This window comes from Abramis brama (genome assembly GCF_963993115.1).
Source record: "Abramis brama genome assembly, chromosome: 1".
NCBI lineage: Eukaryota > Metazoa > Chordata > Actinopteri > Cypriniformes > Leuciscidae > Abramis > Abramis brama.
In genome coordinates this window covers 65,742,868-65,803,815 of record NC_139963.1, presented here as the reverse complement: position 1 = coordinate 65,803,815, position 60,948 = coordinate 65,742,868, and the positions used below count along the sequence as shown (strand labels likewise).

General features: G+C 39.5%; 4 protein-coding genes across 4 annotated transcripts; 3 read left to right on the top strand and 1 right to left on the bottom strand.

Annotated features, from left to right (window-relative positions):
• Window positions 1–895: 895 nt before the first annotated feature.
• Window positions 896–2,773, top strand: LOC311082096 (SCAN domain-containing protein 3-like; the record flags this gene model as incomplete). The annotated part of the gene is made up of 1 exon (XM_084112840.1): window positions 896–2,773. The coding sequence occupies one exon, from the start codon at window positions 896–898 to the stop codon at window positions 2,771–2,773; it is 1,878 nt and encodes a 625-aa protein (XP_083968966.1).
• Window positions 2,774–5,341: 2,568 nt separating this feature from the next.
• On the bottom strand, window positions 5,342–10,296 carry LOC311089088 (uncharacterized protein). Its single transcript, XM_084123538.1, has 9 exons — window positions 10,240–10,296; window positions 9,485–9,580; window positions 9,067–9,355; window positions 8,763–8,831; window positions 8,357–8,452; window positions 7,395–8,191; window positions 7,154–7,274; window positions 6,959–7,062; window positions 5,342–6,846 (listed from the first exon to the last, which is right to left on the bottom strand). Exons 6-9 carry the CDS (start codon window positions 7,461–7,463, stop codon window positions 6,580–6,582), a joined length of 561 nt encoding a protein of 186 aa, XP_083979664.1. The 5' UTR covers window positions 7,464–8,191; window positions 8,357–8,452; window positions 8,763–8,831; window positions 9,067–9,355; window positions 9,485–9,580; window positions 10,240–10,296; the 3' UTR covers window positions 5,342–6,579.
• A 7,164-nt stretch (window positions 10,297–17,460) lies between these two features.
• LOC311082087 (uncharacterized protein) lies at window positions 17,461–48,382 on the top strand (the record flags this gene model as incomplete). The annotated part of the gene is made up of 5 exons (XM_084112831.1): window positions 17,461–17,821; window positions 17,919–18,266; window positions 46,222–46,308; window positions 48,131–48,160; window positions 48,249–48,382. The coding sequence occupies 5 exons, from the start codon at window positions 17,461–17,463 to the stop codon at window positions 48,356–48,358; spliced, it is 936 nt and encodes a 311-aa protein (XP_083968957.1). The 3' UTR covers window positions 48,359–48,382.
• A 12-nt stretch (window positions 48,383–48,394) lies between these two features.
• LOC311078645 (uncharacterized protein) lies at window positions 48,395–50,138 on the top strand. The gene is made up of 4 exons (XM_084107583.1): window positions 48,395–48,638; window positions 48,730–48,804; window positions 48,954–49,022; window positions 49,108–50,138. Exons 1-4 carry the CDS (start codon window positions 48,591–48,593, stop codon window positions 49,216–49,218), a joined length of 303 nt encoding a protein of 100 aa, XP_083963709.1. The 5' UTR covers window positions 48,395–48,590; the 3' UTR covers window positions 49,219–50,138.
• The last annotated feature ends 10,810 nt before the right edge of the window (window positions 50,139–60,948 follow it).

Genomic DNA, 60,948 nt, shown 5'->3' with positions numbered 1-60,948 from the left:
GTGATTTCTATCAGGATGACTCTGAACCAGACTGTCGATGTGGAAACAGACGATTCAGAACAGGACTATCTTGGTCAATATTGCAGAAAACAGAAGTACGTTTGGCAGTAACTGCTATTTTAAGGGAAAAATTTTTTTTTACTGATATACATTTTTTACAAATAAATAAAAATAAAAAATAGAGGGGACCTAGGATGATAACAGCACTAAACACTAGACAAGAGAGTCCATTATTCTGATCTACAAGGAAATGCTGAACATTTCGACACCATGTTTCACTTCCTCAAATCTGCTCCACAGCTTTATCAGCGTTTTAACCTATTCTGAGAACAGAGCTTGTTATTGACGCAGAGCAGAGAAGAGGTAAGCTAGCAGCGATGGGGTTAGGCTATGCTATGTTGAGGATAAAAAAATTATCTTCCAAGCCATGGTAAAACAATATAAGTGATTACATTGTAACTTAATAACATGAGGTTTAAAACATCAGTCATGTATGTCTGTTTGGGTTTGATTAGACAGGGTTTATGAACATTAAAATAAGAGGATATTTGCATTATTATTTGTATCATACTGCAGATATCTCTACTTAAAGTTAGCATTAAATGAAAATTCATGTTTCTAAGTCAGTGTTTCTCAACCAGTGTGCCGCGGCACACTAGTGTGCCGTGAGAGATCGTCAGGTGTGCCGTGGGAAATTATCTAATGTCACCTAATTAACCATTGTTGGGTGCCTGTGCTGTAATAAAGTGTGGCAGATAATGTAATACTCTTCTATTCCAGTGGGTGGCAGCAGAGGCTATGAATGCCTGTAAAAACAATATAGTTAGCGCTGCGCGACCGCGCACACGCGCACACGCGACAGTGACAGTGACAGTAAGACGAGCAAGTGACAGTGATGGAGAAGTTTTTGAGACGAGAAAATGCAAATGCCGAACAGGGCCCTGGCCAAAATTCTGACCCAGATGAGGGCCCTAATATGAGTGGTCGACAAAAGAAAAAAGACAAGACGGTGAGCTCGAGGCAATACAGCGAAAGCTATCTTTCCTTCGGATTTACTTTCACCGGCGATGCGATGGCGCCAACTCCGCTGTGCTTGGTGTGTGGGGAGAAGCTTTCCAATAGCGCCATGGTGCCAAGCAAGCTTAAGCGCCATCTCCAAACTAAACACCCTTCCGTCCAAAATAAGCCGATGGACTATTTTGTACGCTTACGTACAAACAACGAGAAACAGGCAACTTTTTTGAGAAAAACCACGAAGGTAAATGAGAGAGCCCTCAAAGCTAGCTACCTTGTTGCTGAACTCGTTGCTAAATCAAAAAAGCCCCACACTGAGGCAGAAACATTAATCCTGCCAGCTTGTAAAGCCATTGTAAATGAGATGCTTGGCCCTGACGCAGCCAAAGAGATAGCTAAAGTATCTCTCTCAGATAGCACAATTGCCAGACGCATTGATGACATGTCTGTGGACATCGAAACTGTTGTTTTGGAAAAGATGCGCGTCAGTAAGAAATTCGCCTTGCAACTTGATGAGACAACAGATATTAGTGGACATTGTCAGCTCTTGGCCAATGTGCGTTTTGTGGATGGAGACGCCATTCGAGAAAATTTCCTATTTTGCAAGGCACTGCCAGAAAAATCAACAGGAGAGGAAATATTTCGGGTCACGTCGGAATATCTTGACAAAGGCGGGCTTACGTGGGAAAACTGCACAGGTGTCTGCACTGATGGAGCCGCAGCCATGGTCGGGCGCATCAAAGGCTTCGTAAGTAGGGTCAAAGAAAGAAACCCAGATATTACTGTCACGCACTGTTTTTTGCACCGTGAGGCCCTCGTTGCGAAGACCTTACCAGCAGATCTATCTCCTGTGTTGGATGATGTTGTGCGCATAGTGAACTTTGTGAAGACGCGACCTTTGAAATGTCGCTTATTTGCGTCTTTGTGTGAGGAAATGGGAGCAGAACATAAAGTCTTGTTGCTCCACACGGAGGTCCGGTGGCTGTCGCGCGGCAAAGTGCTGGCCCGTGTGTATGAGCTGCGAGAGGAACTTAAAGTTTTTCTGACAAACGAGAGGTCCGATTACTCAAAGCTGCTTGCAAGTGATGAGTGGTGTGCAAAGCTGGCATACCTGGCTGATATATTTCATCATCTGAATGAACTGAACACACGGATGCAAGGCAGAAATGAAAACCTGCTTACAAGCACTGATAAAATTAACGGATTCCGTTTAAAGGTGCAGCTCTGGCAACAACATGTGCAGCGTGGCAACCTTGAGATGTTCCCACTCACCGAAAAACTGCATGATGGCAACACTGCTGCAATGTGTGAGGTGATTGGCACACATTTGAAAACTCTTGAGGAGAAGTTGTCATTTTATTTCTCTTCAGCCTTCACAGAATGCCTTGACTGGGTTAGGGACCCATACAGCTCAGCATCCGTTGCTGGAAAGGACATGACTTTAAAAGAACAAGAGGAACTCATTGAACTGAAACAAGATCGTGGTTTAAAGCTAAACTTTGCTGATCTTCCTTTGGACAGTTTTTGGTTATCTGTTGCCAAGGAGTTCCCCATTCTGGCCAACAAAGCTATTTTGACATTGCTCCCGTTTTCAACCACATATCTGTGTGAGCTGAGCTTCTCAAGCTTGACTGCGATAAAAACTAAAAACAGAGAGAGACTGAGATCTGTTGAGGAAGAGCTTCGTGTGTGTCTTTCTACCATTCCTGCCAGGATATCCATTTTGTGTTCATTGAAACAGGCCCAGGCTTCACACTAAGTGAGTATAAATACATTTAGAAACTATAGTATTAATTATATGTATTATATGTACTGTTAAAATGTAATTTTGGTTGGTGGTGTGCCCCAGGATTTTGTAAATGTAAAAAATGTGCCGCGGCTCAAAAAAGGTTGAAAATCACTGTTCTAAGTGAATGATATTCATCTTATTGTGAATGTTTCATACATCCATAAAAAATAGAATAGAATAGAATAGAATAGAGCAAAATAAAGTAGGATAGAAAAGAATAGAATAGTCTTTATTGTCATTATACACAGGTGCAATAAAACTCTACACAGCAAATTTACCAGTGTTAAATGAACACTGCTCAGTGTTTATATGAGTCCAGAAATAAAGTAAATCTGGTTAATAATACGCTGTAAAAAAAAATTAATCCCCAAGTCAAAAATTTCAAGTGACCGATAACATCTAAATTTTTCAATTAGTCTGACATATTATTTCTCATTGAGCCAATGTTAACAGACTATTGCAACAAGAATTTCACTTGAGCCAATTGAAAAATTTAATTCATCGGTCACTTGAAATTTTTGATTTGGGAGGGTTAGAAATTTTTTACAGTGTAAGTGTGTCACGGAGTCACCAGATCAGCTCGTTCCGCTCACTCGTTCCCTCTCCCCGGAAGTCTGATTCACCGCTCCTGAACATCATCACCGACTCACACTATAAAGAGACACTTCCCTAGTGATGGCAAAATGAGGCTTCCTGAACCACTGAGACCTCGCAGCCCATTGCTTCACTCAAAGGGTCATTACTCGAAGCTTCATTCAGCATTGCTCACTAGTGACACCTAGCGACTGTGCAAAGAAACAGCAGACAAATAAATCAATACTGAACCAATGACCTGAGCAGACATTTGTCCATTGCCTGGGTATAAAATGGGACTGGGGATATATAGGAAACTGCAACACCGCAGGTTGGGGTGGGTGAAGGAAGGATTACAAATGATTTTTATTGAGGAACAGAATTATTTCACGTGTGTTGGGGTTTAGACGATTCCTCTTCTTGGACAAAAACCTCTCCAGCCTTGGAAAAGATCCTTTCGCATGGAACAGAGGATGCAGGGGAACATAAAAACGCCAGTGCCAGCTGATATAAATGAGGATACTGATGCTTATGTTGAGCCCAATATTCTAGTGGATCCTATACTAGTGGTACAGGTCATAAATCAAGCAAAAGTGACACATGGTATATGTTAATACTACTCACACAACAAAGGCATATACTCATTGCTGTTGTGTGAAGATTGAGCTGCTTCTGAAGAGGCTGGCAGCTGAGCTGGGGGTGTGTTGGTGGAAGCAGAATGGAGACCAGAACTTCTGATTACAGAAGCGCATTCAGATTTTAATCTTGATACCGCTTCTTGCAGTTTCCCTTGACTTAACAATCCCAGTGTTTTGAATCTGGGATCCAATAACGTGGGTATGGTCATCACACTTAGGCCATGTCCACACTAATACGTTTTCATTTTAAAACATATATTTTTCTCTCCGTTTTGGCCTTCCGTCCACACTGAGACGGCGTTTTATTAATGAAAACTAAGCTTTTTGAAAACGCACTCCAAAGTGGATACATTTGAAAACGCCGTTTTTACGTTGTAGTGTGGACTGTGAAACCGGTGGTATTTAAAAACGATGACGTAAATTTAGTCATGTGACGCATATTGTACCAATAGATATTCATGTTTATATGTTCTGTTGCGTGATAACTTCATTATTTATTTTTCCATCTGAATCATATCAATGATCTTTTGTGGGGTTTTACGCATGCGCAGTAAAGGTGAATTTAGCATTTTCAGGCGTTTTTCAAAAGTTTCTCATCCACACTGAAACGTCTGAAAACGCTAGTCTGGACGGAGAGCGTTTAAAAACGAAAACGCCGTTTTCAAATATATCTGGATTAATGTAGACGTAGCCTTATTGATTCTAAATGTACTGCATGTTCCCTGACCCTCCGCACAAGGCTGTCACCCAGCTGATGTTAAATTTGAATCAAGGCCTTCTAGCTTGCTCGTTACAGCGTGATTAAGCATCTTCATCAGAGGTATCACTTTGGAGGCAGACACCCTTTTCTCTCCCGAAAGCTCTACTGTATCCTGGCGGAAAGGGGCAAGAACATCTAAAGCGTCCTGGACTGCCTCATACTCCAGGGCTGTAGGAGGGGTGACGTCAGTCTTTAGAGAGGTCAGGGCTGCCCCCACTGGCTCTCTCAGCTGACAGAGACGCTCCAGCATGTTACAAGTGCTGTTCCAGCGAGTGTCCACTTCAGTTATCATTTTCAGGACTGGTCTCCCCATCTGCTCCTGTACTTGGGCCAGTCTCTCTTTTGCTGGAGTGCTGGTTTGGAAATAGGTCACAAGTTTCCTACATTTGGATCGGATGTCGTTGAAGCTACTGATGTCATCAAAAGATTTCCTCACAATAAGGTTTAGTGCATATCGCATGCCTAACATTCAATGATCTTACACATGCTGTCATGTTGGCTGCAGCATCAGTTACCAGGCACTTCACTTCATCCTTTATGCCCCACTCCTCCATGAGCTTGATATTAGGGGTGGGAATCTTTTACCATCTCACGATTCGATTCGATTCCGATTCTTGAGGCCACGATTCGATTCAAAATCGATTTTCGATTCAAAAAGATTTTCGATTCAAAACAATTCGATTTTATTCATAATGATTTCTAATCAGGTTTCTGATCATGATCTACTCTCATCTGCTTTGCAATACAGAATGACAAACAGAGACATTAAAGTGTCTTTTTCACATTTATTAAGTTCAATTCTCAGGGAAGTGCCTTTTATCAAAAACATTGTAAAAATATTTTTACTTGGTACTTTTAAAGCAAAGTATTTATGATGACCCATAACGAACTTACTTCCAATACTTCCTATATTAATTGTATTAATAAAACAAATGGAAGTGATTTGGCAAGTCAACTGTAAGGTTACATTTGCCAGCATATGTCCCTGAGAACCAACAGGAAAATAAATGTGTGCCTGTACTAGCAGCATACTTGTAGTAAATTAATACAAACTTCAGCATATTCTGAATCTCTAGCATTTAATAATAGACTTCTAACCAACATCCTCTTGTTATTTCCAATGAGCAATATAATCCTTCAGACAAAAAAAAAACATTTTGCTGTAGCAAATTCACAAACAGTTTTCGTTCAAAAATATAGAATTATGTACCAGAAGCTATCATAACGTATAATGCTTGTGGACTTATGCATATTCTGAATAATTAGTAACATACAAAGTCGCTCTTGACTTATACACAACTAAATAATAAAGAGTTATGACTTGAAATGTTTGCTGTATACCACAATCAAAAATAGCAAAGAAAGTGAATGAACATTCTGCAGAGAGTAACTTACAGTCAAAATGTAACTTTTTGTGACTGGCATTGCACATATTGCATACAGATCAGATCGGTTTACACAGCATATTGATGTGAAAACTAAACAATACAGAAATTAGCTCTCATACAAAAAAATACTAAATAGATCACAATGAAATTGCCAATGTTCCATACGTTAGCTTTTAACGAAGACATTCTCTGGTGCCGTTCGGATTTGGCGCTCAGCCATCATGCGTCTGTTATGTACGCGTCTCTGTTATGTGCACGCCACAGACTGTCCGCGCACTGCACGTCCGCTTCAGAGTTCCGCCTTTTGCGTTCCTTCAATGTTACGTTATTAGATTTTTTTTTTTTTTTTTTTAGAAAATCGATTTTTGACATTTGTGAATCGATTCAGAATCGTCCACGTCCCGAATCGCGATTCATCTAAGAATCGATTTTTTTCCCCACCCCTACTTGATATGTCCAGTAGTTCTCAGCAGAATGGCTCTTAGGGAAATGCTCTACACCTAGTAAAATAGTGCAGAGCTTGTCATTGTCATCTATAAAAGGGCAAGTTACTGCTAGGTAGGCATCCATGTTTAGGGATGTCCACATGTCCGAGGAAAGGCTTATAGCTGCAACTTTCTGCAACTGCTCTCTGGCCTTCTCCTTAGCCTCCTTGTGTTTATGATCAACCATGACCTTCAAAGCCTGTGGATAAAAATAAATACAGCTACTCTTACTTTAACTTGTTAAATAATGATGAACCACTTTATTAATCACATATCTTTCGAGTTGGGATAACATAAGTGGGATCCAACACCTGCAGGAGCTCCCTAAACCCATCATCATCCACAATGGAAAAGCGTTGGGAGTCCGTGATGACCATGTTAACCAGGGCCTCATTCACCATTTCTTTTTTGGAATCTATAATAAAATAAAATGCAGGTGTATTGTAGGAGCCTATAATATTATTTAAATAATGTTTATTATTATTATTATTATTATCATCAATTACTTTGACTACTGTGTGGATTGTTAGTAGTTTGTGCTTGCTCATGCAGTGCTCGATAATGCCTGAGCATGGAGGAGGTGTTATTGCTGTACGTCAGCTCCTTTAGGCACAGCAAGCATTTCACCTTGAAACATAAATGAATAGACATGAAATATAATACAGCCATATAGTGAGGATTATGTTAATATCAAGACAGAAATAATAATAATAATAATAATAATAATAATAATAATAATACACATACCTTATTGTGAGCAACCATTTCAAAATGGTCCCAGACAGGGCAGGATCTCCTCTTTCTTGCTGGCTCCATTACAAGGAAAAAGGTCACAAAAAGCAAACAAATCCAAAAGGGCAATCCAAGTCAAAAAGCAGTCCAGTCCAGATCCAAAAATCCAAAGCAATACAAGTAATCTTATCTAATTAATATAATACTATAATATAGCTACTGTAATTAATAATAACAATATTCTATAACTAATCTAACCTGATATAATGTAATAATACACAGCCCTAACACATATATGACACAATAATGACGATGACACAACTCTCTAACTCTGACTCTCTGACTCTACAACTGCTTCTACTACTCCTGCAACACCCACAAGGAGGCGCGAGTTCCGAACCCCTTTTATCCGGAAGCGACACTCAGACTGAACCGATGACGTATCCACACAAACCGAGGCCTCGTTTGTCATTAGTCACGTGATTTTCACGTAAACAACACAAGCCTGGAATCGCGGCTTCATCTGGCACGCCCATTTTTTCTCGACACAAGCTCCGACGCCTCGGCTCAAATGTCACACCACTACACTTCCCCTTCACTTCCTTGTCTGGTCTCCTCCTCATGTGACCTCACACACTCCTACCTAACACTTACCTGTTGCTGCCTACCTGGAAGATTCCTCGTCAGTGCTTTATCTCCAATCATCCGCTTCCTGTCCTCCGTCATCCGTCTTCTGTCTCCAGCATCTGAGCGCTGTATCCAGTGTACATGCAGCACCAACAGAGGGTATCCACCAAAGAGACCACACCCGCCTATAAAACAAATTAGTTGTGTAACCTAGCCCACTTAATGAGCTCACAGGTAAATCCTAATAATCAAAAAGAACAAAATAAACCAACCCAGGCAGTACACTGAGGTACAAGTGGAGTGAAGAAATTAATGCTCAAAACAAACCATCAATTCACCACAGCATTTACCTATATGTGACACCCTCACACCAAACCACTGCATCCAATAAAAGTAAACACCACACATGCGCCCACTGTCCCTCGAGTGCGACCGCCTGGGAAAACCTAAAACAACAAACAAAAACACATTTAAACAAACAACTCAGCAATCCTTCATTCTCATGAACACCATGCTATGTCATTACTTCCCCACAAATGTCATCAAAGAGGGACTCACTCGACATTTGCTTGTCACACTTAAAACGCTGTTTCACGTGAGTTCAGGAACTCATTAAAACCTCATATTAAATAGAAACAGTAAGAAACAAAACTCTAAATTAAACAGATAACAATCGGTGCCAGTCCTACAATAAAAATGCACACGTTAGTACATAAACAGAAACAATTTAATAGCAACTATCAATTCGGCTAATACCTTATTTTAGTAGCTTGTGCTTTCCAATGATATATTAGTCATCAGCCCCGCTCATGAAGAATCAAAATGCTGCAAACAAACAAGGAACATAACATTACGCTTAGAAAATACTAACTAAAACCATAAAAGCAGTTACTACCTTGTTTTAGCAGTTTGCGTTATGCACTGAATCAGCTCGCCCCTGAACAAACAAAGAGCCCAGCTTCCCATTCACCTTCTCGTCTTCTGATCGTTTGTCTCACTTTAAATAAGTTGTTTCACCTGGTCTAATTTGTGTGACAATTATTAATTCTAGCACCCTTACCAGTCATGCCTCACACAATTCTTCCCCAGGTCCTAGTGTCCCCCTCTCTGCCACAGTTGCTTCTCAGAATAAAAGAATGCTCAGGAAACTGACCATTATAGTTTAAGCAGCCCCTATGTAGACTAATAACAGCATCAATACCCAGCCTTACCAGACGCGTCACAATATTAAATATGAATTTAATAAACAGACCTTAACCAACAAAACCAAAAGAAAGAAAAAAGTTACATATCCCAAAAAGTGATAAAAGGAGGGAGGAAAGACAGCAATGGCAAGTACACTGGAAATCCTAAAGAAAACAAAATAAACAAATGTTACATCAGATAAATATAACATAAAAAAATAAACATAATAAACTACACAAATAAATATTGCCACTCCCTCAGCTACATCACTCCAAAAACACATAAAACCCTACCAATGCTCTGATGGGTTGAACAGCACCACAGCGCCATTTTCAATGGTCACTAACACACGTCCACCAGCCCCACGAGCAGGTTTCGAGTGTCATGCCCTTCGGTAGTAGTAAATAAAAAAAGAAATAGCCCTCACACTGTTGAACAAGTCCTATTCCTTAATAAAAATCTTTAATTTATTAAATACCCACAAAATGAAATGTCAGCTCCCCAGTTCACGAGCACTTTATTTTTTATTTTGATTATATATGCCTATATGAGACTTGCCTATGAACTCGTAGGATTAGGACTGAGGCTAAAGTTTATGTGAATAAGGCTGCATTTGTAGATCAAAGCAGATTCATAAGAATTGTTTCTGTACAAGTTAATTAGTCCCATTTATTATTATTTTTTTCATAATTCCATTCATACAGTTGTTTGTTCATACATTGTGTAAGAACTACATCAACACTAACACATGAATTATGAGGATTAATTGTATTGCTTTGTGGTTTACAGAGCACAAGGAGATTTATTAAATGAAACAATTAAAAAAAATAATGGATGTGTCTTCTGGGACAGAAAGGCAGCTTTTCCACCTTTTGACCACAAGATGTCGTTAGTGTGCAACGTGTTGAAAAGCTTCGAGTAATGAACCATTTTATGATACATTCAAGGGGGAAAGCCCCAGTGCTTCACAAAGCTTCATTTCACCATCACTACTTAGGGGCAACAATAAATACAGAATGTGGAGGGAAAGTAGCAACAATTAGCCTACCTTCTTTGTCTCAAACGGAAAGCAAAGCCAGTAGCCCACGCAAACCACAGCTCTTCCGGTCTTAAACAGCGCACGGAAATCTAATCGCGTGCAAAACTCCGCCCACAAACAAACACTCTTAAAGGGGCCATGTCACTTTTACCTTGCGATAGATAGATAGATAGATAGATAGATAGATAGATAGATAGATAGATAGATAGATAGATAGATAGATAGATAGATAGATAGATAGATAGATAGATAGGGTGTGTGTGCGAAATATAGTGGCGGATCTGATCTATTTTCTCAGGGCTGGAGAGAGTAAAGCAGAACATTATAATCCATGTGTAGAAACTCTTCCTGAAGACATTTAATATCTGCTTTACAGACGCTCATTAAGTGTGTGCAAATACTTTCTGTTTCACCAAACTGGAGCTGACGTTAATCATTTCAAAATACCTTAAAAACTTAATTTTCTATGGATAGTGGAAACCTTTTCAGTAACAAACAATTTTTTCACTAATAATGTAATAATCGTATTTCTAGATTATAACGTCATGTGGGAAACTGCTAAAATAAAGAAGTGAGACTAACAGTAATTCTCGCGTGTGCAAAAGTAGCCAATAAACTGTTCAGAGCAGATGTGTGTGTGTGAGACAGTGTGGTTCACAGTATGCACTTCACACACACTTAAAGCAACACTTCACTGTGGCATCGTGTCACTAAACAGCAACTCTAGCAGAATTTAAACACTCAGTCTGTCAGATGACAGGAAGTTACCAACCAGAGGAGGATATGATGATGTTTAAAGGAAGAGCTGTAACTATATATAATGAAGAGAAAGACTGACAGAAACACAAAATGGCTGATAAGTGTGATCTGTGTCTGCTGGGACTGATCATTCTCTCTTCACTTCTCACAGGTAAAGAAATCTGTATTTTCTCTATAGACGTTTGCTTTACTGTTTTCCACCCCCTCTTTCTACCTCAATGTCCATTTGTAGTTCCTAAAGGCACAGAGGGGCTGATAGTGATCACTGTAGGCCAAGATGTGTGTACTCCGGTCGATGAATTGTCACACATTTAGTACGGTGGGGGAAGTTGTAATTATCTGATTGGTCAGTTTGAACGTCTCACATTTGGGTTTTAGTCACATGGTCAGGGAAAGGATAAAAGAAGATTGTAACTGTTGCTCTGTCTCTTTTTTTCTCTGGGTCCCTTTCTTGGGTCTCTCTCTCTCTCTCTCTCTCTCTCGCTCTCTCTCGCTCTCTCTCGCTCTCTCTGAGGATTGTGGGTAGCGGCAAGAGTGTTTGCATCAGAGCATGTTTGATTTTTCGGCGTTCCCTGTTTTTTTTCCCATTTCTACTTAATTATAAACTGTTTTTTAAGTAAAATTGTCAGATTAACTTCGGAGCGCTGACTATGGTCAGTGCAAATTTGCGTGCAGGTATGGAGCTAGGCAGTGATTTTTCACGTTTGACCCTCGACCATGGTTGCAAGTGTACACCGGATGACTCCATGTCAATTGAGGACGTACTGATAGCGATCAGCGAACAGGTCGGTGGTTTAAATATTAAATCAGCCTCAAGGATGAACAGAGCACTCGTTATATTTCTTAATGAAGTTTCAGTGGTCGATGAACTGTTAGAGAAAGGACTTGTTGTGAATGATACTTTTATAGCGGTACTGCCTTTGTCAAATCCTTCTAAGAAAGTTGTACTTTCCACCGTTACAAACGTACCACCGTTCATAAAAGAAGGAACTTTGAAAGAAATCCTTGAACGGTACGGAAAACTAACTGCTCCGATAAAAGGTATAGTGGAGGACTTTCCCGAATTTTAGAAAACAACCGCCCTCTCCACTTTTTGAAAAAAATGCATATGCGCAACACTCTACCTGCTCCCGAGAGGGAACGCCTATTAAACGTGTGCACGAGAGAGCCTAGTTCTCCTCGTGCACGCTCTGTTTACAAGTTGCTGTCGGCATGGCTCATACAAGCCTACTTTCCAAAAGAAGATTGGCACTTTTTCCACTACTGTATGTCAGACTTGTGTTGCAAATTATAAACTAACTCAAAAACATTCATGCAAGACAAAATGTCAAATGCCCTTCCGTGTTTTATTTACTTATTATACTGATCGATTGAGTGAGGACTCAAGACATGATCTGCAATGGAGAAGTAGCTTGTTGCATTTGTGTAATAAATACTATGGTGAACACATTGGAATTATCAAAAATGAACACACAAGGTTTTAGAACATTTCAGCGTGATACCTTTTACCATTTGGTCATAAGGCTACTTTAGACAAATTGAGATGTTTACCGTGTCTGCGCGGCGCGTGACTTGTGCCAGGGCTAGCATCGCTAATCATAGCTTACATTAACTTTTACTAGCAGTGATTTTAAATGGATTTCTCCAAATAGCATGCCAAACTTTACTCAGTGATATCACCTGCTGCATTAAGATATTATGACATCCTTAAATACCGGATCTTTAAATGTAAATGCACGTCGTAATAAAGAAAAGAGAAGTGCACTTTTAAAATTGTTGGCTTTTAAAAAGTCAAGTGTGATATTCTTGCAAGAAACACACACCGATGTATTTAACCAGGCAGAATGGCTAAGTGAGTGGAAAGGACAGGCTTTTCTTAGCCATGGTTCCAGTGTAAGTGCTGGAGTAGCTGTTCTCATATCAGAAAGTGTTCAGGGTAACGCTTCCAATATGATAGAAATTATTCCTGGAAGAATGCAGCGGGTGGATATTATTTTGCAAGGTCTGTCTTTTTCCTTTATTAATGTATATGCTCCTAATGTTGGGTACGAACGAGTTATATTTTTTAAGAAATTACAGGATGCAATGATTAATATTCCTCGTGATAACTTGATTATTGTGGCTGGAGATTTTAATTGTACTCTCGATCATATAGTTGATAGGAATCATGACGAATCGCATCCTAATTCCGCTGAAGCTCTTAAGAAAGTAGTAACTTTTTATTCCCTTGTAGATGTGTGGAGAGAATCTTTCCCCAAAAGTAGGCAGCACACATGGTTGAAAGTGAATTCCAATACAATATCGGGCGCTAGATTAGATCGAATATATGTTCAGAAATATCGAAGAGGAAACATTTTTGATAGTAAAATTGTTCCTATTCCAATTTCTGTCCATTTCTATGTCTCTGTTATAGTTACAACATCGAGTAATACTTTCAAATCTTATTGCCATTTTAATAACACTCTGTTGCGAGATCGCACGTTTGTACATCTATTTGATTTCTTTTGGAGAGCTTGGAGAGAGAGAAAGACAGAGTTTAAATCCCTAAGTCACTGGTGGGACATTGGGAAAATCCATTTTCAGTCTTTTTTCCAACAGTATGTAAAAAAATAATACAAAAGAAATTCGGAAGAAAATCGAACAGTTGGAACAAGAAATCATGAGATTGAATAGATCCATAAGTGGAAGCGGTGGAACAAGTGTGGATTTGCTTGAACAATATAATTTTCTCCTGAGAAATTTGCATGAAGAAAGAGATCATGGAACAATAGTACAAAAAAGATTTACTCAGCTTAACAACATGGACTCTTCAACATCATTCTTTTTTGCTTTGGAGAAAAAGGTTCGAGAAAAGAAGTTAATTAGTCATCTTAAATTATCTGATGGAAGAGAGACAACAGATAAGATAGAAATTACTTCACAAGTTTTGTCCTTTTATGAGGAACTCTATAGTGCTGAACCTTGTGATTCTGAAGCAACAGATTATTTTCTTACTGGAACTCCAAAATTGAATGAAGATGAGAAGACGCAATTAGAAAAGCCACTTTCACTTGAAGAGTTGAGCAAGGCTGCTAAACAGCAGTCTGTGGGACGATCTCCAGGATTGCATGGACTGACGTCTGAGTTTTACAAGGCTTTGTGGTCATTGATTGGACCAGATCTGCACTTTGTGTTTCTTGAATGTGAAAAATCAAGAATTCTTCCTCTCAGTTGCAGAAGAGCAATAATTATTTTATTGCCAAAGAAAGGAGATTTAGGTTTTAAAGAACTGGCGCCCTATCTCTCTTTTAGGGATAGATTATAAAATACTTTCAAAGGCATTAACAAATCGCTTGAAAAATGTTATGGCTTCAATCATTTATAAAGACCAGTCTTATTGTATTCCAAGACGTTCTATTTTTGATCACTTTTTTCTTGTGCGAGATTTGTTGCATTTTTCTGAGATTTATGGACTTGATGTGGGCCTTTTATCACTTGACCAGGAAAAGGCGTTCAACAGAGTCGACCACGAATACCTTTTTAATGCCTTATCAGCTTTTGGATTTGGAGAACAGTTCATCTCATGGATCAAGATACTTTACACAGATGTTTTCAGTATGTTGAAGCTAAACGGAACACTAACAAGAACTTTTCCTGTGCGCAGAGGCGTAAGACAAGGATGCAGCCTCTCAGGACTCTTATATTCAATATCCATCGAACCTTTATTAAAGGTCCCATTCCATGGATTATTTTTATTATTTTATCATGTTTCCAGGGGTGCCCTTATAATGTTAGTATGTTTTTTAGATCAAAAATTGTTATAATTTAGAAATAAAAGGCATTTTTCCTAGCCTGATTTCATTCCCTGGTTTGAACACTCTGTTTGAAGGGGCGTGTCTGCTGTGAGACTTCAGTGTAAACGCCCACTGCTGTGATTGGCTGAAATGCTTGCATATGAAATATCTGGCATTACATGTGGAACTATCTGGAAAACTTTTACTATTACAGCTATTATACGTTTTTACTATTACAACTATCGGGATTAACGAATCGTGAGAAGTTTTTTAAGTATTTAGATCTATTTCAATCACATAAAAAATTGCAGTGAGCATTGAGCAGATGACAGTCTGTTGATCGCGTGAAAAAAGATCTTATCATTGCAACGCAGTTTCTGTACTCTCACTAATGATTTCACCAATGCAAACATGAGGTATATAAATACAGTAAGAGCTTCGTTGTGCAGTGTAACAGCGTCATTTATTTCATAATGAGTTTTGGCAAGAGTCCAGATAAACTCGCGCTGTGTGATTGACAGCTTGGGCGATTGGAAAGGGATTGTTCTTTGATCGCTTTCTGTATATTAATCACAGTTTAAGTAAGATTATTTTCATCCTACTAAGAGAAACGATGTGGAGTTGATCGTTACTTCCATATTAAATCACTACTTACCGCTTGCTGGAATATAGTTGAAATTGCGCCCTTCGTCAGTATGAAACGCTGAGAGAAGCCTGCTTGATATTATCCCAGGTTAGAAAAACAGTCCGTGGTGAAATGGACAGAGCAAACTAACAACTTCGAATTAAACTTTTGCGGTATCCGATTATAGATAAACATCAACCGTCTGTTGACATTTTGCCATCAATACGCCTGTGTTCCTGTGGGCGGAGGTTAGTCTAAACACGGTTCTGGTGATGTCACTAATGAAGGAAGTAGAGGGGTGTAGTCCAATCGAGCCGTTTTTTGTAGTCAACTTCTGTTAAATAAAATATCTCGCTTGGCATTGAACTTTGAGCGTTATAATTTTACAGATATTATTTATACTCTAACAACAACATTACACACTAACTAAACTTTGAAACATGGAATCGCATGCAACGGGACCTTTAAGAGTTCTTAGAGAAAAGCTACAAGGTATTTCAGTCCTCAATCCCAATATATCAGAAACTACTGTAGTAAGGCTTATTGCCTATGCTGATGACGTTACAGTCATAATAAGATCTCAAGAAGACATTTTTCAATTGAGCAAGTGTCTGGACTGGTTTCAAAAAGCATCTTCAGCGAAGGTTCATTTTAATAAAACGGAAGCATTACTTTGTGGTCAGTGGCGGGAAGAAGTTCCACCTCATCTTACATAGTACATGGTTTTGTGCACAAGAAATAACTAAACAAATGGGCAGGAAGTCAGAAAGGATAGTGAAGAATGTTTTAAGCAAGTTAAAATCATCATTTCCTATATCATTTAACAAGTTTCTTGAAGATTATTTTGTTAATGGTTCAAATCAATGCTTTTTTCCTAAATTATTTGTAACACCATTGGCAGGATAATGGGGATATGAGACAACTTCTTTCCTTAAAAGAACTTCAACATATGTCATTTTCAGAAAGCAGTAAGCGACTTTTGTATATAGCTTGTGTGAAGTCAAGATTTTGTGAACAACTTAAAAATAAGACGGAAACAAAGTTATTTATCTGTCCCTGATGTTCAATCACCTTCATGGCGTTTGTTTTATAAAAGTCCATTGCCAAAACGATCAGGAGATTTACAGTGGCGTATCCTGCACTGTGCATTAGCAACAAAAACATTTTTGTTCAAGTGCAACTTTAGTACATCTTCAGTTTGTAAATTTTGTAATGTATCGGATACTGTGTTTCACATTTTTTCCGACTGTTATAGAATTGTACCTCTTTGGAATCTCTTAGAAAATATATTTGAAGGTTTCGGTTGGAATTTTTCAAAAACAGTATTTATTTTTGGGTTTAAATATATTAAGTCTCAAAGTGAGTCCTGAACCTTCTCCAATTTTTTAATTGGTCAAGCGAAGTTATTGAACTATAGAACTATTTGGAAAGCATATAAAATTGAAAATGAAGATAAAAGAATTAATATAGTAGAATTGTTCAAATCTTTGGTCGAATCCAGAGTTAAAATAGAGTATGAATTGTATAAAATGAACAATGATATGCTAATTTTTTTTAAAAAGTGGTGTATAAAGGCAAATTATATTTTTGTGAATGACGATGATGATAAATTATTGTTTCAGTGATATTGCTGAAATTTGAAGGAATTAATATTGAACTTAAAATGTTATTTATTACTCATTGTTATTAAGTATTGTTATGAATTATGGAAATGTGATGATCATTGTATAATAATATGATAGAATAATAAAAAAGTGGTTAAACGTCTCTCTCTCTCTCTCTCTCTCTCTCTCTCTCTGGTAACATTTTACATATATGCTGGGTACAATTAATGGTATAAGTTATTATCATCTCATACATTTATTTTTTAACTATTTTAAGTATAACTATATAACCATAACCATCTGATGATATTAAGAGTGTGTCAGTGATTTGAACAGCTCTCTGATAAAGACTAATAGTTTATTCTGGAGAGTGTGTTGTTTGCTTTAAGTGAGGACAAAGACTATGATTTAAAACTTCTGCTTTTTATGCTGGTATGTTTTATGGTTTAATTTATTAATATATGTCATAATGATCACTGAGATATACTGTGCTTCAGGTACCAGTGGAGTGGATGATCATGTGTTCATCAGTTCTGGTGAAAATGTGCGTCTGTCCTGTAATAATACTCGTTCTGACTGCAAATCAGAAGATTGTACGTGGACCTACTATAACAATCATTCAGCAACAGTTGAACTGATTACTAAAGGGATAAAGAATAACGACACAGAGAGAAATGAGAGACTGAGTCTGGAGTCTGACTGCTCTCTGAACATCAAGAACGTCACAGGAGAAGATTATGGATTATACACCTGCCAACAATGGATAAATGTGAATGGAAAAGACCAAAAACGAGGAACTGATGTTTATGTTTCTCTGCATGTTCTTCATGGTAAGTTTATGATTATGTGATCAATTTGAATAGGGCAGATTCTCCCTGTAAACTCAGATGATGATTGAAGAGTCTGTTATTTGTGTCTTGTGTTCAGTTTCAGTGTCTCCATCATCATCATCATCATCATCCTCATCTTCATCCTCACAGACTGAGATCAGTCCAGGCCGCTCTGTGACTCTCTCCTGTCAGTTGTATTTATATACTGGAGTCTCCTGTGATTATTGGGTCAGGAGAACTGAGCTGTTGTGGGTGAATCAGGCTGGTGTTGATCTGAAGACAGACTCCAGATATCAGATATTATCATCATCAGCTCAATATCGCTGTATCATCATCACTCTGACTACAACACTCCTGAATGAAGATGACAACAGAGAGTGGAGATGTCAGCTTACTCTCAGAAATCAACTCGAGACCTCAGTCAGATACACTGTCAAGTATTCAGGTGAGAAAACAGTGTTAGAAGAGCCTCATAATGTCAGTAACACTAAGGTCTATCAGTATCACTGAACCAGAACAAACTGAGGGAACAAAAGCTTCTTTGACTCTCACAGAAGAGTAACTCAGAGCATTGCTTCAAACTAATGAACTGCAAATATTAACTTTTTATGTAATATGATGATCAAAGTTAAAATATGGTTATCTTCAGTGTTAACTCGTCAAAATATGACTGTCATATTCTACAGTATGATTGTCACATTGAGTTGTTGTTTTAGTTTCATTTCATGGACTTTTATGGTGTGTCCCAATTAGCGTACTTATGCATATTCTAGGACATGTTTAGTATAAACAGTGAGAGTAGTGTGTTCATATAACACTCCGGTTCTTTCACTCGATTCTCCCAGAAAGCGTCACATGAAGACATGAAGACGATATGTTGAACTCATCCATGCAGTGCATTCACTGTAGATCCATGAAAAATAATAATTACATCGCTTATAAAAAGCTGGTGCAGGATTCACTTTGCATGTGCACTTCACTTTCACTTTTAAATTAGCGTCAATTCATCCTTCGCAGGGAGTTTGATTGACATGTGATCTGAGTCTGACCAATCAAAATCCACCATTTTTGTCCGACAAAGCAGCAGGAGAGTTAGTAGATTAACGTCGGTGGATTTGAACTTGGCTTTAACTGAGGCAATCTGTCAAATTTGAAAGTTGAGACTTTGTTTCATATTAAATATTTCCTGCTCTGTCCTGTCTGTCAGCGCGTTGTCAGTGTCCTCTATTTTTCACTGCTTGAGAACATGGGTTGAATCCGAAATCGCCCCCTAAACCCTCATTCACTAAGTTAGGCCTATTCCCTACTAACACCGTTCACTTGAAGGAGTGAATGAAAACGAGTGAGCGAATTCAGACAGCCGTTGAGCGTACATAAGCTGTACTCAATCTCATTGGTTGACACAGCGACGCTTTTACGCGTGGCGTTTTTCGCGTCGGTGTGCACACTCACATTGGTGCCCTTTGTTTAGTCACGAGGCGTTAAACGTTAAACGTCGGCGAATATCGTGCGCAAATTTCATCCCGGTGTGAACAGGCCTTAATGCTCAATTCGCCTTCTTATACTACGCCCTAAAAGTATGTACTCTTTTTTTTTGTGAAGAAAAGGTGCATACTTTTGAGTGTGTAGCAGAAGAATAGACAAGCTTTGGGACAAACTATCACGTCATACAATTGCGTCTTTAACGGTTGCTCTCTGTCGCTTATTTACACACATCCTGACCCTCAAACTGACCTGTCAATCATCTTGTCAAAGATAAAATCCTCCACATTTAATTTAATTTCTTACCGTATCGGAGAGAAATGCACGTTGATCTGCAGTCGCAGGTCTTTCATGACAAGACTCTCCTCATATTAATGAAATATGCATTTAAAAGTTAATGGCCAAACCGATCTTTATAAAAGTCCACATTGTTATTGCAGAAGAAATATAACACAGATAACATTGAATAAATATTTTTCTATCAGGTTAAACTTTGATTAGTCACTCAAACCTTTATCTAAACCTCTCACCGTCGGTCGCGCATATCCGCCATGTTTTTTAACACTTTTGAATAAGAAACAATATCAAGACTAGAAAACTCGGCAAAACTCCGCGAATCACAACAAGCGTATCAGTGAGAACACTCGTTCAAACAGCACACACACTCAAACCTGACTGCACATCACATTTTTTACTTTATTGATTCTGCTTTTATTCGTAATGCAAAGGACCGGTCAACGGGACACAACCCCTGCTTTAAAGGATGGGACTTTATGGGACATTTACCAATTTACCAAATGTCGGGCCGCACAAAAATAATAAATAGTCACTCCGGAGTAAATCAGTCAAAAAAATGCGCAATGAAGAAGAAAAAACATATATAGCCTAAGTCGCACAGGCGCATTTATTTAGAAATTTATTTCACAAAAAAAAAACAACAAAAAAAACAATGTTACAGACGGGACAGTTCTCAGTTACGGACGTGAGCACTCTGAAAGCGGCACTAAAAGACTGCTTTAAAACTTCCCACAGAGAGATCAAACAGAAAGCACAACGCCTGTCTTTAAATTTAATTAAGTTTTGTATTAATTGTATCTTAATTTTAATCAATGTTTCATCAACCAATTGTCTGGATTTAATAAATAAGAAGTATAAATGCGAAGATCGCGATCGAGTCAGCATAGTCAACTTCATCTTTCCAGCCGACACTGGCATAATAAAAAAATATCATTAATTAGCCTAATTAATAATAAAATTAATTAAAATGTCTCCTGCTATATTTTACATATTCATAATCATTAATTTTGCCTGTTCTTTGTGACAGCTTTAAGGTGCTTTTTTTTCTTCTTTTTGGGGGCATTTTGTTTGTGTTCAGGCTTTCTCAGTTGTCTTTAGGCGCGATGTTACAAGGACGCTGCTAATAAAATTGCGAGTAGGCCTACACATTGGATTCACGTTTATTATTATAAAAATACCCCAGTTTTTATGCCGGTCGTATCATTTTATTTTGTTGTAGGCCTATGTATCCACCACACCTTAAAGGTGTGAAAATATTGTCTGATATTAAACCGGTAATATAGCCTTAATTTAGAAATGAACACAAAAAAACGGCCTAGTGCTAACCTTACAAAACACTTAGATTTTTTTTTCGTGTTCAGACTGTAAGTATCATAGAAACATGAGGTTATATGAAATTCTCAAACAGAAGTTTATTCCTGCTGAGAAATCCTGTCAATATCAACGAGTTATCAAGTCAACAATCATTTTTATTATTCATTTTAATGCTTCAACAAAATCTGATTGTTGAAAAAGCTTAATGCTTAACATTCTGTCTTTTGCACATGTGTGTTTTATCATAAATACTCATATTTCATGAGGCACTTGTTTTCAGATAATAAAAGAGGGACTGGCGACTCTGCGGTGAGTTCAGTAATGCAGTGATTTAGATTTGATTAATATCTTTAAAGCTCAATAAAGTGTCATTCATGCAGTTTAACTGTTTGTTCTGAAGGTCAAAGATGAGAATGATCATAAAGGGACGTATGAGACGATCAACATGTCCGTTCCTCCCGCTGCAAGAGCCAATGTGAGTCCACTAAATCATCAAACATTACGTTCACTGTCTGTTCAATAATGTGATTTAAAAGCTTTTGTGTTATTCTACATATTATAGTGAGAGATATGTCTGTTCTGTGTGTTAAACTTGACTCTCTGCACGTTTGCATTGATGTTTAGGAGCAGACAGATGATGTGACTTATTCTGAGGTCACTTCTTCCAGTACAAAGCCTGTAAAATCACTCAATGTGAGTAGATACCAGCACATGAGTTTGACTCTCAGATAAATGAAGCTCATGCTCTGATAAGAATAATAATCGCACTGTTTCAAACATTGATGGACAGAATCTGTTCTTTCAGGATCATGATGATACAGTGACTTATGCTGCCATCAGAGGAAGAGAAGATCAACCGCAGGATGAACTTTACACCTCTGTGAACAAGAACTAGACCTTCACAAATAAACATTAATGATACAGATCATGAGCTCATCATATCAGGAGCAGATATTTGTTGAATGTCCTGTGGATATGAATGAGATTTATTGTGAATCATCATCTGGTCAGAGCACAGAATCTCATCTATATCATCACAGCTACAGTAAAGTTAGAGACAGAAGCCCTGATGTGTTTTCATACAGGCCAGACTCAATCTAGTGTCTCACAAGCCTCTTCCATGACTGGAGTCTGTTTATCCGCTGGATTTCTGTCTGAAAACCTTCATCTTCATGCAGAAGCTCATGCTGAAATGATCCTCTTGCTTCAGCTTGTATATCAGCTGTTTCTTCTACAGAGAGACGTCCGTCTGAGAATTACATCAGTGTCTGCTCACAATATATTGTCATAAAATAGCCTAAAATTTGACTTTGCAGTGTGTATATGTCACACAATTAAATGTCAGTTATTTATTTCTTTATTTCACATGTGACAATAAAGAGCATGAAAATCATGGGTTTAAAGAAAAGTTTTTGTCTCTTCCATTCCTGTAAAAACAGACGTAACTAAACTTGCTCTTGCTGGAAAGTTTCAAAGTTGGAATTCACGTTTTAAATGAATACTTGTATGAAGGTAAAAGAGTGGCAAAATTAGAGAGCTTGTAGATTTGAGTTTGAGAACAAAATATTCATATTTATAAGCTGAAATTTACCCTCATAGTTCTGATGTGAAAGTCTGAATGTTTCGATTCACACACACAATAAACTAGTCAGACGTTACCAACTAAGTCCAAACGTCGAGCGAAGGGTTCATTATGATGACCATTACACTGACCTCGTACCTTATGCACACCAATGATGTTGAAACGATCTGGTCATCTACAGCTTTAAGATGGTATGAGCTTCTGGAGTCGGGATTTCATCCCAGTTATAGGAATTTCGATCTCTGTTCTGTTGACTGAGAAGAAGGCCTTAGGTTTCCATGATTTGGTTGGATGTTGCTTCTCAACTCTGAAAGGTGCAGTGCTGGAAGTAGAGAGGGAAAAAGCTGGGATCGTTCCTCATCTCTGACCCCATGCCTAAGTCGGATATAAGCTACAGCAATCAGCTTCACTAAACGACTGAAAGTGCTCTTTTAACACGGACATTTAAAAGGACAGAAGGATGGATTTTCTGCTTCAAGTGATAGGACTAGCTGAGTGAACTTATATTTATATTGTCTTGATGTCTGTGTCGTTTTATATAAATATTCAGATATAAGTGACCAAAAAAGCCATTTTGAAGTAGTTAAAACATCCGACTGATAAAATTTTGTGTGATTTACTGTATGTTTACCCATATGTTTAGCAGTAACTACAAAACTATTTAAGGAAAAAAATATTACTTATTTTCATGTTTCACAGTCTCTAGACACTTCCTCAATGTGGAATTGACTCTCTTTTGCAGTCTGTCTCTAGTGGCCAGTCGAAGAATTGCAGTTTAAGTTACTTCTGTATCGGCTTCACAAGAGAGACCGGAAGGTTGCCACCTTAAAAGGTACATATCTTTTTATCGGAGAGTGATTTATATCAGGATGACTCTGAACCAGACAATGTGGAAACAGACGATTCAGAACAGGACTATGTCTTGGTCAATATTACAGAAAACAGGAGTATGTTTGGCAGTAACTGCTATTTTAAGAAAAACATTTTTTCTTAATTTTCAATTTTTTAAAAAAAGAAAGAAAAATTAAAAAAAGGGGGACCTAGGATGATAACAGCACTAAACACTAGACAAGAGAGTCCATTACCACACTCTGAGCTACAAGGAAACGCTGAACATTTCGACACCATGTTTCACTTCCTCAAATCTGCTTCACAGCTTTATCAGCGCTTTATAACCTATTCTGATGTGACCGGAGCAGTATTTTTGTAGTATAACTCAATACAGATGAAAAAAATTATTTATTGACTAGTTGAATTTACTAAAAGAAATTATGTTAATTGGATCCACATACTTGATTTTAGCTACATTTAAACAAATGCATTACGTTGAACTAAGTTCAGCTTAATGCATTTGTTTAAATGTAGCTAAAATCAATTGCGTGGAACCACTTACGATAATTTTTTTTAGTAAATTCAATGATTTCAGTAAATTCATTGAATTTTCTAAATGTTTTTATCGTAAGTGGTTCCACGCAATTGATTTTAGCTACATTTAAACAAATGCATCAAGTTGAACTTAGTTCAACGTAATGCATTTGTTTAAATGTAGCTAAAATGAATTATGTGGAACCAATTAACATAATTTTTTTTAGTAAATTCAACTAAGTCAATAAATCATTTTTTTCAGTGTACGCCACCTTGGGAATTACACCCAAGGAAATATAAAAAGGAACCCAGGTTCGGTGGTGCAGAGAAAGGTCAGAGTCGTGTAATTCAACAAACAAATAATTTTATTTGAGAGGAAAATATTCTGCTTGTATCTTTAAATAGTATAAATCACTGGCAAGTTTATTGTAACAATACTAAGAACAATGTTAAAAGAACATTCCTCCAGGCATACGTGATCCAAGCAAGTTATCACATCAAACAAAACATCACAACCAAAAAAACAAATGTATCGTCTCCACAAAATATATTAAAAAAAAAGAATTAATTAAAAAAAAAAAATTTTTTTTTATATATATATATATAAACAAGGCTAAAGTTTACTTTAGGGGTGGCAAGCTAGCTATAAACAACTGTGCGCTCAACCATTTATGTGTGCACGGCAAACCAAATAAGTCGAGGTGCTCAACCCTGGTGCTCCAACCTCACAGCAAATGTGTTCACCCAGGTGACTAGCCTCCCCCTCTGTACACTCAGCCTTGACTCAAACGAACAAAAGAAACAAAGAAAGATTAGTGGGTACGATACAAATACAAAATAATCACAGTAATCACAAAGTAAACTATCCGTTCACAAGAAACAAGGAAACTGATCTAGTCACGAAAAACAAAGGAAATAACCTAATCATGAAAAACAGCAACACGACCTGAGTTAATCACGTTGTACGCGGGAGACTGCAAGACAAAACATAACACTCAGATAAGGGTCTAACGTTAGTTCAAGCAAGGGATATAAAACCTTTACTAAATCATACATACCACACGAGAATCACACACACATCACGAACCACACCTCACGATGTCAGGATGCACTCACGAATGTTCAGCTAAAACACACAATAAACCCCATTAAACTTGACTAACCCCATACTACCCACCTCCCATTGCAATCGCCTACCTTAACGCTTTCCATGAGCGCTTGACACAACTCCCAGGGAACACTGCCGAGACGGCTACAGCCATCACTTAAAAAAAATAAAAACATTCTTAGCACTGTTAAAACCACACAAAACTGTGCATAACCTCCATCACTTACCTCGACTAACGTGACACCGATAACCGGAAGAGGGGCGGGTATGACAAAGCCTACATTCTAGGGCTTCCTGTTTACACACTTAAATACACAGGTCCTAATTACCTCATCCACCCATTACCATATAAGGGTAATGACGCAAGAGACAAGAAAGGGGAAATCTCCTACTGCTACACTGAGAACAGAGCTTGTTATTGACGCAGAGCAGAGAAGAGGTAAGCTAGCAGCGAAGGGGTTAGGCTATGCTATGTTGAGGTTAAAAAAAAAATATCTTCCAAGCCATTGTAAAATAATATAAGTGATTACATTGTAACTTAATAACATGAGGTTTAAAACATCAGTCATATATGTCTGTTTGGGTTTGATTAGACAGGGGAAAATATTAAAACATGCTGTAATGTTAAACTATTAACAGTTTATTTTACTTTGGAGGCAGACACCCTTTTCTCTCCCGAAAGCTCTACTGTATCCTGGCGGAAAGGGGCAAGAACATCTAGAGCATCCTGGACTGCCTCATACTCCAGGGCTGTAGGAGGGGTGACGTCAGTCTTTAGAGAGGTCAGGGCTGCCCCCACTGGCTCTCTCAGCTGACAGAGACGCTCCAGCATGTTACAAGAGCTGTTCCAGCGAGTGTCCGCTTCAGTTATCATTTTCAGGACTGGTCTCCCCATCTGCTCCTGTACTTGGGCCAGTCTCTCTTTTGCTGTAGTGCTGGTTCGGAAATAGGTCACAAGTTTCCTACATTTGGATCGAATGTCGTTGAAGCTACTGATGTCATCAAAAGATTTATTCACAATAAGGTTTAGTGCATATCGCATGCCTAACATTCAGTGATCTTACACATGCTATCATGTTGGCTGCAGCATCAGTTACCAGGTACTTCACTTCATCCTTTATGCCCCACTCCTCCATGAGCTTGATATGTCCAGTAGTTCTCAGCAGAATGGCTCTTAGGGAAATGCTCTACACCTAGAAAAAAAGTGCAGAGCTTGTCATTGTCATCTATAAAAGGGCAAGTTACTGCTAGGTAGGCATCCATGTTTAGGGATGTCCACATGTCCGAGGAAAGGCTTATAGCCGCAGCTTTCTGCAACTGCTCTCTGGCCTTCTCCTTAGCCTCCTTGTGTTTATGATCAACCATGACCTTCAAAGCCTGTGGATAAAAATAAATGCAGCTACTCTTACTTTGAACTTGTTAAATAATGATGAGCCACTTTATTAATCACATATCTTTCGAGTTGGGATAACATAAGTGGGATCCAACACATGCAGGAGCTCCCTAAACCCATCATCATCCACAATGGAAAAGGGTTGGGAGCCTGTGATGACCATGTTAACCAGGGCCTCATTCAACATTTATTTTTTGGAATCTTTAATAAAATAAAATGCAGGTGTATTGTAGGAGCCTAAAATATTATTTAAATAATGGATTATTAGTAGTCTGTGCTTGCTCATGCAGTGCTCGATAATGCCTGAGCATGGAGGAGGTGTTATTGCTGTATGTCAGCTCCTTTAGGCACAGCAAGCATTTCACCTTGACACATAAATGAATAGACATGAAATATAATACAGCCATATAGTGAGGATTATTTTAATAACAAGACAGTAAAAATAAACGCGAGTTTCGAACCCCTGTATCCATAAGTGACACTCAGACCGAACCGATGATGTATCCACACAAACCGAGGCCTCGTTTGTCATTAGTCACGTGATTTCCACGTAAACAACACAAGCCTGGAATCGCGGCTTCATCTGCATCTTGCACGCCCATTTTTTTTCTTCAATGTACACTCACCAGTCATCTCTGCTGTTCACTCAGTGCCTCTGTTCAATAAAACTCTGTTTCTGAACTACTCCCCGGTCTGCTTCTCTCTATACCATGACAGAGTGAAGCTGGTGATGCTGTCTGTGACAGGGTATTTATGAGTTTTGGAGGGCTCTTATTGTGGAATACAACATCAGAATGTCCTGAAAAGGTGCAGTTGACTCTGTGAGAAGGTGTACTCTCCACCTGAGTTGAAATTGATCTGTGGAAACTAGGATTTCAATATATATATATATATATTTTGAATGTATAGACACAACAGCGTATTTATGAATTTTGTAGGGCTCTTATTTTGGAATAGACAGATAGATTTAAAAAAAATGATAGATAGATGTGAATAGTGTATGAGTGAACTGCGAAATATAGTGGCGGATCTGATCTATTCTAACTCTTCCTGAATACATTTAATCTGCTTTACAGACGCTCATGAAGTGTGTGCAAATACTTTCTGTTTCACCAAACTGGAGCTGATGTTAATCATTTTAAAATACCTTACAAACTGTTTTAGAATTCATTTTCTACAAGTTAGTCATGGATAGTGGAAACTTTTTCAGTAGCAAAAAAAGTTAACCATGCCCTTATCACCTCCAGACTGGATTATTGCAACAGCATTCTTTATGGACTACCAAACAAAATCATCGATAAACTTCAGTATGTACAGAACTCAGCTGCCTGCCTTCTCACCTCCACCCGCCGGCTCCCAGTCAAACACAGGATCAACTTCAAAATACTTCTCCTCACATACAAAGCACTTAACAACCTTGCCCCTCCATACCTCTCCGTCCTACTAACCCGCCACACTCACGCCCGCCTCCTCAGGTCCGTTGGTGCTGACACACTCAAGACCATCAGAACTAAGCGCCGGACATGGGGAGACAGAGCCTTCTCAGCTGCTGCACACATGAACATGAACGCCACCACAATGTCGTAAATACCAGTGGGGAGCTCGGGATTTTCTCTAAGCCCCGATCTTTACGAGTTGTGGGCGTGTCAGTGAGAAACACAGCGGAATACCACAATACCGAAAGGTATTTCGCAGTGATATTGTCAGGCTTTTCTATTTACAGCGAAGTAAGCTAATTACCTGCACAGAATATGCTGGAATTATAATATAACAATGTAATATGTAACGATAAAGTTTGCAGTGGCTTCATAAATTAATTAAAAACATAAAAAAGCAAAGCACACCTGATGCACATTTGTTTGTTCTTTATTTTCTAGAACTAGAGTAGAACCTTGCTGTATTTTTGTTTAGTTAATTAAGAGAAAGTACACACCGCCATCTTACTCCGACGAAAATGACTTCAACGCACCTGCGGCCGTAAACACGACTTCCCACCTCGTAAGTACGAACTTCCCAGGAGGACTTGAACGCACCATATATATCTTGTTTGTTTGTTTTTTGTTTTTTTCATTGTAAACCAATTAACTGTAAAGTGTCTTTGAGTGTCTAGAAAAGCGCTATAAAAAATAAATGTATTATTTTTTTTTTTTTTTTCACTAATAATGTAATAATTGTATTTCTAGATTTTAACGTAATGCGGAAACCTGCTAAAAGAAAGAAGTGAGACTAACAGTAATTATCTCGTGTGCAAAAGTAGCCAATAAACTGTTCAGATCAGATGTGTTGAGACTAACATGTTTCACACACACTTAAAGCAACACTTTTCTGTCACTATAGCAACTCTAGCAGGATTTCAACACTCAGTACTGTATGTCAGATGAGAGGAAGTTACCAACCACAGGAGGGGCTGATGATGTTTAAAGGAAGAGCTGTAACTATATATAATGAAGAGAAAGACTGACAGAAACACAAAATGGCTGATAAGTGTGATCTGTGTCTGCTGGGACTGATCATTCTCTCTTCACTTCTCACAGGTAAAGAAATCTGTATTTTCTCTAAAGACATTGTAGGATTGAAAATAATCCAAGGTATTTGAAATGAACAAAGACGTTTGCTTTACTGTTTTCCACCCCCTCTTTCTACCTCAATGACCATTTGTAGTTCCTAAAGGCACAGAGGGGCTGATAGTGATCACTGTAGGCCAAGATGTGTGTACTTCAGGGGTCGATGAATTGTCACACATTTAGTACGGTGGGGGAAGTTGTAATTATCTGATTGGTCAGTTTGAACGTCTCACAGTTGGGTTTTAGTCACATGGTCAGGGAAAGGATAAAAGAAGATTGCAACTGTTGAACCTTTCTTGGGGCTCTCTCTCTCTCTCTCTCTCTCTCTCTCTGTCTCTCTCTGAGCGGATGCTGTGAGTGAGTCGGCGGAGTTTTCTGTGAGAGTACTGCTGGTGTGAGTGAGTTATTTTTTCCTCTCTTTCTCTTAACTTTCATACGGTTTCTGTTTAAAGATGCTTTAAGTGTGAGTTTGTGATTGTTAACATAGGCTAGGTAGTTTTTTAGGTGGGAAGAATTTCGCCGCTATCCGGCGTCTGCTGGGTGGCAATGGTGTCCTCGGAACGGGTGAGTTTGGAACGGTTGTCGCGAAGACACGGTATCAAGCTCGCGCCTGTGAGTAATGTTTCGGTGGAGCAATGTGTTTTGGCTGTAGGAGAAGCTGTCGGTTGCGATAGCATATTATCTGCTTCTCGCATGAACAGCGCTGTTGTTGTCTTTCTGGACACTATTGAAAAAGTTAATAGTGTTGTTCAGAATGGCGTTGTTATACAGGATACCGTTACTCCCGTAATGCCGCTGCTTCAACCAGCGAAAAAGGTTGTTTTGTCTAATGTTCTCCCGTTCATTAAAGATGAACTCTTGCTAGCAGAGCTTTCAAGGCATGGTAGTGTTTCAAATGAAAAAGATCCCGTTTGTCTGTAAATCACCGCTACTCAAGCATGTTGTTTGTTTTAGACGACAGGTTTATATGGTTTTGAAGAAAGATGCAGATGAATTGAATGTGGCTTTCAAACTTAGGGTTGATGGTTTTGATTATGTGGCTTTTGCTACCTCTGATATTATGAAATGTTTTCGATGTGGAAAAGAGGGACACATTAGAGGTGCATGTACTGATAAAGTTAATGATGCTGAAACTGTTGATAATGAAAGGATTGCTGAAGCTGGGACCAGTGCTGCTTCTGCTGAGGAAGACATGCATGTGGAAAGTAGGAGAAGTGAGACTGCTGAGGATGAGGAAGATGTGGAGAGTGTAGGGGATGCAGGCAATGTAGAAAATTAAACTGATGAATCACAGGAGAATGTATCTGCTGTTGCAGAATCTATTGAGGCTGAAGAGAGTTTGAACACTGAGATGATGAGGGATGAAGAACTTTTTAAAACTCCCTCTAATAAAAGGAAAAGAGTAAGGAAAAGCCCAAGGCATAAGAGCACTGGTCAGGTGTATGGAAGTAAAATAATGTCAAATGTTTTTGAAATAAAAAAGCCTGTTGAATTGCACTACTTGAAAAAATAGGCATTGCATTAACCATGCTTGCATTTTAATGCATTGTATTTTTAGAAGAGGTGTCAAGTAACGAAGTACAAATACTTCGTTACATTACTTAAGTAGAAATTTTGGGTATCTATACTTTACTGGAGTAATTATTTTTCAGACGACTTTTTACTTCTACTCCTTACATTTTCACGCAATTATCTGTACTTTCTAGTCCTTACATTTTAAAAATAGCCTCGTTACTCCTAGTTCATTTCGGCTTGTTTTTATTCCGGCTTGTCGTCGTTTAAAAATAAAATTGGCCAATTACACAAACGGTTAATAGATCTGAGTCCCGCCTCCTGAACACACATCACTAAACTGATTGGCTTTGTGTTTTCTTTTCTTTCTAACTTGTGAGAGGCTGTAGTCACATTTGGTTGTGCGAAGCGCCAAAACTCCTCCGAGTCCTAAGGAAACCTAGATATGCGGTAAGCGAGGGAGAAATCAACAGTTCTGTGCTCAAGAATACGGGGCAAATCGCGTCAAATATTGATTTGGGGACAGACGTTTTTACAATATGTGACCCGATCTGGCAAAATGAGTCGGAAGTCGCAACGTTCCATTTTAAGATATGGGCCGATTATGTGGAAAAACAATGAAATAATAGATGTAAAAAAAAAAAATTTTTTTTGCTAAATTTCAAAGAACAGACATTCAAAAATAATCTCCTAAAGTTTCGTAGTCCAGATAATTGAGTAAAGGTATTTAAATTACTATTAAAGTTTACAAAGTTTTACTAAATTCGCTGGAAATGAATATAGCTTTTCTCAACTCCTCTCCTCACCTCTGAGCATTTCCCGGGAATCCCGTGATACGTCTCTGCTCTCCAAATATGGTGTTTCACGTTGTATAGAACCAATCAAAAAGCTTAGAAATGTACACAAACACTGATCATTTGTCAATGGGAAGCCCCGTTTCGACTGACCGGCACGCGATTGGTCCAGCCATCCTCCTGTCAGACTCGTAGCGCTATGTGTAAACAAGCTAGCTGATCTCCTCAGAAAGATTAAATATTATTAATTTGAGAAATGTCGCTGTCAAAAGAGAGCAAAGTCACCAAAAAGTCGCCAAAAGCGCTGAACTCACTAGAGGCTTCTAACCTAAGCTCTGCTGCGGGTCATCAAGAGTATCTAAGGCTAGTCAGTGATTTTTTTTGGATCTGGAGACGTGTCATCCTCTGATGACCGCGAAAGTGACAGCCCTGTGGTATTTATCGTGTATGGATGTGAGTGAGTGCAATTATTCGGTGAGTGTATTTATCTGCAAGGAGAATCCATTACAATGTGTTTGATTTATTTTAACCCAATATTTAACTGTTGGTATCTCCGTTATGAATTTGTTACACTGTTATTGTCAACTAGCCTACACAAAGATGATTGCATAGGCTAACATTATTTGTTCTCTGTTTCCTTGTCTCTCTGCCTCTCTCACTTTCTCTCTCTCTCTCTCTCACACACACACACACACACACACACACACACACAGACACACACACAACACACACAACACACACACACCCACCCTCTCTCAAGGAAAACTGTAGCACCTCTGTTCAATCTTTCTGATTAGTAAATGTTTGTAAAAGTGCCTTTTAAATTATTTATTAAAATAAAAACTTTAAAATAATTTGAGCTTCAGCCTGGTTTAATAGCATATATTAATGTCTTTGGTCAAATTAAGCTGTACAATAAATAGTTTATCCCTTTAAATGCAATGGATTTTGAAAGATATCAACAAAAAACGGGCAAAAAACTTTAAATGCGATTTTCTCAGGTTTTCAATTGGAAAAAGAGGACAGACGACCATAATTCAAATGTGTATATCTTTACAACCATTCAAGGTATGACTTTGACTAGGATATCATTTGAAAGCTTATGGTCTCCTCTTTCCATTAATACCAAAATCTCAATTTTGAAATTTGGGTCACTGTGACTCATTTTGCTGGATCAGGTCACATATAATGACAATCGTAACATAACACTAACATAATCGTTAGTGTGTGTGTGTGTGTGTGTGTGAGAGAGAGAGAGAGAGAGAGAGAGAGAGAGAGAGTGTTGTGTGTGAGAGAGAGAGAGAGAGAGAGAGAGAGAGAGAGTGTGTGAGTGTTGTGTGTGTGTGTGTGTGAGAGAGAGAGAGAGAGAGAGAGTGAGAGAGTGAGTGAGTGTGTGTGTGCAACTCTACATTATAGGGTCAAAATATCCCCACAAAGATGTCAATATCCGAAATCCTTGTCCTTTTGGGGATTTTTTTTTTTTTTTTTTTTTTCAGAAAACAGCTTATAAATCAGACTTTTGTTTATTGAAAATGTAAAAATGCAGACAGTTTTCTGTGATAGGTAAGGTTAGTCTATGGGGGGTAGAATACACAGTTTGTTTGTACAGTATAAAAATCATTATGTCTATGGAAAGTCCCCATAAAACATGAAAAAATAACATTGCTTGGTCTGTTGAAGGCTGGTCTTGTTGAAATGAGAGGCCTGTTGATCAAATCATCCCAGTCTCATCAGCTGGACTGAAAGAAGTTTCAGTGCTCTTAGGACACTGAAAACATGGCTCAGAGCAATGGTCACAAGTGACACTTGACAGTATTGCTGTGTCGTGTCCAACAGGACAAACTAGACAGTATTGATGTGAAACATATGCCAACAGTTAATTTCTGTTAAATGATTAGTTCACTTAGTTAAAAATGAAAATTCTGTCATCATTTACTCACTCTCGAGTTGTTTCAAACCAGTTTCTTTCTTCTGCTGAACACAAAAGAAGATATTTTGAAGAATGTCGATAACCAGACAGTTGATGGTAGCTATTGACTTCCATAGTATTTTTTTTTTTCCTACTATGGAAGTCAATGGGGTCCATCCACTGTCTGGTTATCGACATTCTTTCAAAATATATTCTTTTGTGTTCATCAGAAGAAATAAATTCATACAGGATTGAAACAGTTTGAGGGTGAGTAAATGATTTTCAGTTTTGGGTGAACTATATCACTTTAATGAAAGATGCAGACATGTGTTTCACTTCTTCAAAAAGCAAGGAACAAGACAGTATTGCACTATTGCATTGCACTATGAGCGGATTAAAGTTAAGTCTCTGTTAAACTGCCACCATGTCTTTATTAGTTATTTGTAACATTACAGAATTAATTAATTTACGTATTGTTAAGGTCAATATAGACTAAAAACCTTAATACATTATCCTATTAATTTCCTGATTCCTCCGCTTATTTAGCTTATTTATTTAGAAAATTAATTTTCTATGGCCATATATACGGCTGAAACAGGTAGACTAGTGCATCATCCCAAATTTTTCAACATCAACATTTTAATATAATTATAGTCAAATATGGCCTTTAGAAAAATGTGTTTTTTTTGAGGAGCTGGGGTAGTGCACTATATAGGCCCCTGTGGCGCGGCCTTAGCTTTTGTCCTTAATAAAAAAAATTTCCTTACATTACTTTTACTTTTATACTTTAAGTAGTTTTGAAACCAGTACTTTTATACTTTTACTTGAGTAAAAAGCTTGAGTTGATACTTCAACTTCTACAGAAGTCTTTTTAAACCCTAGTATCTATACTTCTACTTGAGTAATGAATGTGAATACTTTTGACACCTCTGATTTTTAGGGCTTGCATTTTTATGGGCTGAAATTCAACATGGTTGAATATTTAAGCTGTGAATATTTCAATTAAAAACATTTCAAACACATTTTAATTATTAAAAATTCAATAATCCATATTCACCTTTCATATTTCACTTCCAAAATATTCAAACTGTGTAAAAATACAACCTATAATATTCAACAGGCAATTTTCGGTCCATTTTATTTCGCTTTGCAAATTCGCTTCCACAAATTCAGTGGTTCAAATTCGACAGTAAATTCGACATTGACATCCAGTAACTGCATGAAAAGCAATAGATTGCCGAGCATACTCTCCATCTGCTGTTAGTCAACCTCACCAGCAGGGGGTGCAAAAGCGCGTGTTGTAGATGAAGACTGGAGCTTCTTTATTGGATGAGTCAGATAGGTGTCAAAAAGATTTTCCAGATGTTTTTACGGCATGCGCTGTGTTAAAGTGTTGGCTATGGCGTATAAGCAGGATGCCAACTCGTCTGATGTATCTAAGCACACGTCTGCTCAGGTATTTATTCCACAGTTACCAGTACCTTTGTCTCGATCTGACATTGCTGAGGCTCAAAAGAGTGATCAGAGCTTACAGAAATATTTTGACTTGACCGCAGGTGACAATTTTACTGTTATTTTGTGAAGGATGGCTTGTTGCAAAGAAGGTGGTCACCCACTACGGGAACTGATGTGAGAGATCAGATTTTGCAGGTGGTGATGCCTGAAAAGTTTCGTGAAGTGGCACTAAAAACAGCTCATGGGGAAACAGCAGGTCTCTTTTGGGGTAAAGAAAACATACAATCAATTGTTAAAACATTGCTACTGGCCACGGATAAAGAGGGACGTTGCACGGTTTGTTCAAACTTGTCATGTCTGTCAGGTGGCAGGTAAGCAAAATGCTGTCGTTAAGCCCGCGCCTTTACAGCCCATTCCGTCTGTTGGTAAGCCTTTCGAGCATTTGATTATTGATTGTGTGGGCCCCTTACCCCAGTCAAAATCAGGCTGTGTTTATTTGTTTACCATCATGTGCCAGGCGACTCACTATCCGGCTGCGTATGCTTTGAGGACCATTACTACAAGGTCTGTGTCATGATCCTGGTTCTTCCTTTACTTTGTCTCCCCCCTCTGGTCACACACACATACACACACATACACGCGCGCTCACGCGCGCACACTCACACACACACACACACACACACATTTACGCTCACACATCCCTGATTACTTCATTGGTCATTACGCACACACATCGCCTTCTTCCCAGGTGTTCTCTTTCATTACTTATTACCCTCATTATCAGTTCCACACCAGTCATCACTTTCCCTAATTATCTTCTCTTTTTCTAGCCTTGCTTTCCCCTGTCTCTTTGCCAGATTATTTCAGAAGCTATGCGTACGAATTCTCTGCCAAACGTCCTGTCGTGTCGAAGTCCTGTCCTGTCTGTTCTGTGCACGTAAGAGGATTGTTCTACCTCTGTGAATTGCTACTAAGCTATACTCATTACAGAGTACCTGTGACTGCGCTCGTTGCTTTCTGATCACCTGGAGGTCCCGGAGTCGGCTGGCTTTCTCACGGTACCCTCTACTACCAGAGACGCTCCGCTGCTTAGACGGAGGAATTGAGTTTTAGTTCCCGGCATCAGTTTACCGGAAGATTTTCGTTGTCTATTATAATATGCTGTGGATTTCTGTTCTTACCTCTGGACATTCTGACTCTGTTAATTAAAGACTGCTTTGCTGTATTTCGCTCTTGGGTCATCTTTCTCTCCACTCATAACAGAATAATCTGGCCAAAATGGACCCAGCGAGCAGCAACCCCTTTCAGGCAGCTGTTGAACTCCAAGGCGCGATGCTGGGCCGACATCAGGAGGAGCTCTCTGCCGCTCGACAGGCTGTCGAGTCCCTGTCTTCTCAGGTGTCGGACCTCTCTTCTCGTGTACATCATCTGCGTCCTGAAGCACCTGCTTCCCTGGATCATCGTGAGTTGCCCGAGCCGCGGATAAACAATCCTCCTTGTTACTCCGGTGAGCCCACTCAATGTCGCGCCTTCCTGACGCAATGTGAAGTTGTCTTCTCTCTCCAGCCCTCGACCTACGCTACTGATCGTGCTCGAGTCGCCTTTGTCATTTCTCTCCTGGCCGGACGAGCCCGTGAATGGGGAGCTGCTAACTGGGAGGTCGATGCGGACTGTGTGTTTAATTTTTCCCAGTTTAAGGCAGAGATGATCCGAGTTTTTGATCGCTCGGCTTATGGAGAGGAGGCTTCACGATTACTGTCAACTCTTCGCCAGGGAAGGCGCTCTGCAGCGGACTTCTCAGTCGAATTCCGCACTTTAGCTACCACTAGTGGCTGGAATGAGCCAGCCTTGGTGGCCCGCTTCCTGGAGGGACTCTCTCCGGAACTCAAGGACGAGATCTACGCTCGGGAGGTACCTGCTCGTCTCGACTCGCTCATCGACCTGGCGATCCGTATAGAGAGGTGTTTTGAGTTACGTCACCGCGCGCGCCGCCAGGAATCGTCTCTGCTGTTGGCTCCGCCCGTCGTCTCTACTTCGCCCTCAGCTGGTTCGGAGCCGTTGGCGATGCAGCTCGGTGGACTACGCATCACTGCAAAAGAACGAGAGCGCAGAATTACCAATCGTCTGTGCATGTACTGTGCCGCGCCTAACCATTTCGTCAGCGCTTGTCCAGTAAAAGCCAGGGCTCGCCAGTGAACGGAGGGCTACTGGCGAGCGCATACTCCAAGGACTCTCCATCTGGATCATGTACCTCTCTTCCTATCTCTATCCACTGGCCTGACTCTTCAGTCTTTTGTTCTGCCCTTGTAGACTCCGGTGCTGAAGGAAATTTCCTCGACGAGGCGTGGGCGCTAGAACAAGGTATTCCCCTCATAGACTTAAGAGACTCCTCCCCCCTGTTTGCCTTAGATGGAAGTTCGCTTCCTAGGATTCAAAGGAAGACCATCCCTCTCTCTCTCACTGTCTCGGGGAACCATAAGGAGACTATTTCCTTTCTAATTTTCTCTTCTCCTTTTAGTCCGGTGGTTTTAGGACACCCCTGGCTGGTCAAACATAATCCCCTTATCAATTGGTCTAATAATTCGATTTTATCATGGAAGTTATCTTGTCATGTTGATTGTTTAACCTCTGCCATCCCTCCTGTCTCTTCTGTCTCTTCTTCACAGGTCGAGCCAGGTGATTTGTCTGGAGTCCCGGAGGAGTATCTCGATCTGCGGGAGGTTTTCAGTCGGTCCCGGGCAACCTCTCTCCCTCCTCATCGGCCATACGACTGTAGCATTGACCTCCTCCCGGGTACCACTCCTCCGCGCGGCAGACTCTATTCCTTGTCAGCCCCAGAACGCGAAGTGCTCGAGAATTATCTCTCAGAATCTTTAAATGCGGGTACTATTGTTCCGTCCTCGTCTCCAGCCGGCGCTGGTTTTTTCTTTGTTAAAAAGAAAGACGGTTCTTTGCGTCCCTGCATAGACTATCGAAGGCTGAATGACATCACTGTAAAGAATTGCTATCCCTTACCATTGATGTCATCTGCCTTTGAGTTATTGCAGGGAGCAAAGATTTTTACCAAGCTCGATCTCCGTAACGCCTACCATCTCGTGCGCATCAAGGAGGGTGACGAGTGGAAGACCGCGTTTAATACGCCACTCGGTCACTTTGAATATCGGGTTCTTCCGTTCGGTCTGGTCAACGCTCCTGCCGTGTTTCAAGCCCTCGTAAACGATGTCCTTCGGGATATGCTTAATATTTTCGTCTTCGTCTATCTCGACGACATACTGATCTTTTCTCCCTCTCTCCAAGTGCACGTGCAACACGTTCGACGAGTCCTCCAGCGCTTATTGGAGAATCGACTCTTTGTTAAAGCAGAGAAGTGCTCGTTTCACGTCTCGTCGGTTTCATTTCTCGGTTCGGTCATTTCTGCTGAGGGAGTCAGTATGGATCCTAACAAGGTACGGGCGGTTACCGATTGGCCCGTCCCCGAGTCTCGTGTCGCGCTCCAACGATTTCTTGGTTTCGCAAATTTTTACCGCCGCTTTATCCGCAACTTCAGCCAGGTGGCCGCTCCTCTCACCGCCTTGACTTCTATTAACTCTAGATTCGAGTGGTCCGTTTCCGCTCAACGCTCATTCGATCATCTTAAGACTCTTTTCACTACAGCTCCCATTTTACTCACTCCGGACGTTTCGAGACAATTTATCGTCGAGGTCGATGCCTCGGAGGTGGGCGTCGGGGCTGTCCTGTCTCAGCGCTCACCTTCTGATGAGAAGGTACACCCCTGTGCTTTTTTTTCTCACCGCCTCACTCCCGCGGAGCGCAATTATGACGTCGGTAACCGCGAACTGCTCGCCATTCGTTTGGCTCTGGGTGAGTGGCGTCAATGGTTGGAGGGAGCTCCGGTTCCGTTCATTGTTTGGACGGATCACAGAAATTTAGAATACATTCGTTCTGCTAAGAGATTAAACGCTCGTCAGGCTCGCTGGGCTCTATTTTTTACACGTTTCAATTTCACCATCTCGTATCGCCCCGGGTCAAAGAATGTTAAGCCTGACGCTCTTTCTCGCCTCTTTGATTCACCAACTCCCGCCACTACCCAGGAGGAGATCATTCCCTCTGCCTGCGTAGTGGGCGCGGCAGTTTGGGGAATAGAGAGGTTGGTCAAACGTTCACTTACCCGTGTCGCTGTCCCGCGCGCCTGTCCTAAGCATCGTCTGTTTGTTCCCGTCACTGCGCGCTTGGCTGTTCTCCAATGGGGACATTCCTCTAAATTGTCTGCCCATCCCGGCGTGCGGGGCACTCTTGCCATGATCCGTCAACGCTTTTGGTGGCCTACTTTGGACCGTGACGCGCAGCGTTTTATCGCTTCCTGTGGGGTTTGTGCCCAGACCAAGTCCGGTAACTCGCCTCCGGCTGGTCTTCTTCGTCCGTTACCGGTCCCTTCGCGCCCGTGGTCCCATATAGGACTCGATTTCATCACCGGTCTCCCTCTTTCCGCGGGAAACACGGTCATCCTAACGGTCGTTGATCGTTTTTCTAAGTCCGCTCACTTTATTCCGCTCTCCAAGCTCCCCTCCGCAAAGGAGACGGCACAGATCATGGTTGATCACGTTTTTAGATTGCACGGTCTGCCCACTGACATTGTCTCTGATAGGGGACCACAGTTTGCCTCTCAATTTTGGAGGGAATTCTGTCGTCTCATTGGAGCCTCCGCTAGCCTTTCGTCCGGGTATCACCCACAGACTAACGGTCAGGCCGAACGGGCCAATCAGATTGTCGTCCGCATTCTCCGCAGTCTGGCTCTTCGTAATCCTTCGTCGTGGTCAGAGCAGCTCGCCTGGGCTGAATACGCACATAACTCGCTCCCCTCGTCAGCCACGGGTCTCTCTCCTTTTTCCTGCTGCCTGGGTTATCAACCCCCGTTATTTCCCTCGCAGGATTCGGAATCTAATGTCCCGTCCGTTCAGGCGTTTATTGATCGCTGCAAGCGCACTTGGAGAACGGTGAGATCAGCTCTTTGTCGCTCGAGGAGACGCATGAGCACCACTGCCAACAAGCGCCGCGTAAGAAGCCCCCGCTACGTTCGCGGCCAGAAGGTTTGGCTTTCTTCGTCTAATTTGCCACTCCACTCTGATTCTCGTAAATTGGTCCCTCGTTTCATTGGACCATTTCGCATTTGTAAGATCATTAGTCCTGTCGTAGTCAAGCTGTCTCTTCCACCTAATCTTCATCGCGTACACCCCGTTTTCCATGTCTCTTGCATTAAACCGTCGATTCGTGCGCCCTCACGCCCTTCTATTCCTCCTATTCTTGTCGAGGGGTCTCCAGTGTACAAGGTCCGTCGACTCTTGGACATGCGTCGCCGAGGTCGTGGTCATCAATTCTTAGTGGACTGGGAGGGGTACGGCCCGGAGGAGAGGAGTTGGGTGTCTGCCCGGGACGTCCTGGACCCTTCGCTGGTCGATGATTTTCTTCGGTCTCGTCAGTCTCCTTCCTCGGGAGCGCCAGGGGGCGCTCGTTGAGGGAGGGGTACTGTCATGATCCTGGTTCTTCCTTTACTTTGTCTCCCCCCTCTGGTCACACACACATACACGCGCGCTCACGCGCGCACACTCACACACACACACACACACACATTTACGCTCACACATCCCTGATTACTTCATTGGTCATTACGCACACACATCGCCTTCTTCCCAGGTGTTCTCTTTCATTACTTATTACCCTCATTATCAGTTCCACACCAGTCATCACTTTCCCTAATTATCTTCTCTTTTTCTAGCCTTGTTTTCCCCTGTCTCTTTGCCAGATTATTTCAGAAGCTATGCGTACGAATTCTCTGCCAAACGTCCTGTCGTGTCGAAGTCCTGTCCTGTCTGTTCTGTGCACGTAAGAGGATTGTTCTACCACTGTGAATTGCTACTAAGCTATACTCATTACAGAGTACCTGTGACTGCGCTCGTTGCTTTCTGATCACCTGGAGGTCCCGGAGTCGGCTGGCTTTCTCACGGTACCCTCTACTACCAGAGACGCTCCGCTGCTTAGACGGAGGAATTGAGTTTTAGTTCCCGGCATCAGTTTACCGGAAGATTTTCGTTGTCTATTATAATATGCTGTGGATTTCTGTTCTTACCTCTGGACATTCTGACTCTGTTAATTAAAGACTGCTTTGCTGTATTTCGCTCTTGGGTCATCTTTCTCTCCACTCATAACAGTCTGTGGTGAAATCATTGTCGCAGTTTATTTCAATATTTGGTCTTCCCAGAATCATTCAAAGTGATCGAGGTTAAAATTTTACATCAGCCTTGAAACAGCTGCGTATCCAGCACAACTTGAGTAGCGCGTACCATGCGCAAAGTCAAGGGGTTTTGGAGCGTTTCCTTGCCACTCTTAAGTCTCTATTGCGTGCATACTGCATAGAGATGAAACAGGAGTGGGAGGATGGTCTACCATGGCTATTGTTGGCGGCTAGAGTGGTTGTGCAAGAAAGCACAGGTTTTAGTCCCAATGAATTGGTATTTGGTCACAAGGTTTGTACCCCATTGTCTGTGTTCTCAAGTGATCTGGATTCATCTGAACCACCCAAGAGTTTGTCCAGTTATGTGTATGGTTTCCGCCGCAGGTTACTTTTAGCATGTAAAATGGCAACCGAAAATTTGACTGATGCCCAAAGAAAAATGAAGCGAAATTATGACCGTAAAGCAGAAGCTTGTGTCTTTAGCCCAGGGGATCAGGTGGTGGCATTGTTGCCTATACCTGGTTATCCTTTTGGTGCAAAGTATTCAGGGCCTTACAGTGTGGTTCGTCAAGTGTCAGAGACCAATTATGTGGTTGCTACGCCTGACCATAGGCGTGCGACACAGTTATGTCATATCAATTTACTTAAGCCATATTATGCATCGTCACAGTCACCTAGTTGTAAGGGTGAATCGTCTGTCTTGGTCGTGGCAAGCACGTCTGTAGCCTCTCCAGCATTAGAGGATGATGTGCAGGGCCCTGACGATTCCATGCTGCATGCTCGTCTCAATAATTCAGAGACGTTGGCCAAATTAGAGGGAGTTTTAGATCATTTGGATTTGCAACAGCAAGCAGAATTGAAAGCTTTAATCTTTGAATTTCCTTGTCTGTTTTCAGATACTCCGACCTGCACAACTTTAATCGAGCATGACATAGAAGTCGGTGATGCAAAGCCAATCCATCGGAGGTTTTACCGCACTGGTCCTGATAAGCGTAAAAGTCTGGATGATAGTGTCCAATATCTTCTGGACATTGGTCTTGCCGTACAGTCGTACTCTAGTTGGGCTTCGCCCTGTTTGTTAGTCAAAAAACCTGATCATACGTACAGATTTTGCATGGATTACAGAAAAGTAAACAGTGTAACAAAACCAGACTTGTATCCACTGCCTAGGATAGAAGATTGTGTTGATCAAGACGGTGCGGCTCGTTATGTGAGCAAATTTGACTTGCTTAAAGGTTATTACCAGGTTCCTCTTACTCCCAGGGCACAAGAGATCTCTGCCTTTATTACGCCACTGGGACTCTACTCCTATACGAGAATGGCTTTTGGGTTGCGCAACGCCCCCTCCAGTTTCCAGCGGGTGCGCTGTGTATATTGATGATGTGGTCTGGTATTTAGACACTTGGACAATCCACCTTGCCCGCATACGTTCATTATTTGAGCAGTTTGCGGCTGCAAACCTCACTGTAAACTTAGCAAAGTGTGAGTTTGCTCAGGCTACAGTGGTGTATCTGGGAAAGGTGGTCGGACAGGGGAACGTTCGGCCAGTGAGTGCGAAAGTCCTGGCCATTGACAAATTCCCACGTCCTGTCACTAAGAAAGAATTGATGCGCTTCCTCGGTATGATAGGGCATTACAGGAACTTTTGCTGTAACTTTTCATCTGTCGTTGCCCCACTAACTAACCTGCTGAAGGGTTCAGATAAATTCAATTGGACTGCTGATGGGTTCAGATAAATTCAGTTGGACTGCTGATTGCCAACACGCATTCGAAAACGCCAATTCTCTCCTGAGTTCTGCACCTGTCCTGGCTGCTCCTAGGCTGGAGGAGCCCTTCCAGCTGCAAGTAGATGCCAGCCAGGTAGGGGCAGGTGCTGTTCTCCTTCAAAAGGATGAGCTGGGGGGGTGGGCTGGTGGCTGTTGTATTGAGGGTGTGGGTGAAGGGTGATGAGATTTTGGTTTAGTCTAACATTAGTCTTTCGGGGTAACTGGTTAAAAAGGGTAATGTGTTTAGTCATTTATTGTTTTTTGGGTGTAGTTTGTTATTGGGTTTGTTTCTGTTCTTAGTATTGATTATGGGAAATGATGTAATGAGTAGAATGTAGTTTTACAGAGTCCCACATTGGTCTCTGTCTTGTGGGGGGAGTGATGTCACGCCCGGCTTTGCCGTGCTGGGTGTGCTCACTCCACCATGGACAGAATATGTTTGGGCCGTCTCTCTCCCCCCAATCTGAAGGGGGAGCTGTCTGTTTTCGGTCCATCTGACAGCAGCTGATTGGCGGGACTGTTTAAAAACATCTCCTGCCAGTTGTTTGGAGTCTGCTCTGTGCTGCGCGTCTCTGCTTTGCTCTGGCCTCCATGCTGGCTGCAGCACCATCCTACTCCTTTTTGCCTTTTTGCATTACACATAGTCTACACTTTACTGATCTGCACTACACTTTTGATTAGTTTTCTCTTGTTTCTCATTCACTGACTTGATACACTTATTGATTCAAATTATGATTTCATCGTATAATTTAATGTTTTAATAAATTATTTTGGATTTAACTTAACAAACGGTGTGGTCTCCCCTATGTCATTGCTACTGTGAGCCAGGTAGTCGTGACACTACTCATTAATTGAATCAGGTGTGCCATTTCAGGGTTAAAACAGAAACATGGCCTGTCAGGGGGTCCCTGCAGGAGAGGTTGAGAACCACTCTCTATAGCAACGCTCTCCCACATATTAATCTATTGTACACTGAAAAAAATTATTAGTTGAATTTAATAATATTTTTTATGGTAAGTGGTTTAATAAAACAAAAATTTACTAAAATTTAATAAGTTCAACTTAATACATTTGTTTAACCCTTGTGTGGTGTTCATATTTTTGTTACTCAGCCAGTGTTCGTGGGTCTGGTGGACCCGCTGCATTTTTGGGTTTTTAATTCAACAAAATCAAAAATGTTATGTTAAAATACTCAACAGATGTTTACTTCATCCCAATTACAAGTAATATAAACAGCAGATATGGTTAATATTTTCTCTTTACCTTTGTTAGATCACATTTTAGAATTGCAACCTCATGTGGGAATGGCAGGAGTAGAAACACAAAACTCACTCTTGCACTCTTTCACACTTACACACAATCTCTCTCTCACACGCACGCACACACACACACTCATGCACACCCACAACACACACACAGACACACACACAGACACACACAAAACACCCCCCCCACACACACACACACACACACACACATACATACACACACACACATTCACTTGGATATGTGGTGTACGGTCACTCTCCATAGGTGTAATGGTTTTTCTAATGTACAAACTGTATAATCTATCCCCCTACACTAACCCTACCCCTAAACCTACCAATCACAGAAAACTTTTGGCATTTTTTGAATTTCAAAAAACAACATTTAGTATGTTTTAGTATGAGGACACAGATGTCGTCATAAACCATGTTTACGTTGTAACACCCATGTCATTATACACATTTGTGTCCTCATAAACCATATACAAGAACATACACACACTAACAGCAGGCCCTGACAGGAGGAGGACAGAGTAAAGGTACACAGGACCTACAATTTCCACACTTTTATTAGCCCCGGGTCCAGTGGACCCGAACATCCTGTGTGTAATATAAATGTGTAGGGGGGGTGTACAGTGTGTTTTCATTGAAAATGTGTTCTGATATATATTCCTCACAGAAAATGAGCCAAGGCCAATGAGTCTCAGTTTGAAAAAATAATCAATTGTATCATTTTTCTTTTGATAAAAAATGAAAACGGGTCCAACAGACCCGAACACCATACAAGGGTTAAATGTAGCTAGAATCAATTGTGTGCAACCACTTACCATAATTTTTTTTTCAGTGTAACTGTACTTATTTTCGTCGTTGGTATAAGTAGCAAGAAATGTACAGTTTTCTACCATCTTGCTGACAATGTTTCTTTAGTCATTCGTCAGTCCTGCAGGAAATCCACCCTTACAACATTTAGTGGAATTAGTCTGGAAAGAGTTCATTTGAACATGCTCAGTTTATTCTTGCACACATTCACGTTGTGATCTCAGAGTTGTGTATTGATACACACAGATCATACTGTATTATTCCTGATACTGGACATAGTGTCACTCAAACATCTGATGATGAAGAATTATCTTCATATTAAGAGTGTGTCAGTGATTTGAACAGCTCTCTGATAAAGACTAATAGTTTATTCTGGAGAGTGTGTTGTTTGCTTTAAGTGAGGAAAAATACTATGATTTTAAACTTCTGCTTTTTATGCTGGTATGTTTCATTTATTTATATATATCATAATGATCACTGAGATATACTGTGTTTCAGGAACCAGTGGAGTGACTGATCATGTGTTCATCAGTTCTGGTGAAAATGCTCGTCTGTCCTGTAATAAAACTCTTTCTGACTGCAAATCTAAAACTACATGGATCTACTATAACATTTTCAGACATTCAGCTGCAGTTGAACTGATTACTAAAGGGATAAAGAAGAAAGACACAGAGAGACATGAGAGACTGAGTCTGGAGTCTGACTGCTCTCTGAACATCAAGAACATCACAGAAGAAGATCATGGATCTTACACCTGCAGACAATATGTGAACTGATGCTGATGTTTTTCTGCATGTTCTTCATGGTAAGTTTATGATTATGTGCTCAATTTAAAATTCTCCCTGTAAACTCAGATGATGATTGAAGAGTCTGTGATTTGTCTTGTGTTCAGTTTCAGTGTCTCTATCATCATCATCATCATCATCATCATCATCATCTTCATCATCACAGACTGAGATCAGTCCAGGCCGCTCTGTGACTCTCTCCTGTCAGTTGTATTCAGACGACTGTGATTGTTGGGTCCGTTCTGAGGGAGTTGAGCTGTTGTGGGTGAATCAGGCTGGTGTTGATCTGAAGACAGACTCCAGATATCAGATATTATCAACATCAGATCAATATCACTGTATCATCACTCTGACTACAACACTCCTGAATGAAGATGACAACAGAGAGTGGAGATGTCAGCTTACTCACAGAAATCAACTCGAGACCTCAGTCAGATACACTGTCAAGTATTCAGGTGAGAAAACAGTGTTAGAAGACCCTCATAATGTCAGTAACACTAAGGTCTATCAGTATCACTGAACCAGAACAAACTGAGGGAACAAAAGCTTCTTTGACTCTCACAGAAGAGTAACTCAAAGCATTGCTTCAAACTAATGAACTGCAGTCAAGTAACAGTCCAAAACGTGATGCTGGAAATAATAAAGGAATTGAAACTTGACAGCAAAAATATTAACTTTTTATGTAATATGATGATCAAAGTTATAATATGAATGTCATATTGTACAGTATTAATGATCTGAACTAACATTCATCTTCACAGCTCAAGCTGATTCAACGACAGCAGTGAATCCAGTCCACATCACACACTCTCAGGATCCCTCAACTATAAACACACACGTTTCTAAAGGTACATCATCACTGTCTTTCTCACATCAGTGCTTTCCAGTGCATAATGCTAGAGTTATCTTCAGTGTTAACTCATCAAAATATGACTGTCATATTCTACAGTATGATTGTCACATTGAGGAGTTTTAGTTTCATTTCATGGACTTTTATGGTGTGTCCCAATTAGCGTACTTATGCATATTCTAGGACATGTTTAGTATAAACAGTGAGAGTAGTGTGTTCATATAACACTCCGGTTCTTTCACTCAATTCTCCCAGAAAGCGTCACATGAAGACGATATGTTGAGCTCATCCATGCAGCGCATTCACTGTAGATCCATGAAAAACACCAAACAGACATAAAATACTGCTCATCCACTCACAACATTATCAAAAAACATACATGTAAAAGTGAACAAAACAAATATACAAAAAAAGAGAGAAACACAAAATAAGCCGTACACTCGTAATGCTCGGCAACAAGTTTAACATATAAAACTTCAGTTATTCATCAAGTCTGGGTGTCTTATGATCCCAATATGAAATAAACTGATTTAAATATATTTTTTAAAATAATATTTTTGACCTTAAAGAAAAATAGTTATCTCTGCCTACATTTTGTCTGACTGGAGAAAGATTGTCCTGCCATTCACCTCAACAGCTCAGATGAAACTGAAGAGAAAATGTCCGACTTCACTTATTTTTTACTTCTAATGCTCAATTCACCAACTTATACTACGCCCTAAAAGTATGTACTCTTTTTGGGAAGAAAATATGCAGACTTTTGAGTGTGTAGCAGAAGAGTAGACAAGCTTTGGGACAAACTATCACGTCATACAATTGCATCTTTACCGGTTGCTCTCTGTCGATTAGTTACACACATCCTGACACTCAAACTGACCTGTCAATCATCTTGTCAAAGATAAAATCCTCCACATTTAATTTCATTTCCTACCGTATCGGAGAGAAATGCAGAAGCACGTTGATCTGCAGTCGTGGGTCTTTCATGCGGAGACTCTCCTCATATTAATGCATAATGACATATTTAAAAGTAAATGGCCAAACGGATATTTATAAAAGTCCACATGGTTATTGCAGAAGAAATATAACACAGATAACATTAAATAAATCTTTTTTCTATCAGCTTAAACTTTGATTAGTCACAAACCTTTATCTAAACCTCTCACCATCGGTTGCGCATATCCGCCATGTTTTGTCTTTTTTTTTAACACTTTTTACTGGTGTTTGTAAGTTCCTCCTCCAAAGCACAATGGGTTGTGGGTAATATTAGCCGTTATAGTGAGCACGGATCCACACTTCCAAAATCCACCAGAAATAGTAGACCATCCGGAGACTTCTGGCACACTCTTCAACATACTATGCTTTGGGACACTTATTTTAATCTCACACACTGTTTAGGAAGGATAGTATGGACATTGAGACGCAGGGCAAGGCTGTGTTTATGTCCACTGTTTATGCTCATCCCTCGCTAATGTTGCACGAGTGTCCACTACTGGTGAACTCTGAAATGTGTTTGAATGAAATGCTCTAAGCCCTTGATCACTTGGAATCCAATATGGAGCTGATTTTAAATTATACATTTGTTTTACATTATATAGGCCTGTGTGTGTGCTTGGGCTGTTGGAGAATATATATATAAAAAAAATCTAAATAAAAGTCTAATATCATACTATATAGAGTTGTGTGGTGTGACATGCTTCATGCCGCAATGCATGCTGGGAGCCATGAGTTTTATGCATTGCAGCATGAAGCATGTCACCATTGTCGATGGCTTTTGTCTTTGTATATAATTGTCCTAATTCTTTCCTTTTCAACAACACCAGGCACAGATTTCTGGAATAAAAAAACACAAGGTACATAATCACAGTGTTTTGTCTTTGTCTATAATTGTCCCCAATCTGCCCTGTCCGTCTCTGACTCTGTGCTCGATCTCTTCTTCAGTCATAGTGATTTCTGTCGCTGCAGTCGCTGTTCTCCTTCTGGCTCTTCTCTGGCTGATCTGCAGAAAAAGAGCTGGTGAGTTTTCAGATTTACTCCTTTACAACAATTAAAAACAGTTCAGATGAGCAAACAAACACATCATGTTCAGACTGTAAGTATCATAGAAACATGTGGATTATATGAAATTCTCAAACAGAAGTTTATTCCTGCTGAGAAATCCTGTAATGTCAATCTCACAGAGTTATCAAAGTTTTTTTCAACAATCATTTTTTGTTGAAAAAGCTTAATGCTTAACATTCTGTCTTTTGCACATGTGTGTTTGATCATAAATACTCATATTTCATGAGGCACTTGTTTTCAGATAATAAAAGAGGGACTGGCGACTCTGCGGTGAGTTCAGTAATGCAGTGATTTAGATTTGATTACTGTCTTTAAAGCTCAATAAAGTGTCATTCATGCAGTTTAACTGTTTGTTCTGAAGGTCAAAGATGAGAATGATCATAAAGGGACGTATGAGACGATCAACATGTCCATTCCTCCCGCTGCAAGAGCCAATGTGAGTCCACTAAATCACCAAAAATTACGTTCACTGTCTGTTCAATAATGTGATTTAAAAGCTTTTGTGTTATTCTACATATTATAGTGAGAGATATGTCTGTTCTGTGTGTTAAACTTGACTCTCTGCACGTTTGCATTGATGTTTAGGAGCAGACAGATGACGTGACTTATTCTGAGGTCACTTCTTCCAATACAAAGCCAGTAAAATCACTCAATGTGAGTAGATAATAATAATAATAATAATAATAATAATAATAATAATCGCTGGGGTTCAAACATTGGACAGAATCTGTTCTTTCAGGATCATGATGATACAGTGACTTATGCTGCCATCAGAGGAAGAGAAGATCAACCGCAGGATGAACTTTACGCCTCTGTGAACAAGAACAAGACCTTCACAAATAAACATTAATGATACAGATCATGAGCTCATCATATCAGGAGCAGACGGGAAGATTTCATCTCTCTGGTGTTTGGAGGAATTATATATTTGTGTGTGAACAAGCAGATATTTGTTGAATGTCCTGTGAATATGAATGAGATTTATTGTGAATATTTAAAAAATACAATATTTATCTGTATATTTTAAACTGCCGATAAACACTGAGGGCTACATTTGCACTTCAGTTTCACTGTACAACCACTGAAAGCCTCTCACATCTCACAGGACATGATTTTGATCTTATTACACATTTTATCAACAGCTTATTGATATTGTTCATTTTTATTTTCTGCTGGCTTGGATTGTCTTTAATTGATTAAAATATTTCAGTGTTAATTAAAGTCAGTAAAGAGAGAGATCTGTCTTATTCACTTTTACTTAATGTTTGTAGGCTATTTGTTTCATGTAATGATTGATTAAACTCATTTCTCATTTTATCAATCTCATTGCTATTGCCCATTTTTATTTTCTGCTGATTCTGCTTGAATCAGGAATAATTTTAGTTCTGAAAGCCATGAAGCATTATGCTTTTTGAGGTTTCCATGTTGTTCATTTGTCAATAGAGCTTTTAAATGCCTAAGTTGTGTTGGCTGTTTTTTGTCTAACATAAAGGAAATTAAACTAGTTGTCTGGTTTTCTTGTGAAACATATTTGGGGCTCAGCTTGAACAATCTATCTGCAGCTTTTCTTTGTGTGTAAGTTCACACAGCTGCAGATATCTGAGTGCATGTAAGGAGTAGTGTTATCTGATCAGCAGTTAGTCCTCCTCACACATCCACTGAAGGAGATGTGTGACCGTTAACTGTCTGAGTGTGACTTATGTCATGCAATTAAATGTCAGTTATTTCTTTCTTTTTTTCACATGTGACAATAAAGAGCATAAAAAATCATGGGTTAAAAGAAAAGTTCTGTCTCTTCCATTCCTGTAAAAACAGACGTAACTAAACTTGCTCTTGCTGGAAAGTTTCAAAGAGTGGCAACATTCAAGAGCTTGTAGATTTGAATGAGAACAAAATATTAATATTTATAAGCTGAAATTTACCCTCATAGTTCTGATGTGAAAGTCTGAATGTTTCGATTCACACAGACAATAAACTAGTCAGACGTTACCAACTAAGTCCAAACGTCGAGCGAAGGGTTCATTATGATGACCATTACACTGACCTCGTACCTTATGCACACCAATGATGTTGAAACCATCTGGTCATCTACAGCTTTAAGATGGTATGAGCTTCTGGAGTCGGGATTTCATCCCAGTTATAGGAATTTCGATCTCTGTTCTGGTGACTGAGAAGAAAGCCTTAGGTTTCCATGATTTGGTTGGATGTTGCTTCTCAACTCTGAAAGGTACAGTGCTGGAAGTTGAGAGGGAAAAAGCTGGGATCGTTCCTCATCTCTGACCCCATGCCTAAGACGATATAAGCTACAGCAATCAGCTTCACTAAACCACTGAAAGTGCTCTTTTAACACGGACATTTAAAAGGACAGAAGGATGGATTTTCTGCTTCAAGTGATAGGACTAGCTGAGTGAACTTATTTTTATATTGTCTTGATGTCTGTGTCGTTTTATATAAATATTCAGATATAAGTGACCAAAAAAGCCATTTTAAAGTAGTTAAAACATCCAACTGGTAACATTGTTTGTGCCTCCTCTATTTTATAACCCACCAGCCACCACTGGAAAAAAGAAGTACGTTTGGCAGAAGCTACAAAGCTTTTTGATGAAAAAAATATTACTTATTTTCAATAAAAAAAAAAACAAAGACAAAAAAGGACTGGCCCAGGAGCTTCTTAATGATAACAGCTCTAAACACTAGACAAGAGAGTCCATTACCACACTCTGAGCTACAAGGAAACGCTGAACATTTCAACACCATGTTTCACTTCCTCAAATCTGCTTCACAGCTTTATCAGCGCTTTAACCTATTCTGAGAACAGAGCTATTCTCTGAACGTGTTCAAATCATCCTGCAAAATCACCAGCATCTGGAAATCACACTGAATGCTGCACTTGAAGTCCATTTCAGAGTCTTGCATATCTGAGCTTTCTCTATTCTCCTGAGTAACTCTCTCAGTTAAATGATCTATAAGAGATCATTTGAGGTTTTGCATATGTGATATTCCTATTTCTCTTTATTTTGCAGATTTTAAACACACATAAACACTAACATTTTACATGAAGCATTGGCTTTATCACATTTGCTGTCGATGAATAAATGATGTTACTGCCATGATGGTGTTGTTCCAGCATCTACCAGCAGAGGGTTGATGAGATTATTCAGTCAATTCCTGACCCAATCCCAGAGGAAAACAGTGAGGATCAGGCGCTCTTTTAAAAAGACACATTTCAGGCTATACTTTTGGACTCTGGTCATATATATATGTAACGGAGTAAAAAGAGTTGCTAGTTAAATTATATTAAAAGTGATGCAACTACGCCATCTAGGGGCAGTTTGATTCAGTGTGACTGTGGGATTTGCGTTGCATTTACCCACACTGGAGATAAATAGATTATGGGTAAGTCACGCAATTTGGGAGGTCTGGGACAATCAATGTTTTCTTATAATTCTAAGTACATATGTCTCGTATTTTGTCACGCAATGTACTTATAATGATTTCAGTTAACTATTTTGAGTTTAGTTGATGATTTATGTGTCTTGTAAAGCCATGTTTTAGAGATTTGCAACCAAGCATATTTTCATGTGAACTAGCGTGCTAATTGTCACTTGCTTTACATGCTATTTAGATTGTTGTCCCGAGATCTATTTGCTGAACCCACGATTCCACACTGTCATACTGTGTTCCAGGTAATAATCTTATGTTGTGTAAATGGTTTTATCGTCATGTTATTTGTTGTGTGCAAGTCGAGTTTAGCTATCTTGCAGACCAGCGTGGTAGTCTTGAGATTAGCCACACATGTGCTCGAGTGTTGCGTTTGCAATGATAATGTTCCTTATTTTGTTATTTCAATATAATGTAAAATTGATTAAGTAGTTTCATTATTGTACTGCTGAAATGTACTGTATGTTGTATGTAGAGATTATAATTCAGCCTAGATATTCTAAAACCACTATACGATCACACACAGTTTTATTTTGTTTCACAGACATACAAGTTATGCATTTTTTTTGTGAATATGCTTGATATCTAATTTGATTTATTCCACATTAGTAGTATCACATACATTTGTAACTAGCACAAATACATTCCTGTATTTGTATTGCATTTACCGACACTGGAGATAAAGAGATAATGGATTGTTGTCCCGAGATCTATTTGCTGAACCCACGATTCCACACTGTCATACTGTGTTCCAGCAATAAAGAAACCTGATCCAAGTGGTTGTCCGTGGTGATGTGTAGAAGCAACAGTAGGATGGAGTGACCCGTCACATATATATACAGTGTTGGGGAAGTTACTTTTAAAAAGTAGTGTTTGCTCGTTACTCGTTACTTTTTAAAAAAGTAATCCGTTACTTTACTTAGTTACCCCGTTTGGAAAGTAACTTTTTACGTTACTCGTTACTTTTACGTTACTTTTATGTTGCTTGACTTTGGGCAGAACCCAATATCTGTTCCTAAATATGTAGACATAAAGTTATACAATGGAGGACATAACAGGTAATTATTTTGTGCTCTTTATTATAAAAAATAGTATCAATTTCGAAAGAAAAAAAGTCCTTCTCATTGGCGCTGCTGTGTGCGGCAACTTTTGTTCTCAGCCGGCTCTGCATCATGGGGTAGAGTGCGACACTCCGCGATGAGCAGCTCGCCCGCGCCACTTCTCTCCGCTCCGCTCCCCCTATCCACCGAACTTTAAATTTCGGCAACAGCCAATAAAGCGCTCCTGCTCTCTAACACCGGTGCGAATCGCGTCTTGATAGCATAGGACAAAATGATATAGAAGCCATAAGCTTAGTTTTCAGACATACGACTCACTCTATCAAGGGAGTAGGAGAAAAAAAAAGAGATTTTGAGAGAAAAAAATATATTTTGTTTAAAAGTACACATATTCAGGCTTTCTATATATTTCTCAGGTCTGTGAGACAAGTATAGCATATCTGAGTTTCGGTTCATTTACAGTATGGAGACGAGCTCCAGTTCACGCCGCTGGTGCCGTCATGATTATTTTGCATGCCATATTTACTTATTTATTAAATTCAGGCAATTAATTGGTTGGTAAAACATTGATTAAAATTAAGATACCATCCATCCATCCATCCATCTTCTACCGCTTATCCGGGGCCGGGTCGCGGGGGCAGCAGTCTAAGCAGGGATGCCCAGACTTCCCTCTCCCTAGACACTTCCTCTAGCTCTTCCGGGGGGACACCGAGGCGTTCCCAGGCCAGCCGGGAGACATAGTCTCTCCAGCGTGTCCTAGGTCTTCCCCGGGGTCTCCTCCCGGTGGGACATGCCCGGAACACCTTCCCGGGAAGGCGTCCAGGAGGCATCCGGAAAAGATGCCCGAGCCACCTCAACTGACCCCTCTCGATGTGGAGGAGCAGCGGATCTACTCTGAGCTCCTCCCGAGTGACCGAGCTTCTCACCCTATCTCTAAGGGATCGCCCAGCCACCCTGCGGAGAAAGCTCATTTCGGCCGCTTGTATCCGGGATCTTGTCCTTTCGGTCATGACCCACAGCTCATGACCATAGGTGAGAGTAGGAACGTAGATTGACTGGTAAATCGAGAGCTTCGCCTTGCAGCTCAGCTCCTTCTTCACCACGACAGACCGGTACAGGGACCGCATTACTGCAGAAGCTGCACCGATCCGCCTGTCAATCTCCCGTTCCATCCTTCAAAATTAAGATACAATTAATACAAAACGAAATTCGTTTTAAAGAAAGTCTTTCTACAAAAACAAACTTAATAAAGTGGTCTAAATCATGTCTGCCCACTCCATTTATCTCCCGATATATTGCACAAAATTATGATCTTACTCATGCTTTTCACTTTTCATATAATCAACATAGATTAAATTATTTATTTATTTATTTTATTTAAACATAAATATGAAACTAAATAGTTTTCTTTAATTTACTACTTATTAAATTCAGGCAATTGGTTGATAAAACATTGATTAAAATTAAGATACAATTAATACAAAACGAAATTCACTTTAAATACAGGTTTTCTACAAAAACAAACTTAATAAAGTGGTCAAAATCATGTCTCCAAACAAAATTTTTTTTTTATTTAATTTAAACATAAATATGAAACTAAATCGTTTTCTTCAGTTCTCAACAGTTCTCTTCTCTCAAGCGCGCAGCTGAGGCAGTGTCGCTGTCAAATATATCCATGGGAAAAGTAACGTTGCGCCGAATTGAAAAAGGAACTACGTTTCGTTACCAAATTTTTAGTAGTAACGCGTTACACTACTTTTTACCCGAAAAAGTAGTTACGTTACTGTAACGCGTTACAAAGTTACACACAACACTGTATATATATATATATATATATATATCACAGAAAGGTGCTTGTATCCAGACTGTTTAATGTACAAGGGCAGCATGAATGTTCTTCCACAGCTCAGGAACACTATCAACAAAATTGTACCCGCAAAAATATTATCAATTAAAAAATCATAAACATTATTTGTTTTAATCACACGCTCAAACACAATACAACAATGTGTGCGGTAAAGTGCCTTGTTTAATTTTGCACATCTTCTGAAACAGATCTTCACACAAACCAGGAAGTGACATCATGGCCTAAATGTGCTTGAATTATGTAAGATTCTGTTTCATAGATGATTTCAGTTCATTGACAATAAGAAAAAAGAAAAATCATTATCAATAAGAATACGTTTAGTCATGTTTGATGATTGATTAAAGGCCGTGTTGCAGGGTTAATTTTTCAACGAATTTGTGCAATTTACTTGTTGGTAATAAACATTTAAACTGTTATCCATTGTATTTTATGTTGTTGGGTATCACAAAACGGAATATAATACGAAAAAGTAGGTACTATCTTACAGCGGTTTGCAACGACTCTCCTTTCCCCCACAATGCATTGCATTACGTCACGTTGGGGAGAGAATTTACCAAAGCCCGCTTTGAGAGCATTGAGAGTGACTAGAGAGACGAGTAGCAGACGAGAGTATTCAGATAGCGCAGATTATAGATAAATAGATAAATGCATAGATATAGATAGATATATAGACTAGATATATAGATAGACAGATAGACAGACAGACAGACAGATAGATAGATAGGCTAGTATAGAGAGAGATAGCCAGATAGCATAACGTTAGCATAGATAGCTAGCAGCTAGATCGATAAATATATAGAAATATATAGTAGGTAGATTGACAATGGTGAACTACTGTGTTTGTACTGGAGTAAAAACTCTGGATGCTGAGTGAGGCACGTCACATCTGGTCGCTGGGTGAGCTCCTCGACCAGTGACCAAAACGCACTCACTTCCCTACAGCACAAGCTTTCCAACGCAGTTTCCATGGGACGGCACCGCCGGCGCCCACACAAGCACCTGCCAAACACAGCGACAGACACGCGGAGGCTACATTTGCAACAACATTTTCACCGGAGGAAGAGATAAACGCTTAGAAACGCCCATATAGCTAGCATGATGCCTTCTATTTCTAGATGACAAAGACAAAGTTTACCAGTACTACGACACTATGACAAAGGTTACCGGTACTTATCTGAACTAACGTCATGATCACTGCTTAGATATAAAGAAAACGTTGATTTTTCACTCGGTGCTATTCAAAGACAGTAAAAAAAAAAATGTGTCGTTATAGTGCACTGCTGCTCTTAGACTAGCTCCAGTGCTCATTGCTGCGTTGCTAAATGATAGCAACTCACCAGGACACTTCACCAACTCTCCACTCATTCTCCTCGGACCATGCATTTAATTATTAAGTATTTACGACATTGTGGTGGCGTTCAAGTGCGTTCAACTCGTAAATACGATCTATACGAGATGACTTTAACGCACCATAATACTAGGCTGAGGCTACCTTTCCTCCACTTCTCCCCAACATGACGTCATCACCGAATTGCGAAAAAAAACCTGTTAATACCAAAAACGTAAAAAACTGGTCTTTAAGACCATTTTTGAGACATTTTTAAAATGATATACATATCTTGAGTGATTTATGTACCCATTAATCGACAGTGGTGGTTAACCTGCAACATGGACTTTAATCTCTCACTGAACTCTACACATGCTCTGTTCTGCTAGTTTCCCTGTAGCTCTGATTACAAGATCTGCCTTCATACGACTGATTCTCTCGCTCTCAGCCTCCTTTATTGCTCTCTCTTTTTCCTTTATTGCTCTCTCTTTCTCTTCTATTGCTCTCTCTTTCTCCTTTATTGCTCTCTCTTTCTCCTTTATTGCTCTCTCTTTCTCTTCTATTGCTCTCTCTTTCTCCTTTATTGCTCTCTCTTTCTCCTTTATTGCTCTCTCTTTCTCTTCTATTGCTCTCTCTTTCTCCTTTATTGCTCTCTCTTTCTCCTTTATTGCTCTCTCTTTCTCCTTTATTGCTCTCTCTTTCTCCTTTATTGCTCTCTCTTTCTCCTTTATTGCTCTCTCTTTCTCCTTTATTGCTCTCTCTTTCTCCTTTATTGCTCTCTCTTTCTCTTCTATTGCTCTCTCTTTCTCCTTTATTGCTCTCTCTTTCTCTTCTATTGCTCTCTCTTTCTCCTTTATTGCTCTCTCTTTCTCCTTTATTGCTCTCTCTTTCTCTTCTATTGCTCTCTCTTTCTCTTCTATTGCTCTCTCTTTCTCCTTTATTGCTCTCTCTTTCTCCTTTATTGCTCTCTCTTTCTCCTTTATTGCTCTCTCTTTCTCTTTTATTGCTCTCTTTCTCCTTTATTGCTCTCTCTTTCTCCTCTATTGCTCTCTCTTTCTCTTCTATTGCTCTCTCTTTCTCCTTTATTGCTCTCTCTTTCTCTTCTATTGCTCTCTTTCTCCTCTATTGCTCTCTCTTTCTCTTCTATTGCTCTCTCTTTCTCCTTTATTGCTCTCTTTCTCTTTTATTGCTCTCTCTTTCTCCTTTATTGCTCTCTCTTTCTCTTTTATTGCTCTCTTTCTCCTTTATTGCTCTCTCTTTCTCCTCTATTGCTCTCTCTTTCTCTTCTATTGCTCTCTCTTTCTCCTTTATTGCTCTCTTTTTCTCTTCTATTGCTCTCTCTTTCTCCTTTATTGCTCTCTCTTTCTCTTTTATTGCTCTCTCTTTCTCCTTTATTGCTCTCTCTTTCTCCTTTATTGCTCTCTCTTCCTCCTTTATTGCTCTCTCTTTCTCCTCAGGATTCACCACCGTCAGAAGTTGATCATAATCTGCTCTGTATAGATGAGCAACGGCTCATACGACTGATTCGGGGTTTAAGGCCACGCGATCCAGTTTGGTTCAGAAACCCTTTAACAATGAAAACAAATGTTTATTAATGCTGTAATATATGTGTTCCATAGCCTATACAAGGCCTCTTAAACAAGGCTCCTGGACTACTTCCTGGAACTTACTGTTGGGCCCTATAGGCCCCAAACCTGTTTAACATTATATTTATTAGAACCACTCTGAGCTTATTTTTGTGTGTGAAAGGTATTGGGAAAATAATATTTATTATTACAGTATAACTGCCCATTTTCCCTAAGTTGAAGTGAGACTACATACATTGCCTAAAAATAAGAGTGTTCAACATGTTCATGCCTATGAATAAAAATCATTAGTAAGGATTGTAAAAAAAACACAAAAAACTTGCATCTTAATAAGTGTATTGTGATTCTTAAAACATTTGCTGACCAAACAGAATTTCATTAAGTTCAGTAACAACATGTAACAATGTTTACATCAATTAATGTGGATAAATATCAGGTACTGTATATAGATACATATTCATTTTTCTCAAAGTAAAATCTCTCACTAATGCTGTAAATATACATTGGTATTATTATTAAATGTTTTAAATTAACAACAGTAATATAATGAGGTTTTATAATAATAACATTATAATATTTTTTATGATAGGCCTATGAGTAAAATTATAATATGTAATATGGTGCATATATTCAGCAAAAACACTCCTCTCTTGTTCTAGCGAGGCCTATATGCTGTGGTCATTAAATGGCTTTTCTGAGGTAAATATTACGTTACTTGACATATTGTTCTCCAGTTGTTTTATTGGCCTATTTCCGCGGTTGAAGCACTGATTGAGTGATTACATGAGACATGATACATTTCAGCAAGTTGTGCTACTGTATCTTCCAACATAGTTCATATGAGTTTATTTACTATTAACTAAAGAAGAGCTTTAGATCAGTTCACGTGCCGCTTGAACCGAGGTGCTACTACGATCTGTCACGTCATATTTAAGAGCGCCAAAACGGTATTTATTGTTTGAATTTCGTAATAAAATTGGCATAATTTGAAAGCTGAGACTTTGTTTCATATCAAAAGTAACCTGCCCTGCCTTGTCTTGTCTTGTCGATCGTTGTCAGTGGCCTCTTTGCTTCGGTATTTTTCATTGCGTGAACAAAAACTGCGGGGGGTTGGGGGGCCTTTGGAGATAACTGGCCCCAGGGCCTTTACAAGTCATAATCCGTCCCTGCTTCAGGACCAGATCAGATTTTCTGTCCAATCAAATGCTCTCTAGAATCTGAAGCTCCGCCCCCTACATTATAAATAGACGCTGAAGCTGCGGCTGAAATCGGTCACTTGTTCACACATTTACTATTTTCTAAATGGTGAATGGCACATAGTGCACTATATAGGGGACAGGGAACCATTCAGACAGTGTAAATGCTTTCCATTGGGACGAATGAAGTCTGGTCACCCAGGGAACTGATAAGAATGTAAATGTGTTCCTTGAAATGCAATGGAAGTCGCTTTGGATAAAAGACAGAAATGTAAAATGGTTTGGCATTAGTGTCACGAGAACTGACTGTGGTTTAAGTCATGAGTTGTAAAATGCTGCTTTGCTCAAAGGCTCTGAGTGAGCTGTGATATAAGCGAAACGCTATTGGCTATTTAAAAAGGGGAGGAGCTGCCCGATAAGCCCCGCCCCTTCTTCCTGTTTCAGTGGAAATTACATCAACACATTGAATAATGCTGTGTCTCAAGGCACTTCAGTGGGACTTTAAATCTCAAATCTTTATAAACAAGTGTGTACTTTTTAAGTCTGAACAGTTTAAGGATTTCCAGATGTGGAATTACTGGACTTTTCACACAGAAAATGAAATGTTCAAGTATCTTGAACCGTATCTTCAAGTATCTTATCCAGACATGTATCTTTATCTGGTTGATACACGAGTAAAAGCATATTTATAATTATTAATTCATAATTATTTTCTTAGCGGAAGGGTTGGTAACATTTGTTTGTAGAATGTGGACGATATTTGTCTTGCGCTTGTGCTGTTTAACTTACACACCTATCAATACCCCAATATTCAAAACCTTTAAATCATCCTTTAAAAACTCTTGAAAAATCAGGCATATTTATTTAGAATAAATCTCAAATCCAAACAGTAATCGTAAACAAAAAAGATAAATAAGTAAAAGAAAGTTCAGAGATCCAATACACACAAATAGATAAAATGACCTTAAAATGAATCATTGAATCATATTACACAACATAACGCTTTTGGACTTTCTCAGTTTGTGTAAATCTACTTAGGGTTCAGAGTATTTATTTTTCCCACATTAATTTCCCACATGTCTACAATTATGTGGTTTTGTTTTATTAATAGTGTATATTTTTTACTTGATTTACTCTGAAAGAATGGAAATGAAATGTGACAACATGCCCCATAGGTGGAGTACATTATAACATGACCATATGACAGATTAAAATGCTATCTGATCTAATCAAAAAATATACAAGACAAACTAAAATATTTTCTCAATGAAATACAAATATCCACTTTTTTATAAAAATAATGGCATTTTTTAATAATTAAAAATAAAATATTTTTTTGAGTTTGACAACGAACATACCGGAAAACACAGCTCAACATAGTTAAAACACATAATAATAATTAATAATTTCTAATCATTGACTTCACCTTTTTGTCATGTTTTCTCAATAGAATTCATAAAAGTATTGAATAGAATATCTTAGTTCTAATAGAGGCTCATTGTAACGTAGTGTGACAACATGCCCCGCCTGAGCAAACCCGGCGAGTGTCTTCTAAAGTATTTAAATCAGGTGTGTGACAACTAACCCCGCGTCAGTGTGTGCTCTCCTCTATACTTCTAGAAGTTTGTTTAAAGTGTAACCTGAAGAAATCCTGATAGTGAGCGTGGAATTACTGTAAGGATCACTTGTGGGAGTGATCATTAACTCCACCCTCTTACTACAGTAACCAGGAAAACACTCGTTATTCCTCGTTTCTGTCAAACTGACTCCTCGTGTCCAGACAAAAGAAAGAACCAGCGATCAGTGGAGAACGAAGAAAAGAGCTTTCAAGAAGGATTTATGATACGTTTGTTTCTGAACAGAGCAGACCTTAATGAGATGATATTGAGATATTAAATAAATTATTATATAATTTATTATTATCATAATCATAATAATGAGTTATTAGGATATAGTGCAATAGATGTAGTTGAGTTTTAGTTGTTTTTATCTGTCATGTAATTTTCCATTGAAATCATGCCACAATTATGTGGTTTTGTTTTATTAACAGTGTATACTTTTTACTTCATATACCCCGAAAGAATGGAAGTGAAATGTGACCATAT

Bases quoted from the DNA above. Each gene is read 5' to 3' on its own strand.
- LOC311078645 (XM_084107583.1), top strand. From the start codon at position 48,591: ATGAGGCACTTGTTTTCAGATAATAAAAGAGGGACTGGCGACTCTGCG. The intron at 48,639-48,729 runs GTGAGTTCAGTA...TTTGTTCTGAAG, and splicing joins GAGGGACTGGCGACTCTGCG to GTCAAAGATGAGAATGATCA. The intron at 48,805-48,953 runs GTGAGTCCACTA...ATTGATGTTTAG, and splicing joins CTCCCGCTGCAAGAGCCAAT to GAGCAGACAGATGACGTGAC.
- LOC311089088 (XM_084123538.1), bottom strand. From the start codon at position 7,463: ATGGAGCCAGCAAGAAAGAGGAGATCCTGCCCTGTCTGGGACCATTTT. The intron at 7,275-7,394 runs GTATGTGTATTA...TTATGTTTCAAG, and splicing joins AAATGGTTGCTCACAATAAG to GTGAAATGCTTGCTGTGCCT. The intron at 7,063-7,153 runs GTAATTGATGAT...ATTTTATTATAG, and splicing joins CAATCCACACAGTAGTCAAA to ATTCCAAAAAAGAAATGGTG.